We start from the raw sequence: 71,544 nt of genomic DNA, 5'->3' as shown, positions 1-71,544 counted from the left end.
TGTGTATACGTATACACACACACGCACAAAATCTTAAGAGTTGTAACTAAAAATATAGTATCTTAAGATATAATGCTGATAGTGAGTTTATAAAGTATGCTCCTTTGATAAGGGAAAGAAACAATCATGTCCAAAGTCATTCTTTTCATTTGCATTAAAGTAAATCTCCCAAATCCTACTTATATAAAAAGAATTTAGGGAGATGGGGGGAATGTATTAGCCTAATTCATTTCACTATTATTTATACCATTAACAATCAAAGAAAATTTTAAAATGTACCAAAATGCAAAGCCTAATATTCATCAGGTAATAAATAAATGTAAGTCTTTATATAAGGACATAATTACAAAAGAAAAATCCAGAAAGCAATCTAGTGAAAGTGGAGGACAGGGCTGGGAAGGTGGCTCAGTGGTAGAGCTCTTGCCTTGCATGCATGAGGCCGTGGGTTCAATTCCTCAGCACCACAGAAGCAAAAAAGAAAAAAAAACCATTAGTGGTGCTGTGGCTCAAGTGGTAGAGTGCTAGCCTTGAGCTGAAGAGCTAAGGGACAGCGTCCAGGCCCAGAGTTCAGGCCCCACGACCGGACCAAAAAAAAAAAAACAAAACAAAAAAAACAAAGTGGAGGACAACAGTTCCTTAACCAATCAAAATAGTAAACAGCTATCTTTTGGAAGTTTCTGTATTGAAGTTAAATTATATTAATAAAGTCATAAATATGGTTTTATACATTAGTGAGACCATTAATAAACACTGAATAGTAATATAATTTTGGGTTGCAATCTGTGAGGCAAAGACAACTATTCAAAGTAAAACATGCCATAGTCTAATTAACTGGCACTCAAAATCTGTTACTAGTGTGCTATTGCTATTTAGTCTTCTTCCTTACTATAAGGCTTTCTACAATCTCTTAGATCTAGTGAGAACATATTGTCACTGGTACCATATTAATAATTACTTAAGACTACAATATCAATGTAATCTAATGATTCTTTTCTTTGCCAGTTATGGGACTTGAACTCAGCACCTGAGCACTGTCCCGGAGCTTTTGTTCAAGGCTAGACCTCTACCACTTGAGCCACAGCACCACTTCGACTTTTTTTGTGTATTTGGTACTGAGGAATCAAACCCAGGGCTTCACGCATGGTAGGCAAGCACTGCCACTAAGCCACCTTCCCAGCCTCCTAATGTCTGAAAGCTAGGCACCAGTGGCTCACACCTGTAATCCTAGCTACTCAGGAGAGGCAGATATCTCAGGCTCATGGCTCAAAGCCAGCCTACGAAGGAACATCTGTGAGACTCTTATCACTTAAAACTACTCAAACAAGATAGAAGTGGGAAGCTAGGCAGTGGTGGCTTATGCCTGTAGTTCTAGCTACTCAGGAGGCTGAGATCTGAGGATTGCGGTTCAAAGCCAGCCCGGGCAGAAAAAGCCATGAGACTCCTATCTCCAATAAACCATTCAGAAAACTGTGACTCAAGTGCTAAGAACGCTAGCCTTGAGCTGAAGAGCTGAGGGACAGTGCCCAAGCCCAGTTCAAACTCCAGGACCGACAAAAAAAAAAAAAAAAGAGAAGTGGAATTGTGGCTCAAGTGGTAGAGTGCTAGCTTTGAACAGAAAGAAGCTCAAGGACAGACCTAGAGTTCAAGCCCCAGGACCTGCAAAAAAAAAAAAAAACAAACAGCTGTTTGCTGGTTGTTCAAAAACAAAAAACAAAAAAACTGAAATGGTAGAGCGCTGAAGAGCTCAGAGACCGTACCCAAGACAGACTGGATTCAAGCCCCATGACCAACCAAAAAGAAACACAGAAAACTGCAACTTTTTATTCCTACCTACATATCTATCTTTTTCTATAGATATGTATATATATTTAAACAAATGATTACCAAGTATGTCTTTCTAGAATTCAAATCCTTCATTACATCTGACTCGTAATTTTTGTGCCAGTACTGCATTGACTTAAGGCCTTGGTTAACTGGAGCTAAGAGTCTATGGACTTCCCTGCCCTGGCGAGTTTCACACACCAGGATCCTCTGATCTCAACTTCCAGAGTATTTAGTACTGTAAAACCAGGTGGGAGCTACCAATACCTGGTTTCAATTTTTTATTCCCCCCTTTTGGTGTCTGTAAAAGGATGCTTAAACTCAAGACCTGGGCTCTGTTCTAATACTCTACCACTTGAGCCACAGCTCCACTTACAGCTTTTTGGTGATTAATTGGAAATAAGAGTCTCATAGACTTTCCTTCCCCAGTTGTTTTCAAACCATGATCCTTAGATCTCAGCCTCCTATATAGCTAAGATTATAGGTGTGAGCTACTGTATCCAGCTGAATATTAAAGTTTTGACTGAGAAGTCGGGCGCCGGTGGCTCATGCCTATAATCCTAGTCACTCAGGAGGCTGAGATCTGAGAATCATAGTTCAAAGCCAGCCCAGGTAGGAAAGCCTGTGAGATTCTTATCTCCAATAAACCACTAGAAAACTGGAAGTGGCGCTGTGGCTCAAGCGGTAGAGCGCTTGCCTTGAGCTGAAGAGCGCAGGGACAGTACCCAAGCCCAGAGTTCAAGCCCCATAACCAACCAAAAAAAAAAAGTTTATAGACTGCTCAAATGTTATCCAACTAATTAATCACTCTCTACACAGCTATATCCCTTCTGAAATAGGAAGCATTTTGAGGAAAAAGCCAGCCAAGATCCTGAAAGTACCTAAATTCCTGAATGCTCTTTAAAGGCATTTACTCTTTCAAGTAGATTTTTCTGATGCTAACCCTGCATGTTCTATTAAATACACAGACAGACAGACAGATCTCAGTGGATGATTTGGGAAATACAGAATGGCAGTTTACTTTTCTCCTTAGCATTTGCCTTCAAGGGCAATACAGGTTGAGCACCCCAAATCTGAACACTCATATAAGAAGTTTTATTTTAGACTTTGAAGGATTCCAACTCTGGATTATAGATACTCAACCCTAACTCCTATATATAAACCTCAAATCCAAAATGTGAAAATACTTCTAGTCCCACTTTTTTTTTTTTTGGGGGGGGGGGGAGAGTTGGTCATGGGGCCTGAACTCTGGGCTTGGGCACTATCCCTCAGCTCTCTTCAGCTCAAGGCGAGTGCTCTACCACTTGAGCTAGAGTGCCACTTCCGGTTTGCTAGTGGTTTATTGGAGATAAGTCTCATAGACTTTTCTGCCCTGGCTGGCTTTCAACTGTGATTCTCAGATCTCAGCCTTCTGAGTAGCTAGGATTACAGGCGTGAGCCACTAGCACCGGCTCCACATTTGTTTTTATAATGAGGGGGACAGTACTGGGGAGTTTTGTTGTTCTTTTTTGCCAGTCCTGGGGCTTGAAAATCAGGGTCTCCAATCTGTCTAAGCCTCTCCGTGCTCAAGGCTAATGCTCTACCACTCAAGCCACAACACCACTTCCAGTTTTTTGAGGAGTTTATTAGAGATAAGTGTCCATAGACTTTCCTGCCCAGGCTGGCTATGAACCATGATCCTCAGATCTCAGCCTCCTGAGTAGCTAACTACTATTACAGTAGTGAGCCACCAGTGCTCATTCAGAACTGGATTTTAAACTCCAAGTCTATTTTCTTGGCTTATACTTGAGCCACACCTCTAGCTGATATTTTTGCTGGCTACTTCTTTTGTAGACGGAATATGGAGTACTTTTTTTTGTCCATCGTGGGGCTTGAACTCTGGACCTGGGCACTTTCCCTGAGCTCTTCTTCAGCTCAAGGCAAGCACTCTACCACTTGAACCAAGCACCACTTCTGGTTTTCTGGTGGTTTATGGGAGACAAGAGTTTCACAGACTTTCCTAGTCAGGCTAGCTTTGAATTGTGATCCTCAGATCTCAGCCACCTGAGTAGCTAGGCATGTGCCACCGGCGCCCGGCTGGAGTACTTTTCTACCCAAGACAGTCTTGAACCATGATCCTCCGTACCTGGGACTCCTGAATAGCTAGGATGGCATGTAAGTGTCACTGTGTGGCTGGTCCCAAGTGATTTTTGGTGACACTCACTCATACTGCAAATATAATGGCAAGAGAAAAATTCTGATGAAGTCAGTCCAAAGATTTTAAGTGTACTTAGAATTACAAGTTTCTTTGTGGATAGTGGAAATGAAGCCCTATACAAAGGTACGGAAATATTGGGCTAGGAAGGTGGCTCAGTGGTAGAGCGCTTGCCTTGCATGCATGAGGCCCTGGGTTCGATTCCTCAGCACCACATAAGCGGGGGAAAAAAAGGCCGGAAGTGGCACTGTGGCTCAAGTGGTAGAGTGCTAGCCTTGAGCTGAAGAGCTGAGGGACAGTGCCCAGGCCCATTGTTCAGGCCCCACGACCGGACCCCCCCCCCAAAAAAAGTAGGGAAATATCACACCACTCAGCTACATTCTCAACCTTTGTTGCTCAGAATGACCCACAACATAGGTAAAACTAGTTAGGCACAGCAGTTCATGCCTGTAATCCCAACCAATGGGAGATCTCAAAAGGATCTTAGTTTGAGACCAGTCTAGGTAAACCTCTTCCCCCATCTGGAACCAAGTCAGGTGCAGTGGTTCTGGCTACTAGGCTAGATTTTTTTTTTTTTTTTTGGGGGGGGGTCCAGTCATGGGGCCTGAACTCTGAGCCTGGGCGCTGTCCCTCAGCACTTCAGCTCAAGGCTAGCACTCTACCAGTTGAGCCACAGCGCCACTTCTGGCTTTTTTTCTTTTTGCTTATGTGGTGCTGGGGAATTGAACCCAGGGCCTCATGCATGCAAGACAAACGCATTACCACTGAGCCACCTTCCCAGCCCCTAAGGCTACATATTTTAATACAAGGATAGCCACAGGCAAAATATAAGACACTCCAAAAAATAACTCAAGAAAAAAAATATTGAGGGCCTGAACTAAATAATAGATTATACGGCAAGTGTGAATCCTTGAGTCCTTTTAAAAAAATTAAAACAAAAACAAAAGCCAGAAATTAGAATACCTGGGTGTTGATAATGAAAACATAAGCTGGATACTGGTAGCTCATACTTGTAATCCTGCATACTCAGGATAGCTAAGATAAAAGGATTGTGGTTCCTGGCCCCACCAGGGCAGAAAGTCCATGAGAATCTTGTCTCCAATTAACCCTTCCCTTCCCCCAAAAAAGCCCTAAGTGGAGCTGTTGGCTCAAATGGTAGTGTTAACCTTGAAAAAAAGGCTCAGGGACAGTTGCCAGGGCCTGAGTTCAAGCTCCAGGACCAGCACAAAACAACAAAAACTATGGGCACTCCATCAGTTATTTTCATAAGCCTTTTCACACTCCCATAAATTTAAACAAAAATATCATTAAATGAGACTTTCCATGCAAAGATATGTACATAGGGAATTAAGATACACTTCCTTGGCTAAGAGCTGGTGGCACATGCCTTCAATCCCAGCCACTCAACTCAGTTAGCTGAGATCTGAGGATTCATTGCCAGCTAGGTTCCCCAAAAAGCCTAAGTGGAGCAGTGGCTAAAGTGGTATAACATTTGCTTTGAGCATGGCTCTTGGACAGCAGAAAGACCTAGAGTTCAAGGCCCAGGATAGGAACAAAGAGGGAATAAAAAAAGTTTCATGAACTCTTAAGGTATGGGAAGAAAACCTTGGTGAAAGTTTAAATAAAAGAAACTTACCAGTTTTACAGCCTCCTGCGCTGCTTCTTTTGTACAAAATGTGACAAACGCATAACCTCTATTGAGACCAGTGAGTGGGTCCATCATTAGACGAAGATCCCATATAGGTCCAGCTTTTTCAAACAATGGAACAAGCTCATCTTCAAATAGATCTCTTGGAATCTTCCCCACAAATATCTGTGAATTAAACATAAAGTAAAAACCATGGAGATTGTTTAGGACAACAGGTAGCTGGCTTTTACTACAAAAGGTAAAAGGTTTTAGTTTCTTTACCTCAGTGCCAACAGAAGGCTGCTGACCTGAATAAACGGAATCTGGAGGTGGTCCCCCATACTTCCTCTGTCCAGTGGTCACATCAAGTGTGTAGCCTGTTCTTTCCAACAGTGCCTTGAAAAGTCCAAAAATGTCATTAATGTGTTTAAGTTCACTAGACCACACACATATAATTAGCAATTAAAGTCAACCTTGTTCAAATTTTTCTTATTACATTGCAACATTATCCTCCCTACACATTTTTTTTCTGGGATCATAAAATTCCCCTTCTAATGTGTGCTTGTTATATTCTCATTATCAAAATTTTAGGATTCTACACAAATTATAAGTAGCTCATGCTACTGAGGAGGCTGAGATCTGAGGTTCACAGTTCCAAGCCAGCACCAGCAGGAAAGTCCATGACTCTGTACTCCAATTCAAAAAGAGCCCAGAAGTGGAATGATGGCTCTAGTGGTACCTTGAGCACCCAGGACAGCACCCAGGCCCTGAGTTCAAGCTCCAGGACCAACACACAAAAAATTATTGGGCAGGGGCTGGGAAGATGGCTCAGTGGTAGAGTGCTTGCCTTGCATGCCTGAGGCCCTGGGTTCGATTCCTTAGCACCACATAAGCAAAAAGAAAAAAGCCGGAGGTGGCGCTGTGGCTCAAGTGGTAGAGCGCTAGCCTTGAGCTGAAGAGCTGAGGGACAGCGCCCAGGCCCAGAGTTCAGGCCCCATGACCGGACCCAAAAAAAAAAAAAAAAAAAAAAATTATTGGGCAATGAAAATTACTATCAATCCACCAATATCTTTCAATATAATATGTATCTATCTGCTAATAAGCAACTGTAATCTTAGCACTCAGGAGGCTGATGCAGAACTACAGGGCTACCTTTGACTACATAAACAATATCCTGATCTTAAACAACATAGTTAAGATCCTGGTCAAAAAAAAAATCCTAAAGAACCTCCTTTCATTTGGTGTTTCCCAACTAGATTTCTTGCCCAATAAATCTCTAAATCCTACTCATAACATAATGACTTTGTAAGTATTTGGCCAACCTCCAAAGATATACTGCCTAAACCAAATCTACAAACTTGGGAGTTACAGGAAAAGGAATTCCTTATTATCTGGTATTAAAGTACTATGCTTCAGAGGACATCAAGGATTCTTCAGGGAAAAAAAGCCAAAATGACTGAAAACTTTGTGGAATTGCAACAATGTTAATTTCTGCTCCTTATCTCTCTTAAAGTAAATTGCTAAAATTCCCACTTCATTTTAGTCAAAAGTCTAGGAGTTTCACTTATCCTTTGTTATATATAGGTGAAAGTACAAGAACCCATTAAGCAGCAAGGGAAAAAAATGCCCACAATTTTTTTTCTCCATTCACCATCTCACTCAACCAGAAAACAATCATTTCCCCTCTTCTTTCTCACTTTTTTTTTTTTTTTTTGATTGGGTATAGGGCCTGAACTCAGGGCTTGGGCACTGTCCCTAAGCTTTTCTGCTTAAGGCTAATTCTCTATCACTTTGAGCCATAGCTCCACTTCCAGTTTTCTGGTGGCTAGTTGGGAGTCTCATTGACTTTCCTGCCTGGGCTGGCTTTGAACTGTGATCCTCAGATCTCAGCCTTCTGAGTAGCTGATTACACGCATAAGCCACCAGCACCTGACACAAATCCAGTTTTTTAAATAACAAAAGCATCCTACTAATTAATAGTGATTCAGAAATAAAAATGCTACACCAACCTCATGACAAATAACCTGTGATTGCCTCAGTGTCTAAAAATGAAAATGATGTTAATGTCTTCTACATTAAATACAGTATTTCTGGGGTTGGGAATACAGTTCACTGGTACAACCCAAGGAAGTACTCATATACTAGCCCAACATGAACAAGATCCCCAGGTTTGATGCTTAGGCACCACAAAAAGGGATGAGGGGTCATTAATTTATGAAATTATCTTAATTTGTAAGAAAAAAAACCCTTACTTTCTAACCAAAAGGTACACAAAAGGTACACACACATATTCTAAGTAGCTCTTTTTTATATTACACCTAAATGACTACATAATGGTGGGACACTGAATAACAGTAAAACTTGAACCTGATCACTGTCATATACTAAACTATCAAATGTTTATTTTTCCTTTTCTGTCATATGTAATCCTCATGCTATAAGAGATGCTTTTTTTGGGGGGGGGGGAGGGGGAGAGATCCAGTCGTGGGGCCCGAACTCTGGGCCTGGGCATTGGCCCTTAGTTCTTCAGCTCAAGGCCAGTGCTCTACCACTTGAGCCACAGCGCCACTTCTGGCCTTTTTTTCCCTGCTTATGTGGTGCTGAGGAATCGAACCCAGGGCCTCATGCATGCAAGGCAAGCGCTCTACCACTGAGCCACTTTCCCAGCCCTTTGCTTTAATCTTTATAATGACCCAACTAACATCTCTTGCCAATCTACAGACAGAAAAAGCAATTTTCTCTTCAAACATCCTATAAACATCTTGTCTTCTAGGCTTAATTTGTTTCATTAAAGCTAATTCATTTTCCAAAGACAGAACCAAAGTTACACGAATTTTTTCAGAAAAATGTTGACTAACTCTATAGTCTAATAGATGATACTATACTGACACTAAATTCACAGCTAGATCTAAGAAAGGCTCAAAGTCAAGATTCAAGTTAAGAGCTAATTCCACATTCCAATCATCTCCACATTCTAAGGTCCTCTTCCCATATCACCAACACCACATAACCTATACCTTAACCAATTTTCTTAAACTCTCAGCTGAATGACTCTTAATCTTTGAATTAGTGATCATTTAATTTTCCATGTGACATCAAAACCAATCAACACTCCCCGCCAAAAAAACCTTTCACACCTAGCCTATTCCCACACTCACAGTTTAATTTTCTTAAAGAAATGACCTTTATATGCCATAAAATGACAGAAAGCCTTAAAATTCTAAATTTACTGAGGTCTAAGTCTCCTAAGAAAATTATCCAACTACTAAATGTATACTCTCTACCAGCTATTAGGTAAACAGATTTAGTTTGACAGTAACTTAAACTTGTACCCTTTCAAAAAGCATCTAGACATATGATGGATCTGTTTCAGTAAGTAGCTGGGTAACAAGAACAGTGAGTTATTTTGAAAACAAGTTATTTTAAAATGGCAAGATACATTTGAAGAAATAGTAATCATCTTGAAAATATGCACACATCCATGTCACACTCAAAGAATAACTAGAAGACAGTTTCAATGACTTTAAAATTAAAAGTTTACAAAGACATACCTTAATTTTTGCCTCATCTGGTCCTTTACTAGAGTCCGCTACTTTGGTCCCCTGTTTTTCTCTCTGCCTGTAAGTCTTCATGACTCCACATAAAAAGGCACTTTTGTTCTGGAAAAAAAATTCCATTCATAATTAATAATTATGTATGCACCTAACAAAATGTAATGAACATACCAAAACTACTGAATTTTTTTTCTACACTGACATTAAATTTACATTACCTGAACATGAGAGAGATCACTGTCTTTAAACTGTTGAAGAACTGCCAATGCGCCGTCTTCATTGAACTCTTTTAAAGCTTCAATAGCTCTTTCATCTAAATCACTATGTGCAACTAGCCCTGCAGAAGAGAAAAACTTAATTAGTTATCAACTTCTAACACTTTTGGATTTTTATTTTAGAAAAGACCTGTACGGCCCAATACAAACCCAAGTGTGACAATTCTACTCCCTTTATATCTACATAATGAAACATACTCTAGCCATTCTGAACTAAATGAGACCTCTCAACCACACAATTTATTTTACATCCTGTCATTGCAATACACACACACACACACACACACACATACACACAAATCCTAGAGTCAACCAACGAAGTACAAAGCATGACAACTGAACCTCTACTTAATTCCAAGTCCAATAGAATCACCACTCCAAAAAACACAACAGAACAAGTCCACAGTCACCAAGTTATTTAACAAGAATCCTACCACAAAAATACCGAAAAAAAAAAGTCACATGGTCTGCTCACAACATTTAGCAGCTGTTGGTACTATCACATACTTGTTCAGCAGGACAGCCAGCCTTCTTCCCCTAGGGAGGGCCTACCCCTCCCAGCTTCCCTCCCTCTACACAGCATAATCTCCAGTTCAAACCTCAATTAACCAACTATCAGAACAAGGCAAAGCTCCAGTTCCCACACTTATTGGAAACCACAAAAAGTTGCTATTTTAGCTCAAAGCCAGAAATCCAATAGAAAAATTTCATAACGTAATTTTGCAAGTGTTAGTTCTTACCTGCAACGTAAATTTCATCTAGTTTTTCAGCAACTTTCTGTGGTAAACCAGCATCAAGCAATGTCTGAAAATTTTCTGAATGGATAACTGCAGAAGTAGTATCCATGGGCTCTTCAGTACCATTTCCATTAACATGTTCTGTAGCCATGTTTCCAGAGATCTGTTCAAACGCAATAAGCAAAATTAAACTAGGATCTTCAAACAGAATAGAGAACAATATGAGAGCCCCAATCTTGACTTTCTCTACCACTTAACCGCATCAACCAGCGCTGCACCTCCCTTGAAAGAAACCTTACTACTTTAAACTCCACTGTCGTCTGACAAGCCAGATTTGGAGCCTGGGGCACAGAAATACCAATTCACTCTATTCTTCCTGAACACCACCCCTGACTCACCTGCTAACACTCCCTAGGAAAAACCACCTTACAAATGAAGCCCAATCAGCACGGGGGACAAGCCAGCGTGCCACCAACAGCTGTTCCCGAACGGAGAAGGAAGGTTTATGGGGAAGAAAAGCAAAGCTGGGCTCGTTCCTCTCCAAGGTAAATCCTTCAAAAGTGCGCGCTTTTGCCGCCTGCCGCTTATAGATCCGTAACAACAGCCAGCGAAGAACAAAGCGCTCACACAAGCCACCTTCCCACCACCCAATTTCTCCACCCTTCACCCCACACCCCAAAGCCCGCCCTCGGCTCCGCACCCGGAGCGGCAGCCTCACCGCGGCGGCCGCCAGGAGCCCATGAGAAACACGTGCTCTGCGCCTTCAAATGTCCTACAACTTCCTTCCACGGAAACCCACCGAGTCCCGGACCGCGACGGCCGTCACCGGCCCCCGGCATCAAACCCACCGCCGCGCTCCGAGCCCCCCAGAAAGCTGCCAGCCGCGCAACCTCGCCCCTCCACACCGAGACCGAGGCCGCGGCGGCGCCCAGGCTACGGGCTCTCCCCGCCCCTCGGCGCCGCCGTCTCCGCCGCCGTGACACATGGCGCTCTGCCCCGGGCGCTCTGCAAGCGCCCGCGACCCCCGGGGCCCGGCCCGGCCGGCCGGCCTCGACGCGCGCCCCGCGGCGCACACCCTCCACACCCCGCGCCCCCTCAGTGCGGGGAGGACTGCGGCGCGGGGTGGACCCGTCAGCCCGCGCCGCGGCGTGAGGGCGTTCCGCCGACAGCCCGGAGCCCGCGGGACCCTAGCACCGCCCTGGCCCGCCGCGCGGCTCGCGGGACGGCACCGGCGCCTCTCCGCCCACTCCCGCGCCGCGACGGCGGCCACGACAGCACCCACTCTGCCGCCGCCCGCGGTCCGCGCGGGCCACGGGGGCCGCCGAGGCACCTCCTCCCGGAGCGCCGCAGACAAAGCCCCAACAGCGGCGGCACATGGAGAGGGGGAAGTGGCGGCGCGAGCCGCGGCCTACTCCCCGGCAAGCCCCAGCCAACGTGCTCGCTTCCCCCTCTGGAATCCATTTTCCAGAAAAGCCGGTTTCTCCCCGCGGCGCCCTCCCTCCCCCTCCGGCTCACTCCACAATGTCACCGAGCTCCCCTCCCAGACCCAGCTCCCGGCGGTCGTTACCTCCCCGTTGGGCTGCGGCGGAGGAATCCTGTCCGAGGGGATCGGGTTGCGGGAAACGCGTGCTCGCTGCTCCCTGTGTCCGGCGCGAGTGGAGCTGTTGTAAAATGGCGGCCGAAGCTCACGCCGCTGGCAGCAAACCCGATCCAGTTCCACTCGCCTCCGAGCGCGCTCCCGGTGCGCGCGCGCCCCCGCGTGACCCCCCCCTTCCCTCCCCTCCCTCGCGCGTCCGCTTCTCTCACTCACTCAGCCCCTGCCCTCCGCCAGCTCCTCCTTCTCCCCCTACCACCACCGCCAGCCGCCGTCCGCCTTCTCCAGTCGGCCTTTCTTCTTCCCCCGCCCTTCTCCTTTCCCCCACCACTCCCCCTGCCCTCCGCGGCCGCTCAGGCACGAGTGGCCGCCTTTCCCCTCTTCGCTCTCACTCTCGCTCACTCCCACCCTCGCTAGCTCTCTCGACCCGTCCCCCAGTCCCTGCCGAGTCGGCTCCTCTCTTTCTCTCTCCCGCGCTGACGTGACGACGTAGCCTACGCCTTGGGACGCGCGCCCAAGGCTCCGCCCCCAGGCCCCGCCCCCCTCTTCCCGGGAGGGGGCGCGAGACCCCGCCCTTCCGCTCCGGCGGCGGCCGAGGGGCCGCAAGTGAATGAAAGGCCCGCCCCTTCCCCCGACACTCCTCTCCGGCTCCCTGGCTGGTGGGGCGGGCCAGCCTGCTCGGCGTGTCCCACTCGTTCTCCTTTGTCAGGAGACGAGACTTCTCCCCACCCCGCCCCACCCTACCTCTCCTCAGCCCCACACGCATGCCGTCCAGCTCCGAGTTCCGCCCCGCCCCACCCGTCCCGTTCCGTGCGGGACCCCGGGTCCCCAGCGCGGCCCCGGCTTCCCGGAGGGCACCCACCGGTCGGTGCGGGCCGGCGCCGCCCCCGCCGCGCTGTGGCTCCCGGCGGAGTCCACGCCGCTGCCACCCCGCGCTCCCCCAGCTCGGGAAGCTGCGGGCGCACGTGTCCCCCGGGGCGGGGCGAGGCAGACAATGGGGCCGCGGGGGAGGGGAGCTCGCGGAGACCCGCGGAGCCGAGGTCCACCGAGTGGCACAACGTGAGTGCGGGAGTCGCCCGGGGAGCCCCAGGCTCGCCCCGCGGGAGAGTGGGGGCATCCCGGGTCCGGCGCGCCTCGGCCTTCCCGCGAACCGGGAGCGGAGCGGGCGGGAGGGAGGGAGGGAGGGGGGCGGACTCGAGCGAGGAAACCCCCTCTGCGCTGGAAGCGGCGGCCGGGCCGCCCGGTGCAGCCCGGAGCTGCCCGCGCCCGGGGAGGACGGGAAGGCCAGATTTGGAAGCAGATCCGCTGGGTGAAGGGTTGTGCAATATTCCGTTTCTGTCCCTGGCCTTTTAAGCCGTGGAGGGCTCCTCCTGGAATAGTTTGAAGCAACTTAAAGCAGCACAAGGCTGAGCGCTTAGGACAATTGTGAGAAAATGAATGTAAAACACACACACATGGATCTTGGCAACTAAATCTTGTGTGAAGTGACATTCCCTTTGTAACGGTTTACAAGGTACGAGGAAGACAGGACGTGCATACTGATTTTATCCAGTGCAGCTTGTAAGGAAAATAACGACTTGATTGAAATGCTGACTAGTGACCCCAAATTAGCTCTTTGATGTGATAACAGATCTGTGCTTAGAGGAAAAGTTCCTGTCTAACCAACCCAGTCAAGAAGGATCTTGTATCTCCACTTCCCCAATCGCTTACTGTCAAACATACCTCCTATGGTATTTGGCTAGTTCACATTCCAGCGGTCGTGGATGACATAGCAATCAGAGTGCATAATGCAAGATAAACGTAGAGGAATACTGTAGATTAAACAAAGGAAATAGTATCTGAAACATGGAATTTTTAAAATTTAGAACTTCATAAGATGGAGTTTCTTTTAAAGTGCCTACCTAGGCAATGCTGTCTAACTCCCCCCAAAAAATCTATACTTCTGGAAGTGGTACTGTGGCTCAAGCCCTAAAGCACTAGCCTTGAGCTGAAGAGCTGAGGGACAGCGCCCCGGACCAGAGTTCAAGACCCACAACCTACCTAAATAAATAAATAAATAAAACAATAAAAATCTATACTTCTCTGACCAGATTCCTTTCCTACAGTCCCTTAAACTTTGTTGTATGCTTTTTTTTTTTTTTTTTCCAGTCATGGGGCTTGAATTCAGGGTATGGGCACTGTCCTTGTGCTCTATTTTGTTCAAGGCTAGTGCTCTACGACTTGAACTACAGTGCCACTTCTAGCTTTCTAATGGTTAATTGGAGGTAAGAGGTCTCATGGACGTTCCTATCCCAGCTGGTTTCAAACCGTGAGAGAACTATGATCCTCAGATCTCAGTCTCCTGAGTAGCTAGGGTTACAGGTGTGAATCACCACTGCCTGACTGTTGTTGGCTTTTCTGAAGTACTCTAAATTGGCATTTTAAAAAATCCAGGACCTGATCATCTCCTTAATCTTTTCACATTTTTTAACTGTATTGGGGGGGGGGGGGCGTCTTTTCTTTTTTGATACTGGAGATCGAACCCAGGGCTGTGCATTTGTTAGCCTTTAATCTTCCTTGAGAGTGAACATGGGGGTGCAAATCATCCACATGCATCCAGCAGCCCTAGTTGGAAAATGAGTCATTTAGAATACTTCCTTCTCCCCACCATCCTATCTGTTTAAAGTTTTGATAATTGTCTTCCAATCTCTACTTCTTGGTGATAACCATTTAAAGCCACTACACTCAAACAATATCCATTCAAAGCAAGCCCAAATCCCTGTCCTCCCTCTCTTCCTAATCTTTTTCCACTTCTCCTTCCCATCTCTACCCTGCCCTCCCTCCTATTCCCCTTCTTTCACCCATCCCCTCTTCCCCTCCAATTACAAATATGAATAAGAGAGGCTGGGAAGGTGACTCAGTGGTAGAGCGCTTGCCTTACATGCCTGAAGCCCTGGGTTCGATTCCCCAGCACCACATAAGCAATAAGAAAAAAGCTGGAAGTGGCGCTATGACTCAAGTGGTAGAGCACTAGCCTTGAGCTAAAGAGCTGAGGGACAGCGCCCAGGCCCAGAGTTCAAGCCCCACAACCGGACCCAAAAAAAACAAACAACAACAACAAAAAATACAAATAAGATTGTAGTTACAAATAAGATTCTGTGGAGCTCCTGGAGAAGGGCTAGAAGGGCTGAAGATTATAAATGGTGGTGTTATAATCTTCAACATCAAAAAACTAAAATGGAAGGGATGGTGGGAGAACGGCAAAGGAGGGGGTAAGACACGAAATGTATTCATTACCTTATTCAAGTAACCCTTCTGTACAGCATCTTCACAATAAACTAAAAATAGCCAAACAATAGTGCTCACACCTGTAATCCTAGCTACTCAGGAGGCTGAGATCTGAGGACCAAGGTTCAAAGCCAGCCTGGGCAGGAAAATCCATGAGACTCTTATCTCCAATTAACCATCAGAAAACTGGAAGTGGCACTATGGCTCAAGTGGTAGAATGCTCTCTTTGAGCTGAAGAGCTTGGAGACAGGGCCAAGGCCTAGAGTTCAAGACCCACAACTGACCAAAAAATAAAAAGGCAAAAAAACCTTCACAGCTTCACATTCGTATACCTACAATAAAAGTGCTACCTGACTCACTAGCTTTATTTTAGTCATTTTTTTTTTTCCACAGCTTTGGCTAGCCTTCCTCAGTTCTGGAATTTTTTGAGGTTTGTTCACAGTGAGGAGCTGCGTACAAAGGGAAGTGGCTGAGTAAAAAAACAATCACCTACTCTTTTTTTTTTTTTTTTGGTCGGTTGTGGGGCTTGAACTCTGGGCTTTGGCCCTATCCCTCAGCTCTTCAGCTCAAGGCTAGCACTCTACCACTTGAGCTACAGTGCCACTTCCGGTTTTCTAGTGGTTTATTGGAGATAGAGTCTCACGGACTTTCCTGCCTGGTCTGGCTTTGAACCGTGATCCTCAGATCTCAGCCTTTTGAGTAGCTAGGATTACAGGCGTAAGCCACTGGCGCCAGGCTTTCACCTACTCTTAATTTAACATTTTTTTTGTTCCTGAGGTGGGCCTCTATTTGCCCAAGCTGGAATTGAACTCCTTTTAAGCTCAAGCTATCCCATGTAACTGAGTCTACAGATATGTGTCATCATGAGCAGTCACTTTGATGCCTTTGTAAATGATTTTCAAAACTGCTTGTTCTAGGCTAGACCACAGAAACTAATTTACATGGGTTTCTCACCCATGTAAGTTAAAAAAAAAATTAGCCTGCTGCTAGTGGCTCACACCTGTAATCCTAGCTGCTCAGCAGGCTGAGATCTGAGGATCACAGTTCAAAAGTCCCAGTGTAAGCAGGAAAATCTGTGAGACTTTTACTTCCAATTAACCATAGAAAACAGGAAGGGAAGTAGCGCTGTGGCTCAAGTGGTAGAATGCTGGCCTTGAGTTGAGGAGCTCAGGGACAGTGCCCAGGCCCAGAATTCAGGCCCTACAACCAATAAAAAAATAAAAATAAAATAAATTTTTTTGACATGGAAATTTTTTGGGGGGGTGGGGGAGGTCCAGTCGTGGGGCCTGAACTCTGGGCCTGGGCACTGTCCCTCAGCTCTTCAGCTCAAGGCTAGCACTCTACCACTTAAGTCATAGCGCCACTTCCGGCTTTTTTCTTTTTGCTTATGTGGTGCTGAGGAATCAAACCCAGGGCCTCAGGCATGCAAGGCAAGCACTCTACCACTGAGCCAACTTCCCAGCCCCTAAAATAAATTTTTTTAAAAAGGTGGATTAACTTGGTGTGAGACATACACTGAGTTAAATGGAAATACGTGTGCAGAAAAAAGAAATGGATATGAAATCTCTGGTACAGGAAAGCATTTGTTGCCAGGCGCCAGTGGTTCACACCAGTAATCCTAGCTACTCAGGAGGCTGAGATCCAGCCAAGACAGGAAAGTCCATAAGAATCTAATGTCCAATGAACCACCAGAAAACCGGAAGTGGCACTGTGGCTCAAGTGGTAGAGTGCTTGCCTTGAGTTGAAAAGCTCAGGGACAGCACCCAGGCCCAGAGTTCAAGCCCTGTGACTGACCAAAAAAAAATTGTTAAATTTATTTCTCAATTTTCCATTTAGTTTCTATCACATCCTCAATATAATGCTTATTAGGTAGTTGCTGAAGTAAACCAAAGGATAATATGCTGAGTCCAGACAATGTTGCAATATCATATCTGTTATTAAAGATATTGTGGCCTTGGACAAATAATTTCATATCCCAGCATTTCTATTTCAATACAAAACGTTAACATGATTTTTAATGTCTTCTGGCTCAAACATTTGTGATTTTTTTTTTTTTTTTTTTGTGGGGAGGGATGCCAGTCCTGGGGCTTGAACTCAGTTCCCTGAGTTCTTGTGCTCACTCTACCACTTGAGCCATAGCTTTACTTGTGGCTTTTGGTAGCTAATTGGAGATAAGACTCTTATACTTTCCTGCCTGCACTAGCTTCAAACTGCAATCCTCAAATCTCAGCTTCCTGATTAGCTAAAATTACAGGCATGCCCTTCCTTGTGATGTATTTTTAAATTTTGAAACTGCCCTTTGTATCATTTAAGATCTTCTCTCCTTTAAGTACTGTGGTTTGAACTCAGGGCCATCCATTTGCTAACCTGGTTAGGGACAGCTGAACAGTAGGATTTTCACTGGTTAATTTTAGGAAGGTTCTTATTCTTGAGTGTTCATTTCCCTTACAGGAAAATATTTTCTTTATATGGATCCTTGCTCCCAATGAAAGTAACAGTAATAGCAACAACATTGATAACATCTGATTTGGGATATTCCCAGTGAGCATGTGGAGAAGTGGACATATAAACTGTTTTGAAGACGCTAAGTTAATACAAACTTAGTTTAGAAGACAATTTGGTTTTAATGCATTATTTCTGGATATATATTTGAAATACAAAAGTATTTGTAAAGTACCATGTAAAAAAAGAGTTGGGCTGGGAAGGTGGCTCAGTGGTAGAGTTCTTGCCTTGCATGCATGAGGCCCTGGGTTCAATTCCTCAGCACCACATAAGCAGAAGAAGAAGTTGGAAGTGGCACTCTGGCATAAGTGGTAGAGCACTCATCTTGAGCTGAAGAGCTCAGGGACAGCTCCCAGGCCTAGAGTTCAAGCCCCAAGACTGACAAAAAAAAAAAGTGAATTATTGGCTGAGCATGGTGATATAAGCTAACAATCTCAAAACTTGGGAGGCTCAGGAAGGTGGATAGAGAGTTTGAGGTCAACCTGAACTATATAGTTCAAGACCCGCTTGTGTTTCGTAGCAAGACCTGATCTCAAAAAAAAAAAAAAAAGTTACTCATTTGTTTCATTACTCTCACCATTCGATAATTTTTGAAATAGTAAAACTATGGAAACCTGTTGAGTTGACTCTTTATGGAGGACTGGATTTTCTTTTTTTCTTTCTTTCTTTTTTTTTTTTTTTTTTGTTGTTGTTGTTGTTGCCAGTCATGGGGCTTGAACTCTCCGGCCTGGGCACTGTCACTGAGCTCTTCAGTTCAAGACTAGCACTCTACCACTTGAACCACAGTGCAACTTCCGGTTTTCTGGTGGTTAATCAGAGATAGGAGTCTCACTGGACTTTCCTGCCTAGGCTGGCTTTGAATCGTGATCCTCAGATCTCAGCCTTCTGAGAAGCTAAGATTACAGGTGTGAGACCCCAGCGTCGGCTGACTGTTTGGATTTTTTAATTGTCTAAAATTCTTCCATCTGCCAAGTGCAAATTATAAAAAACATTTCCTTTTCTGAATTTTCCAAAACATTAGACAGTTACCATATTTTATTACTGGGGAGGGAATTCCACAATTCATATGGGGAAAATCCACAGAATCATAAAAACCTAAAGGTAAAAGAGACTTGGCAATGCTGGGTGCCGGTGACTCATGCCTAGCTACTCAGGAGGCTGAGATCTGAGGATCACAGGTTCAAAGCCAGCCCAGGCAGGAAAGTCCGTGAGACTCTTATCTCCAATAAACCATTCAGAAAACTGCCAATGGTGCTGTGGCTGAAGTGGTAGAGTGCTAGCCTTGAGCTGAAGAGCTGAAGGGACAGCGCCCAGGCCAAGAGTTCAAGCCCCATGACCAACAAAAGAGAGAGGGAGAGAGAGACAGAGAGAGAGAGAGAGAACAAATAATACATTCCAATCTTTAGTAATCAAGTCTCACATCTTATTTTTATGGTAACAAAACAATAGGTTAAAATTTTTAATTATATTTTGAGAAAGACACTATCCAGAGAATGACAAACCAATATATAGACAGGGCAAAAAAATCTTTGCAAAAAACCAATATGATAAAACATTGCTGTCCAAGATACACAAGGAATTCTTAAAACTTGACTATAGGAAGTTAGGTACTGGTAGCTCACATCTATAATCCTAGCTACTCAGAAGGCTGAGATCTGAGGATCACCGTTCAAAGCTAACCCAGAGAGGGAAGTCTGTGAGACAATTATTTCCAAATGAAGAAAATAAATAACCTAATTTAGAAATAGGTATAAAATCTGAACAGATCCAGAGAAAAAATATAAATTGCACAAAGGCATATGAAATGATGTTCAGTATCTTGCATCGTGAGATACTATTATACATCTATTAAGAAAGACTAATATCCAAAATAGACAATGTTAAATGTTAATGAGAATGTAAAGTCAAAGAAGTTCCCATTGTTTGGTGAGAAAGGAGTGTCAAAAACGGTTTATCCCCATATAAAATAATATTGATCAAAATGAAAAAGAATAATATATCCCTTTATAAGATGGTTTGGCAGTGTCCTACAAATTATACTCTTACTCTGCAATTCACCAATTACATTCTTTGGTATATGCCTAAATGAATTGAAGACTTGCACATAGATGTTTATAACTGTTCTATTTATAACTGCCCCAAGTCAAAAGCAACTTACATGACCTAATATTGTAAATGAATAAATTGTGATACATATGAAATAGAATATTTGGTGCTATAAAGAAATTAGCTCTGGCCGGGCTTCGGTGGCTCACGCCTGCAATCCTAGCTACTCAGGAGACTGAGATCTGAGGATCACGGTTCAAAGCCAGCCTGGGCAGCGGGCAGAAAAGTAGTGAGACTCTAATCTCCAATAAACCACTGGAAAACCGGAAGTGGCGCTGTGGCTCAAGTGGTAGAGCGCTTGCCTTGAGCTGAAGAGCTGAGGGACAGGGCCCAAGCCCAGAGTTCAAGCCCCATGACCAACAAAAAAAAAAGAGAAGAAAAAAAAACAAATTAGCTTTGTAGCAACAAAAGGACATAAGACATATTGTTAATGAAAAAAACCAGTTTGAAAAAGTAAGATAATGTGTGACATTCTGGAAAATACAAATGTATGATAACAATAACACAACTGGTACTTGTCCAAGGCCCAAGGGAAGCAAGAGAGAAATAGAAGATACACGGGTTTTTATAGTAGTCACATAATGTTATACTGTATTACATTACAGCATAATTATAGATACCTGTCTTCTTTACATTATTTGTCAAAAATCCATGTGGTATAAATTTCCAAGGATTAACTCTAATGTAAGCTAAAGACTTTAGTTAGAGTGGTTTATCAGTATTGGCTTGCCAATGTAACAAATATGAAAACAGTACATTATGTTAATAGGGAAAGGGGGTTCATAAGGTGGTATGTAAAAGCTCCATTTTCTGCTCTTTTTTTTTTTTTTTTTTTCTGGTGCTGGTCCTGAGGCCTGACCTGAGGACCTGACTACTGTCCCAAAACTTTTTGCTCAAGGCTAAGCACTCTGTACTTGAGCCACTGCTCCACTTTTTGGCTTTTTTGGTAGTTTCTTGGAGAAAAGAGTCTTATGGACTTCCCTGCTTAGGCTAGCTTCAAACCAAGATGCTCAGATCTCAGCCTCTTGAGTACCTAGGATTACAGGCATAAGTCATCAACACCCTGCCTCTGCTTATTTTTCTATAAGGCAAAAGGTGCTCTAAAATCTAACTTTTTTTTTTATCTTTAGGGCTTAAATTTTAAGTTGTAAAGATAATGTTAGACATTTTCTCTACTAGATTTTTTTTTTTTTTTGGTTTGTTGTGAGGCTTGAACTCTGGGCTTGGGCATTGTCCCTCAGCTCTTCAGCTAAAGGCCACTTGAGCCACAGTGCCACTTTTGATCTTTTCTATTTATGTGGTACTGAGGAATCGAACCCAGGGCCTCATGCATGCAAGGCAAGCACTCTACTACTAAGCCACCTTCCCAGCCCCTAGTTTTAGATTTTTATTCCCCATAAGAGTAGAAGCTCGGGCTGGGAAGGTAGCTCAGTGGTAGAGTGCTTGTCTTGCATGCCTGAGTCCCTGGGTTCGATTCCTCAGCACCACATAAGCAAAAAGAAAAAAGTCAGAAGTGGCACTGTGGTTCAAGTGGTAGAGCGCCAACCTTGAGCTGAAGAGCTCAGGGACAGCGCCCAGGCCCAGAGTTCAGGCCCCATGACCAGACCCAAAAAAAAAAAAAAAAAGTAGAAGCTCGTGGGGCGAGGGGGAATAGTTGGAGAAAAACGAAGAAGAGGATAACAATGTTTGACAAGAAATGTACTCATTATCTTACTTATTCAACTGTAACCTCTCTGTATAGCACCCTGACAACAAAATAATAATTTAAAAAAAGAGTAGATGCTCAGTCTTAGTTTAGCTTTTTGGTTCTAATTTTGACAATGGAAGTTGATATATTAAATTATGAGGTGCAATAGAATTTGGGGGCGGAGGGTTCGGTCATGGGGCCTGAACTCTGGGCCTGGGCACTGTCCCTCAGCTCTTCAGCTCAAGGCTAGCACTCTACCACTTGAGCCACAGCACCACTTCAGCTTTTTTCTTTTTGCTTATGTGGTGCTGAGGAATCAAACCCAGGGCCTCAGGCATACAAGACAGGTGCTCTACTACTTGTGCCACCTTCCCAGCCCCTGCAATAGAATTTATACAGGGATTGTATAAATAAATAGAACAGTGTTTCTCTTTATTCATTCATTCATTTATTTATTGTGTCAGTCCTGCCTGGGTCTTGAACTCAGGGCCAGGGCACTGTCCCGGAGCTTTTTTGCTCAAGGCTAGAGCTCTACCACTTATGCCACAGCTCCACTTCCCAGCTGTTTAGTAGTTAATTGGAGATAAGAGTCTCATGGACTTTCTCACCCAAACTGGCTTCAAACAGTCTCCTGAATAGCTAGGATTTTAGGTATGAGCCACTGGTACCCAGCAAAAAATCGTTAAGCATTCCTGACTAAAATCTGAATGGAGTCCCAAATACTAGTAATTTTCGGTTGTTCAGATTTTTAAAAGATGATTCATTGTATAACAAAGGAAAATAAGAGCTGGGGGCCAGTGGCTCATACCTGTAATCCTAGCTACTCAGGAGGCTGAGATCTGAGGATCGTGGTTCAAAGCCAGCCTGGGTAGAAAAGTCCCCATGAGACTTATCTCCAATTAACCACTCAAAAACAAAACAGAAGTGGAACTGTAGCTCAAAGTGGTAGAATGCTAGCCTTGAGCAAAAGAGCTCAGGAACAGAACCCAGGTCCTGAGTTCAAGCCACACAACCAACAAAAAAGAAAAGGAAAAGAAATGTATTCATTTCCTGATTTATATGACTGCATCCCCTCTATATATTTCCATTATAATAAAATTAAAAAATAAGAATTAGAAAAAATAGAATAAAATTAGAACTCAGTTGTGAGCTGGGCACCAGTGGCTCATGCCTGTAATCTTAGCATCTCAGGAAGCTGAGATAGGGGGATCAGGGTTCAAAGCCACCCTGGACAGGAAAGTATGTGAGACTTTTATATCCAATAAACTACTCAGGAAAAGCTAAAAGTAGTGCTGTTGCTCAAGTGGTAAAACGCTAGACTTCAGCAAAAACTCAGGAGTAACATCCAACCCCAAGTTTAAGCCCCAGGACCAGCACACACACATTAAAAAAAAAAATCAGTTTTTCATTTGCACTGGTCTCGTATCAAGTGCTCAGTATTTCATGTGAGTAGTGATTATGGTACTCAACATCAAGATAGAACATTTCCAGTCTTTGCAAAAAGTTCTATTGAATATGGTAGTTCTCCCATCCCCATTTTTGGGAATAGATTGAGGTCTTTGATCTAGCATAAAAGGGCCATGTTAGAACATACTCATTTTACATGTAACCCTATACATCACACTGTTTACCCTATTAATCACATTGTTCTATGAATATATTAACATCATAGTTAATATACTGTGTCATTTATTAGATTTCCTCTTTGTATTTGCTGAGTGGTCAGTAGACAGATGAAAGATGAACAAGAGAATTATAAAGAAATAAAAATCCCATGGGGCTGGGAAGGTGGCTCAGTGGTAGAGCGCTTGCCTTGCATGCCTGAGGCCCTGGGTTCGATTCCTCAGCACCACATAAGCAGAAAAAGCCAGAAGTGGCGCTGTGGCTCAAGTGGTAGAGCGCTTGCCTTGAGCTAAAGAGCTGAGGGACAGTGCCCAGGCCCAGAGTTCAGGCCCCATGACTGGACCCCCAAAAAAAATTAAAAGAAAAAAAAAAGAAATAAAAATCCCAGATAACTGGATCCCAGAATTAATTAATTAATTAGTTTATTTATTTATTTATTTGCTGGTCTTAGGGCTTGAACTCAAGGCCCAATCACTGTACCCAAGCCTCTTAGTGCTCAAGGCTAGTGCTCTTATCAATTAAGCCACAGTGCCACTTCTGGCTTTTTCTGAATAGTTTATTGGAGGTAAGAGTCTCATGGACTTTTCTACCTGGTATGGTCTGGTTTCCAACTGCAATTCTCAGAGCTCAGCCTCCTGAGTAACTGGGATTACAGACCTGAACCACTGACACCCAGCCTCCAGAATTCTGTTATTGTTTTTTTTTTGGGGGGGGGGTCCAGTTGTGGGGCCTGAACTCTGGGCCTGGGTGCTGTCCCTTCAGCTCAAGGCTAGCACTCTACCACTTGAGCCACAGCGCCACTTCTGGCTTTTTTCTTTTTGCTTATGTGGTGCTGAGGAATCGAACCCAGGGCCTCAGGCATGTAAGGCAAGCGCTCTACCACTGAGCCACCTTCCCAGCCCCCTCCAGAATTCTTTAAGAAGAGAAAGATAACCAAAAGTGACTAGAATACACACATATCTGTAGCCTTGTTTGTCTTTTAAATGTGTTTTATTGTTTTTACTATAAAAGGCAGTAATGTTTCTAAGATTTACCAATCATATAAATATTGTATTACCCCATTGACACAGAAGATGACTATATAAAAGTTCAGAGGAGAGCTGGGCACTGGTAACTCCTGCCTGTTATCCTAGCTACACAGGAGGCTGAGATCTGAGGATCACGGTTAGAAACCAGCCCTAGCAGGAAAGTTTATGAGCCAGAAGTGGAGCCTGTGGCTCAAGTGGTAGAGCACTAGCTTTGAACAAAAAAGGCTCATATACAGGGCCTCGGCCTCATTCAAGACCCAGAAGCAGCACCAAAAAAAATAAATAATTAAAAAGTTTTAAGCCGGGCACCAGTGGCTCACGCCTGTAATCCTAGCTATTCAGGAGGCTGAGATCTGAGGATCATGGTTCAAAGCCAACCAGGGCAGGAAAGTCTGTGAGACTTATCTCCAATAAACCACCAGAAAATCAGAAGTAGTGCTGTGGCTCAAGCAGTAGAGCCCTTGCTTTGAGCTGAAGAGCTGTGGGACAGTGTCCAGGCCCAGAGTGCAAGCCCTACAACTGACAAAAAAAAAAGAAAGAAAGTTTTAAAAATCCAAAGATTAAAACAAAGGAGGAGGAAACAATGCTTGATAAGAAATGTACTCATTACCTTGCTCATATAATTGTAACCCTTCTATATGGTATTTTCACAATAAAAAAACTTATTAAAAAAATCCAAAGACTATGCATCTCTTGAAATTTTCATTCTTTCCAGATTCTAATACTATAGTCATATATTTAATGATAATGGTTTTACATCATATATATCATATTAATTTTTTTCATTTAATGTGAGTGTTATGAATTTTCTTATTTTTGTGGTTTTGTTTTTGAGACAGAGTCTCACTGTGTAGCCCAGGCTGGCCTTGAACTTGTAATCCTCCAAGCCTCATCCTCCCAAATACTAATAGTAAATGTATGTACCACCATACTTGGACACATTTTCATGTAAATATATTTCATTCACTTAAAAAATTGCATAGAATCTTGCTGTATAAATCTTTCATAATTTATATAAACAATTTCTTGCTGGTGAAACTTTGAATTGCTTTTATTTTTTTGATGTATGTGCTAGTACTGAGGCTTGAACTCATACTTAGACATTGTCCCTTACCTTTTTTCATTCACAGCTGATGCTTGAGCAACATCTCCACTTATAGCTTTTTTTGTGTGTGTACTGGTTCTGGGGTTTGAATTTAGGCTCTAACCACAGTCCATGAGCTTTTTGCTCAAGGCTAGCACTCTACCACTTGAGCCAGGGTTCCACTTACAGCTTTTGAGGTACTTTATTGGAGATAAGAGTCTCATGGGCTAGCTTCCAATCGTGATCCTCAGATCTCAGTCTTCTGAGTAGCTAGGATTACTGGCATGAGCCACCAATGTCCAGTCACTTTTAGCTTTTTGGTGGTTAATTTGAGATAAAAGTCTCATGGACTTTCCTGCCTGGGCTGGCTTTGACTAGCAGATCTCAGCCTTCTGAGTAGCTAGCATTATAGGCATGAGCCATTGCTGCTAGTTTGTTTTTCAGTATTTTTACCACTGTAATGGAAAGAGAAAAAGGAGAAATTAATTATTTTTTTAAAAAATAAGCACATTTTGTATGTGTGTGTATGTGTATGTGCCAGTCCTTTGACTTAAAATCAGGGCCTGAGTGCTGCCCCTGAGCTTTTTTGCTCAAGCTAGCACTCTACTACTTGAGCCACAGTTCTACTACAGCATTTTTGGCGATTAGTTGAGAAAAGTCTGGTAAGCAGGGCTTCAGATCTCAGCTTCCTGAATAGCTAGAATTACATATGTGAGCCAAAGGCACCTGGCTTTAAAACACATTTTAATTGGCCAGTTTTTCATGATTTGGACAGTTACCTAATTTGTAGTTAAATTAACAGTTTAACATAAGGCAGTTTACATGTGATTAAATGGAAAATAAACCTTTTACAAAATAGATTCAATTGTGTATAAATTTATATTACATAAATGTTGATTATAGAAAACAGGACATACAGGAGTCCTTTACAATTGATCCGCTTTTGGGAAGACAGTTAACTCATTATGTGGAAGAGGTAAAAGGTAAAAGGGGGTAGATAAAGCCCAATGTCTATAGCTTTCACCTGTAATCCTATCTACTCAGGAGGCTATCTTAGGATCATGGTTCAAATCCAGCCCAGGCAGAAAAGTCTATAAGACTTTTAATCTTCAATTAACCAGCTGAAAATGGCACTAAGCTCCAGCCTTGAGTGAAAAACCTAAGGGAGCCAGGCACTGGTGGCTCATGCCTATAATCCTAGCTAGAAAGCTGAGATCTGGGATCATTGTTCAAAGCCAGCCAGGGCAGGAAAGTCTGTGAGACCCATCCTCCAATTAACCACCAGAAAACTGGAAGTGGCACTGGCTCAAAGTGGTAGAGTGCTAGCCTTGAGCATAAGAGCTCAAAAACAGTGGCCAGGCCCCAAGTTCAAGCCCCATGACTGATAAAAAAAAGAAAGAAAAAAAAAAAAAAAGCTAAGGACAGCACTCAGGCCCTGAATGCAAACCCCAATACCAACACACACACACACACACACACACACACACACACACACACAAAGCAAAACTGACCACACACACACACACACATACACACACACACACACACACACACACACACACACACACACACACACACACACACACACACACACACACACACACACACACACACACACACACACACACAGCAAAACTGACCTAACAAGATTTACAATTTAGTTTATTCTTGTCATAGGACTAATTGGTGAAGAGCAACCATAGCTGGCCCCATAATTTGCAGAGTATATAGGGCTTCTTATTCAAAAGGCAGGAAAAAAATGGTGTCAGTGTTACTGAAGTATGGTTTTTCCTGTTCTTCTGTAGTCTTTCCCTTGACTTGACATGGTATTTTTTTTTATTATTTAACATCTATTATTTAATATCACTCAGTAGTAGTTTTAATTATTAGTATGAAGTTTACCACTCATCTTTTTTTTTTTTTCTGTCAGTCATGGGGTTTGAACTCTGGGCCTGGGCACTGTCCCTGAGCTCTTCAGCTCAAGGCGAATATTGTACCATTTGACCCACAGCGCCACTTCTGGTTTTCTGGCGGTTAATAATGGTCTCCCGGACTTTCAAACCTTGGCTGGCTTTGAACGATAATCCTCAGATCTCAGCCTCCTGAGTAGCCAGGATTACAGGCCTGAGCCACTGGCTCATTCTTTACATCTACAATGGTAGCTTTCAAAACAAAATAACATTTAATTCACACAAAGAATCACTGTTATGATACAACATTTATCCTGTACCTGCTACATAGGGATGTATTTTGTCCTCTTGCAGCTGTTTTCCTTTCCTTCTTTCTTTCTTTCTTTCTTTCTTTCTTTCTTTCTTTCTTTCTTTCTTTCTTTCTTTCTCTCTCTCTTTCTTTCTCTCTCTCCCTTCCTTTTCTTTCTTCCTTTTCCTCCTTCCTTCCTTTCTTTCTTTCCTTTTTTTTTTTTTGTTGGTCGTGGGGCTTGATCTCTGGGCTTGGGCACTGTCCCTGTGCTCTTCAGCTCAAGGCAAGCACTCTACTGCTTGAGCCACAGTGCCACTTCTGGTTTTCTAGTGGTTTATTGGAGATAAGAGTCACAGACTTTCCTGCCCTGGCTGGCTTTGAACTGTGATCCTCAGATCTCAGCCTCCTGAGTAATTATAATTAGAGGCATGAGCCACTAGCACCTTTTCTTTCACTTTTTGATAGGTGTACATTCTGTCAGCATTCTCTATCTTTCTATCTTTGGTTCTAGTATGAACAAGGAAAAATTAAGTGGAAATTGTGGGTTGCCATGAGAGTTAGTATGAAGGCTCTGGCTGGGGAGAACATATACCCTTGACTGAGGAATAGTCTTTCTCTACTGGGGAAGGCCATCCTCTTTGAACAGGAGGCTTTGGGAGAGATGACCTGGAGCTATGAGGGAGGAAGGGGACATTGTGAGTCTATTGGGATTCTGTGCTTGTGGGGAAACATGACTGCTTTATAGAAATAGAGCAGCAAGAAACGACAAGACACACACATTGTATACACCTCTTCTGCTCACACATATATTCTAAAGGCAAAATTATGCCAAGCATAGAAGCTTGTAATCCCAGTGCTTTGGAGGCTGAAGCAAGAGGAATGAGAGTCCGAAGCTTCCCTGGGCTAGATAGTGAGCCCAGGCCAACCTGGGGTAAAGACTGATACCCTGAGTCAAAACAAAGCTGGGTGCTGGTGGCTACACCTGTAATCCCAGCTAAGGAGGATGAATTCTGAGAATCATGATTCAAAGCTAGTCCAGGCAGGAAAGTCCATGAGACTCTTATCTCCAAGTAAACACCAGAAAACTGTGGCACAGGGGCTGGGAAGGTGGCTCAGTGGTAGAGCACTTGCCTTGCATGCTTGAGGCCCTGGGTTCGATTCCTCAGCACCACATAAGAAAAAAGACGGAAGTGGCGCTGTGGCTCAAGTGGTAGAGCGCTAGCCTTGAGCTGAAGAGCTGAAGGACAGCTCCCAGGCCCAGAGTTCAGGCCCCACAACCGGACCAAAAAAAAAAAAAAAAAACCAGAAAACTGTGGCACTGTGCCTCAGAGTGGTAGAGTGCTAGCTTTGAGCAAAAGAGTTCAGGGAGGGATAGAGCAAAGGCCCAGAGATCAAGCTCCATGACCAACAAAAAGAAAACAGGAAGCAAAATACAAAACAAAACAAAAGGGCTGGGATGTAGCTCAGTGGCAAAGCGCTTGCCTAGCAAGTGCAACATCCTGGGTTCGATCCCCAGTACCAAAAAAGAAAAGACAAAAAAAAAAAATTACAGTTAAAAAACAAAACAAAAAAAGCCAAAATGGTTTGGAAAGAACAGATAAAGTAAGTATACAAAAGAACACAATGCAGAACCTTAAGTAACACTAACATTTATATGGAAGATATGTCTTCAAAAGATCTTAGCCAGGTGCCAGTGGCTCACCCTCTAATGCTAGCTACTTAGTAGTCTGAGATATGAGGATCTTGGTTTGAAGCCAGCCTAGGCAGCAAGGTCTGTGAGATGCTTATCTCCAAACCTGGTGATCAAGGGGTGACAGATTTTGTAGCCAGATAGCCTTCATATCCACTATATCTAATTAACCACCAAAAACCTGGAAGTGAAGTTGTAGTTCAAGTGTTAGAGCTCCAGCGTGAGCACAAAAGCTCAGGGACAGGGCCCAGGCCCCAAGTTCAAGCCCCAGGACTGGCAAAGAAGAAAGAAAGGAAGAAGAAAGAGGGAGGGAGGGAAGGAAAAAGAAAAAAAGATTGAAAGGAAGAAAGAGAAAGAGACTCTAAGAATTAGCAGTCTTGAAATATTAGAGAAAATATAGTAGAGGCTGGTGTTACACATACGTAATTTAAATCAACATTTTTTTTCCAGTCCTGGGCCCTGAACTCAGGGCCTGGACATTGTCCATAGCTTCTTTTGCACAAGGCTAGCACTCTACCACTTGAGACACAGTGCCACTTCCGGCTTTTTCTGTTTATGTGGTAGTGAGGAATCAAACCCAGGGCTTCATGCATGCTAGGCAAGCACTCTTACCACTAAGCCACATTCCCTGCCCAGACATTTTTTTTAAAATCTCATCATTAGATTAATAGGTTGGTAGAGCCAATCTCCCTCTAAAACATTCCTTGTCTATTTCTAACTGGTAGCATTTGAACATCTTTGGTATTCCTAAGCTTACAGCTGCACTACTCCAGTCTTCACCTTCAGTGATGTTTGTGTGGTATTCTTTCTGTGCCTCTGATTTCCATGCCCCACCCCCCTGCTTGAATCACAGCAGTCATATTGGATTGGAGACTCAGACTACTCCAGTGTGACTTCATTTTAACTAATTTCACTTGGAACAATCCTATTTTTAAGTGAGGACATATCCTGTAATACTAGTCAAGAGTTCAATGTATCTTTTTTTTGGGAGGAGGATATAATTCATTTTGTAAGAAACCTAAAAACCCTGATTAATATTTATTGGTTGCATAGATGGATGCACTACAGAGCAGGAGCAATATGCTCTAAGCTAGAGGTGAGACACATGCCATTTGTGATGCTGTGGGTCATGTGTTGAAGGCATGGTTCCTACATGATGGTTCTAATTGGAGATGGTGGAAAATTTAGAAGATAAACTTGGTTGAAAGAGATAGGTGAGTAAGAGTATGCTCTTAGCTGGGTACTGGCAGCTCAATCCTGTAATCCTAGCTAATCAGGAGGCTGAGATCTGAGCAGGTCAAAGCCAGCCCAGGCAGGAAAGTCCATGAGACTTTTATCTCCAATTAACCAACCACCAGAAAACCAGAAGTGACACTGTGGCTCAAGTGGTAAAGCTCACCTTGAGCTGAAGAACTGAGGGACAGTGCCCAGGCCCAGAGTTCAAGCCCCACGACCGACCAAAAAAAAAAAAAAAAAAAAAAAGTATGTCCTTGGAGAGTATATTGGAACTCTGGCTGCTCCCTCTTCCTCTTTGCTTCCTGGCCCCCATGAGGTAAATACTGTTGTCCACCATCTGCTTTCCTCCATGATGTACTGCTGTACCACAAGTCCATAAACTGAAGCCTCTAAAGCCATGAACCAAAACAAATTTTCTTCCAATTTTTTTCCCCATGCATTTTGTCTGACTAACATATATCACTCTAGTGGGGGAGGGGTGAGAAAAAGTAGGTAGCTGTAAAGACAAATTATCACATCTGGAGACTTCAAATTCTTTTTTTTTTTTTTGAGTCGGGTGGTGGGGCCTGAACTCTGGGCCTGGGCGCTGTCCCTCAGCTCTTCAGCTCAAGACTAGCGCTCTACCACTTGAGCCACAGCGCCACTTCCGGCTTTTTTCTTTTTGTTTATGTGGTGCTGAGGAATTGAACCCAGGGCCTCATGCATGCAAGGCAAGCGCTGTACCGCTGAGCCACCTTCTCAGCCCCGAGACTTCAAATTCTATATGAAGCTGGAAGTGAAATCCTTCCTTAAGGTGAGGGGGAAGCTGCGACAGGGAAGGTGAAGTTAAGGCATATAGAGAAAGGAAGGCTGAGATGGGAAGGACACTGATGACTGCCTTGTAGCACTAAGGGTCTCTTTGAGGTTGGAGATGATGAATTTATGATGGCACAACTTAGCAAGGCTCAAAATAATACTCACCCTATTATTGCAAAAGTATATGATAAGATTAACCCATAGTTGGAATTTTGCTAAGAGATAACAGGGTAGGAGGTTGTAGGAGAAGGCCACTGCTAAGCTTTGGAACTAATTTGCATAGAAAGGAATTTAAAGACAAATGGGATTTGGTGTGAAATTCAGGGAGATTATCAGCTTTTTGTACCATAAACCTCCTTGGTATTCTAGTGAAGTCGATTGAACCCTCCTCAAAAAGTACTGTTTTTTTCTGCCACTTCTAGGGCTTGAACTTGAGCTAGGATGCTATCCCTGAGCTTTTTTGCTCAAGGCTAGCTCTCTACCACTTGAGCAGCAGATCCACTTCTGGCTTCATCTTCAGACAGCAACTTCATCCTAAATTCTTCAAAATGTGTAAGAAGCAATAATCTAGAAAATGGTAGCTTTGCCGGGCACTGGTGGCTCTCCCTGTAATCCTAGCTACTGAGGAGGCTGAGTTCTGAGGATCACAGTTCAAAGCCAACTCTGGCAGAAAAGACCGTGAGACTCTTATCTCCAATAAACTACTCGAAAACCGGAAGCGGTGCTGTGGCTTAGGTGGTAGAGCGCTAGCCTTGAGCTGAAGAGCTGAGGGACAGCACCCAGGCCCAGAGTTCAAGCCCCACGACCAACCAAAAACAAAAAGAAAGGAAGGAAGGAAGAAAGAAAGAAAGAAAATGATAGCTTTCAAGTAGAACAAAAGATGGCAAGCTAGGTAGTATGATCATGAAAAGATTAGAGGGTTTTGCACCAACATGAGAAGTAGAGACAGAATTGTCAGTAGATACAAGGAAAACACTGAACTCTGTATCAGAGGTATGTACAAAAAAAAAGTCTATAAGAGAAAGTAGTGTCTTCCTGAGCAAATCAGATTTTAAATTAGAACAAGGACGTGGGCACAAATCATGGGAGAATTTCTTTCTTTCTTTTTTTTTTTTGTAGGTCATGGGGTTTGAACTCGGCCTGGACGCTGTCCCTCAGCTCTTCAGCTCAAGGCTAGCACTCTACCACTTGAGCCACAGCACCACTTCCGGTTTTCTGTGGTTTTATTGGAGATAAAGAGTCTCTCAGTCTTTCCTGCCCAGGCTGGCTTTGAACTGCAATCCTCAGATCTCAGCCTCCTGAGTAGCTAGGATTACAGGCATGAGCCACCGACACCCGGTGGGAGAGTTTCTTATTTCAGTAGACTGAGTAGTAAAAACACATAGAGAAAGAACAATTGTTGAGTATAGCATAGACTAGAATGACTATAAATTGATGTGAAAAGGTAGATTGCTAGAGAAGTTAATATTTGGAAAGGTAGCTTTTTTTTTTCGGGTCCGGTCATGGGGCTTGAACTCTGGGCCTGGGCGCTGTCCCTCAGCTCTTCAGCTCAAGGCTAGCACTCTACCACTTGAGCCACAGCGCTGCTTCCGGCTTTTATCTTTTTGCGGTGCTGAGGAATCGAACCCAGGGCTTCAGGCATGCAAGGCAAGCACTCTACCACTGAGCCATCTTCCCAGCCCCTGGAAAGGTAGCTTTTGTCTCCAGTTCCTTTGTTCTTTTTCACTGCCCCTTGCCTATCACTAAGTGAACAAGCTATTTCAACTCTTTTGTCATGATGCTCAGCATCACCTCAGCCCTAAAACTTCTTGAAACTTCTGAACTTACAGGACAAAATAAATGTTTTCTTTTTTTTTTATTTTATTTTTTTTTTGGGTCCAGTCGTGGGGCCTGAACTCTGGGCCTGGGCGCTGTCCCTGAGCTCTTCAGCTCAAGGCTAGTGCTCTACCACTTGAGCCACAGCGCCACTTCTGGCTTTTTTCTTTTTGCTTATGTAATGCTGAGGAATTGAACCCAGGGCCTCAGGCATGCAAGGCAAGCGCTCTACCACTGAGCCACATTCCCAGCCCCAAAATAAATGTTTTCTTATTTATTTATTTACTATTATTAATTTGGTATTGGATCTGGGGCTTGAACTCCGGGCCTAAGTGTTGACTTTTAGTTATTTTTGCTCAAGGTTGGCACTGTACTTTTTTTTTTTTTTTAATTTTTGTCTGCCGTGGGGCTTGAACTCTGGGCCTGGGCGCTGTCCCTCATCTCTTCAACTCAACGCTAGCACTCTGCCACATAAGCCACAGTGCCACTTCTGGTTTTCTGGTGGTTAATTGGTGATCAGTGTCTCACAGACTTTCCTGCCCTGGACTGGCTTCCAACAATGTTATCCTCAGATCGCAGCCTCCAGAGTAGCTAGGATTACAGGTGGGAGCCACCAGCACCCAGCAGTACTGTACCTCTTGAACCACAGCTTAACTTCCATTTTTTTGTTTACTTGGAGATAAGAGTCTTACAGACTTTTCTTCCCTGTTTAGCTTTGAATCACAATCCTCAGATCTCAATCTCCTGAGTAGCTAGGATTACAGGACACTGGTGCCAGGCTCCTCCTTTAGTTTTTTTTTTCTTCTGAGGTATTTTATCATAGTAATAAAGGAACAAAGAAAGTAATGCAGTAACAACGAAAACCCCACGACCAACAAAAAAAAAAAATTTAGATTTGAATTCTTTTAAGCTGCCACGAAAGTGTATTATGTCATCTTTCTTTTATTTTTTACAAAATACAAAATGATGGGAATCTTCAGCTAATATTTATTTTGTGGATGTCACCATTTAATTTTGTAAATTATGAAATGTGACTCAAGTGGCCTACCAAATACAAGACTCTGAATTCAAACCTCAATACTAATAAAAACAATTATGTAGCTTAAAACACTGGATTAAAAAAATCAGCATGAGATCATGGGTAAGCTCAAGTAGTAGGGCCTAGGATGTATTGAATTCCCATTCACACACACACACAATCAGTAGTATACTTTGAGAAAGGATAAGAAAAATGTATCACTCAGGCATTCAATTTTCAGGTACGTTTGAAATTTTATCAACAAGGAGATGGGCAGATATATAGTTTATTGAGAAATATGAGTAGTGTAAAACAGAACTGGTTACAGAAAGGATATCAGAATCTTGACTGTATGCTATAATATTCTAGTGGCCCACACGTTTCACATTTCCATCTGACCCAAGCGTAGTGACATATCTTGATGCAATTTTCAGTGAGATATAGTTTTCCTTCCTTTCCTAGCATACTTTTTATAAATTATAATTTTATTAAGGTGTTGTACAGAGGAGCTTACCATTTGATAAGTCAGGCAATGAGCACATTTCTTTTTTCAGACTACATAGTGTTCTGACAATTTAAATATTTTTTCTGGATAATGGTGGTGCATGCTTGTAATCCTATCTATTCATAGGACAAATACATATTCAGTTTTTCTTTTTAAAAAATTTCAGGTCAGAGTACCTCATAGTCAGTGGTAAGTTCTTCCATGAAGAGTACAGATGGTGCAGTTGCTTCTCTCTCTTGGATGCTAAAGCATCACTGCTTACATTAATTCTGTATAAGCAGCAATGTGGTAATATTCTGATTATCTCTTTTTTAACTAGATTAAATCAATAAATAAAACTTTTTTCTCTTCTTCCACTTCAATACCATCCTTTATTTTTTTTGGTTGGTCTTGAACTCTGGGCCTGGGCACTGTCCCTGAGCTCTTCAGTTCAAGGCGAGTGCTCTGTCACTTGAGCCACCCACAGCGCCACTTCCAGTTTTCTGGTGGTTAATTGGAGATAAGAGTCTCATGGACTTTCCTGTCCGGGCTGGCTTTGAACCATGATCCTCAGATCTCAGCCTCCTGAATAGCTAGGATTACAGTCCTGAGCCACTGGTGCCTGCCTCATTCGCACAATTATTTTTGGAAAGTTTCCTTTATTTGGAATTTTGAAACTGATGTGTTGCTTTACTCTGATGTGTTGTATCCTCTACAATCAAATTTGGTCATCAGGCTTGACCTTAGGGATGGGTACTGAGCTGTTCAGCTCAGGCCCAGTTCTCTACCACTTGAGCCACAGCTCCATTTCCAGTTTTCTGGTGGTTAATTGGAGATAAGAATCTCATGGACTTCCCTGCCCTAGCTGGCTTCGAACTAAGGTTCTCAGATCTCAGCCTCCTGCGTAACTTACAATAGTAAGTCACTGAAGCTGGCTTCAATTTTTTTTTTTTTTTTTTTTTGGTCAGTCATGGGACTTCAGCTCTGGGCCTGGGCACTGTCCCTCAGCTCTTCAGCTCAAGGTGAGTGCTCTACCACTTGTGCTACAGTGCCACTTCCGGCTTTTTCCCCTTATATAGTGCTCAAGAATTGAACCCAGGGCTTCACGCATGCAAGGCAAGCACTCTACCACTGAGCCACCTTCCCAGCCCCCAAATTCATTTTTTTTAAAAGAACATCATGAATTCACAGATTAGATTAGCATTGTATTAGCCGGATTTTTTCTTGTGTGTGTGTTTTGTGTTTATGTGCAGGGGCTTTCCTTGTGTTCAAGGCTAGTGCTCTATCACTTGTGCCTCAGCCCCACTTCCAGCTTTTTTGAGTGGTTAATTGGGGATAAAAAAATCTCATGGTCTTTCCTGCTCCAGTGGGCTTTTAAACACAATCCTTAGATCTCAGCTTCCTGAGTAGCTGGGTTACAAGTCTGAGCCACTGGCTCTTTTTTTAAGATCATGAGTTGAATTTTTTTTGGACAGTTGTGGGGCCTGAACTCTGGGCCTGGGCCCTGTCCCTCAGCTCTTCAGCTCAAGGCTAGCCCTCTACCACTTGAGTCACAGTGCCCACTTATGGCTTTTTTTTTCTGCTTATGTGGTGCTAGGAATCGAACCCAGGGCCTCATGCATGCAAGGCAAGCACTAAGCCACCTTCCCAGTCCCTGAAATTTCTTTTATAATGAACTATGTAAATGATCCCTGAAAGTAGTTTTAATATTATTCTAAGTAAAAATTTTATATGTACTCTGAAATGCCTTTTCCATTATTCACTGGTCTTTTAGAGAGCTGGAATCATAAGATAAAGATTGTACTGTGCTTGATTTTATTCAGTTTTCTGTCATTGACAAAATACCTGAGAGATAGATGAATTCAAAGAAGGAAAAAAGTCTTTTTTGGTGAAAGTGAAGTTTGAAATCAGGGCTTAATTGCTAGGCTGGTGCTCTATCATTTGAACTACACTTCCAGCTCTATTTCTGGCTGGTTATTTTGGAAATGGAGTATAGTAAGTTTTCTGCAGATTGGCCTCAAACTGTCCTCTGGTTTTAGCTTCCTGAATAGCTAGGACTTCAGGCATGAGCCACAAGCACCTTGCTAGGAAAGGTTTATTTTAGCTATGGATTCAGAGATTTTAATTCATGCTCATTTAACCTACTGCTGTGGTCCTGTAGCAAGTGAGATCATGATGGGAAACATGGATGGTGCAGTGTGCTACTCACCTCACAGCAGCTAAAAAAATTCCAACCATAACAGGATTCTAAGATTAAGTAATTTCCCAGACCCAATTATGTGGCACTCTAGCACCTCAGCAGTGGACTACTACCAAGAAGAGTAAAGTCAGAACTCAGAGACAAAGGACTCTGGCCCTTATATTAAAAAGGTACCCTCTTCCCCAACCCTAATGTGGTCACTGAAACTTCTAAGTCTTCACAAACTTGGACTGTTCTCTGTACATTGTCAAATATAAGTATAGGAACTTGAACTTTCTATTCAGTGATGACCCTATACCACTTAAGCTACTGCAGACTTTTGCTGACTAATTGGAACTTTCATGGAAGCCAGGCACTAGTAACACACATGGTAATCCTTGCTACTCAGGAGGCTAAAATCGGAGAACTGTGCTTCAAAGGCAGCTGAAAAGTCCCCATGAAACTATCTCCATTCCCCACTCAAAAACTGGAAGTGGCACTGTGATTCAAGTGGTAGAGCAATAGCCTTGAGCACAAACAGGCTCAGGGATAGTGTGCGAGCCCAACTGACCAAAAAAAAAGTCTCATGGATTTATCTTCCCAGGTTGGTTTTGACTCCCAATCCTCACATCTCAGCCTACTGAGTAGTTAAGATTATGGGCATGAGCCAACAGTGATCTATTTAAGAATCTTTTATGCTAGTCCTGGGGCTTGAAGTCAGGGCCTGGGCGCTGTCCCTGAACTTTTGGGCTCAAGGCTAGCTCTGCATCACTTGAGCCACAGCTCCAACTGACTTAATGAAGACAAGTTACAGACCTGTGGCAGGCTTCAAACTGAGATCCTCAGATGTCAGCCTTCCAAATAACTAGGATTAATAGTGTGTGCCATTGATGCCAAGCTTTAAGTACTTATCTTTGGGAGGAAAGATGAAAAGGATGTTGAGTGCCAGGGAAAAGGGGACTGGCAAAAGAGAAGGCTTAGATTCAAATGAAGTCTCACAAATCTTAACTGGAAAATGGTGAAAAAAGCCATGGAATGAGCCAAAACCTTTTTCACACACACTGGCCAAGTAGCTGGATTTATTAAGCATATTAATCAGTTCAGAGGACTAGTCTGAAGTCAACTGTGGTTCATGTTTAATTCCTAGCAATAGGACTAATTTTATTTTTTTTGTATTCAGGTAAGGGATAGGTTTATTCAGTAAATAGGACTAATTTTAGAAATGGTAGATTTGAGTCTATAATATTTTTATATTACCTGGGAGTATTACAAGGCAAGAGGAAAATAATTCCTATTGGCTAATATTACTAAACCCAGATGTGCACATTTTGCCTTTAGCTTCTAAAAATCAATGTCTTTAAGGCCTAGGAGTCTGAGTTCTCTTCTAAACTGTTAAGTTCTGAGGAGTAAATTCTTTGTTTTTTGTGAAGATACTGGGGCTAGAATTCAGACATCAGCTGTCTGAGGTTTGGCTCAAAGCTAACATGTCCTTTCTACCCACTTGAACTCTACTTCCAGCTTTTTGTCGTTGTGCATTTTAACTCAGGGCCTGGGTGCTGTTCCTGAGCTCTTCAGCTCAAAGAGAGCACTCTACCACTTGAGCCAGTGCCACTTCTGGTTTTCTGGTGGTTAGGTAAGTCTCAGCCTCTTGAGTAGCTAGGATTATAGGTGTGAGCCACCAATGCTCAGCCCACTTCCAGCTTTTTGATAGCCACTAAGAAAACAGGAAGTGGCACAGTGGTTCAAGTGGTAGAGCATCAGCCTAGAATACAAAAAGCTGTTTAGAGCCTGACAGGTATATATACACATTATTTACCGCACACTAAACATTGGTAAACTAGAAAGTGTCTAGCCTACTATCAATGAATGGTGATTTAGTAGTCTTTTGCAAAATTTCAAACTTCCTTGCTTATAAACTTATTGTTCCATATCTGTCCTTGTTGGCACCCAAATATATCACACAGGTTCAAGATAATACTAAGCATATTCAAAATGTTTCTTTTCTCTACCTGAGTTGGTCTTGACTCAAAGTAACTTGTCCAACTCTGGGCAGAAAATATTTTAGTTTAATGTATTTAGCCTTTGATTTTTCTTGGCAATTTATACCACTGTCTACAAGTATTTTTCCACCTCTATCCTCCTTAACAGAGATTAGTACTGCAGAAGTCCTCAAAATGCACAGTACTAATTTGGTTCATATCAAGGGGAACATGACATTTCATGCCTGAAACACCTCAGCATTCACATAGGAAGCGGAGGCTGGTTGGCCTAGAGACTCAAACAAGACAAACAAAAACTGAGAGGGAAATAAAAACAGAAGCAACTGGTGAAGAGGTCAGAGTTTCAAGTGTTTCACCATGCTAAGTCTTTACCAGCTTTGAGAGAAGGGTAGGTAATAGCATTTTCCTCCAAAGTCGTATGCGTGATATAAGCATTTAGATGTTATACCTGTCTGGCCCGATTCTAGCTTAGTCCTCACTTCCTAAGTGAAGTTACTAATTATTGTAGATGCCCTTGAACTGTTATTCCCAGCCTCAAAATTTCTATTTGTAGGGTCAAGATACTGCATCTGCATAGACTTGGGAAGCCATTCACCTATATGCCTAGCTCCCTCAAACCCATTTTTGGCTTAGGTAACTGGTTTATCAATTATCTACAATGAATCATCATCCCATAAATGTCATTATAATACATGCTGAGTCACTTTCCTTAATTTCCCTTAAAGATGTTATTATGAAATCCCAAGAATTTGATTCTCTAATAAGGTCCCTAAAACAGCTACTATGTGGTGGCACTAAGAATTTAGCATGTCGGGGCTATACAGGTGGCTCAGTGGTAGAGCGCTTGCCTTGCATGCATGAGGCCCTGGGTTGGATTCCTCAGCACTAAATATGCCAAAAGAAAAAAGCTGTAAGTGGCGCTGTGGCTCAAGTGGCAGTGCTAGCCTTGAGCTGAGGGATAGTGCCCAGGCCCAGAGTTCAGGCCCCACGACCGGACTCCCCCCAAAAAATAATTTAGCATGTCATTGGAACACAAATATGGACATGAGACAAATTCAAACTCCACAAGATGGAGCAAAAGCAGTAATGCGCCAAGTGTATAATAAAAGAACGTTGTAAGGTACTAGTAAGGACTGAAGCCCTTCGATCAATCTTTGCAGGAAGGTGGCTCAGTGGTAGAGTACTTGCCTTGCACTCATGAAGCCCTGGGTTTGATTCCTCAGCACCACATAAGCAGAAAAAAGCTGAATTCGGGGCTCAAGTGGTACAGCGCTAGACTTGAGCTGAAGAGCTGAGAGACATTGCCCAGGCCAAGTTCAGGCCCACAACTGACCAAAAAAAAAAAAACCAACCCAATGAACGTATTTCTCAAGTAGGGAAAAACCAAATTCAAAATGGACAGTGCCAGGTCCCACAACCAATAAAAAAAAAATTAACTTGAACAAGTAGAAATAAAGCTGAAGAAATAATTGTACAGAAGCTTGAACAGTTAGCACAATACAAACCCACCCAAGTCTTAGAACTGTACAAACATAAAAATCAGCATTGCCACTGGTGTTACACACTTTCAATTAGCAAGATATCAATTAATCCCTATGTAGATCTGATCAAAAGGTACCAGGGTTACTGCTGTGTTATGGCTAAGACAGCATAATGAACCTTGCTGATTTCTAGTTATGTCAAATGGAATAATGCTCAACCATAGACACCTTTCTCCTATCTCCCTGTTTAACAGGTGATGTAGCTTCATTTCAGTGCCCTTCTTAACTGAGTATTGCATGGAATCTACGAAATTACTAGATTCTTCCAAGTTGGCACAAAATTAAGTTTAATCATAATTATGTATTACAAACGCAGAGACTTAATACTTGTATTTTTCAAAATTTTAAATTTTCTTCCCACATTTGTCTTGTCTGGATATCTTTACCAACTTTTCTTTCTAGAATCCTGCTATTGCCCCTAGAAAATAAAGAGAAAAGAATTACAAAATTATCAGTAGTAAAAACATCTCATTTAAAAATAAATTCACAATGGTCTATCTCAGAAGCCAGATCCGTAGTTTTTTTTTTCAACAGGAATTCAGGTTCGGGATAGCATCATCATTATAGACCAAAGACACAGTATCTGGTAATTGTTAAGTAGTTTCCACTTACAGGTGTTTTTGTATCTCAGGAACTCAGGAGCAATTGAGCAACTGCCTCAGTGTATGGGCACCCTCACTGTAGAAAGAAAAACAAATGAACAAAGATTTCCTCATGTATATATAGATTACTTCATTTCAAACACTAGGATTTCAACAGCTCTTACCTTGAATTTCCTTTCGTAACGGATGCGATAAATCACTGAAACACAGCGCCATTGTTCCTGCACGGAGGGAAATGAACAATTGGGATCAGTCACAATGTCACGTGGCTTTTCAGCACCAGGCCCCTCCCATTCTCAAAACCAAAAGTTTTCGGAGGAACAAAGCAGCCCCTTAATGTCGGCTGCCTCATTCTGAAATAAGATAGGAAAACGACGCTTGCCACGTCGGCCTGTCTTGCTCATAAACTGACCTTCCAACCCAATCTCTAGTTGAAGCGTGGGGGGGCAGCCGACGGCCACAATCCATCATGGCGCCCGAGGCCTACCTCCTTGTGCGTGAGCTCCAGGCCGGTCGCCACTTTCGACTCCAGCTCTATGTGAAAGGCTGTCCATCTTCGGTCCCCACACACAAGGTTCTCACAGTTATTACTCTGGGCTGACCTCTCCAAGGTCGCTCCCAAGGGTGGAAGGCCTCAACTACGTCGCGTACCCGCATCTTGCGCTTGAATCCCGGCTTCACCAGTAGCAAAAACCGAAGCGCCGCAGCTCGAAGTCCGAAGTAAAAGGAGGAGGGACGCCCCCTGCAGCTCCCTTTATAGCCTCTTCCGAATCAGACCGAGGCCGCCCCACCCCCTCTCTTCCTATTGGACGCGTGAAGAAGAGAGGGAGGAGCTATCTCATGGGACGTTCCAACGGGAGCGCGCGCGGTGGGTCTTTTCTTTGCGGACGTTCCGGGGCGTGGCGCGCGCGCGCCGCTGGCCCGCCCCTCCATTCTCAGGCACGCGCTCGCCGGCCCTCCGTGGCTTCCGAGTCTGGCGGGCTTCTGGGCCCTACGTGGCGCGGGAGTGGCGCCAGAATTCAAACCAACAGTCGCCTTCGGAGGCGAGGCCGTACTGCTGCTGTCCTGTGAGCCAAGTCCTCTAGGGCGCCGGGAGTAGACTTGAGTATCCAGCGCTGGGCGGCCTTCGTGTCGGGCCGGTGGAGAGAGAAGGTGCGCCGGCTAGGTGGCGCCCTGCGGGGCTTGGCACGCCGGCGGCCGCTGGATCAGCCGGCTGGCGCTGGCCGCCACCAGCTCGAAAAGGGAGGCCGGCGAGCCGAACGGCCGGGCTGAGAAAGCTGCGGACGGCGCGCTTGTGGTCCCGAGGGCCGCCCTGCGGCGCAGCCCGCGACCCCGGCGCCGGAGCGGGCGCCCTCCGCGGAGACCGCGAGCCGGACGCCCACCCTTCCCTCCCCGTTCACCGAGGCCGTTCCGGACCTGGCCCGGGGTCGCTCGGCTGACAGCTCTGACGGTTTTCAGTTTCCCCGTACTGAGTTGGATAAAGGGGTCATTTGAGACGTAGCCCCGAACACGTCCCTCCAGAGGACAGACTGAACAATTCAGAAGCAGTAATGCTTTCAGGTGTTAGCACGTGTGAGGGAATCGGTGTGTTGCACACTTACTCATTGGAATTGTTTTACGCGTGCGCTTATGTTCTGTTTCCTCCGTGAAGTGTGTGTAAAAAACACATCTGGGCTTGTGCACTGCTGTTTATGTCTCTGGCTTAGCACCGTGGGGGTAGTTTGTCAGTAATCACTGGTTCAGTAATAGTCTCAAATGGCTTTGGAATCAGAATGAAGATCAAATTCCAGATAGCGAGGTTATGATGAAAAACGAAATTTTCCCCACCAAAAACCGAAGTGCTGTTTAATTGGTTAGCGTTTTATCGCTTTTTCCTATTGTTAGCAAGGTACACTACTTAATTTGCCTATTGCTCATAATGTTAAAAAAAATAAGTAAAACAGTCCGAAAATATAAAAAAGCAAAATAAGGAAGATTTTTCTGCATCCCCGTGAATTTTCTCTCCAGTTCTATTATCAGTCAGTAACCACTATCAAAAGTTATTAACAATTATAGGATATTTGTTAATATCTTTTCATATAAAAATATATCTGCTGTACCTATTTTACATATTGGTGGAATGTGTGTATATTCTGGCTTATTTTCCCCTCTGGCAAATATAGCCATCTTATCAGTACATAGATGACCTTGTTCTTTTTATAGCCTACATAGTATTCAATTATTAATTCCACTACTACATATCAAACTGTACCGTGAAATATATGTGTATCAATTAACTCTCCCCGTTTCCCCCCCTCCACCCCCAGTCCTGGGGCTTGAACTCAGGGCCTGGGCATTGACTCTGAGCTTCTTTTGCTCAAGGCTAGCACACTACCAGGAGCCACAGTGCCAGTTCTGGCTTTTTGTTTGTTAGTTAGTTTGTTTTTTTTTATTTTTTTATTTTTTTTGGGTCCGGTCGTGGGGCCTGAACTCTGGGCCTTGGGTGCTGTCCCTCAGCTCTTCAGCTCAAGGCTAGCACTCTACCACTTGAGCCACAGCACCACTTCCGGCTTTTTTCTTTTTGCTTATGTGGTGCTGAGGAATCGAACCCAGGGCCTCATGCGTGCAAGGCAAGCGCTCTACCACTGAGCCACCTTCCCAGCCCTTTTTGTTTGTTTTTGTTTGGTCATTGGGGCTTGAACTCTGGTCCCGGGCGCTGTCCCTCAGCTTTCAGCTGAAGGCTAGCGCTCTGCCACAGCTTGAACCACAGCACTGCTTCCGGTTTTCTGGTGGTTAATTGGAGATAAGAGTCTCAGTGACTTCCCTACCTGGGTTGGCTTTGAACCTCGATCCTCAGATCTCAGCCTCCTGAGTAGCTAAGATTACAGGTATGAGCCACCAGTGCCTGGCTGTCTATGTGGTATATGTGGCTGTATATGTGGTACTGAGGAATTGAACCCAGGGCTTGATGCATGTTAGGCAAGCACTCTACCACTAAGCCACATTCCCAGCCATCGGTGATCTTTTGATCTGTAAAATCAGTTTGTAGAAGCAAGTCAAAAGTTAAGTTTACCAATGCTGGTGGCTCACACCTGTAATCCTAGTTACTCAGGAGGCTGAGATCTGAGGATCATGGTTCAAAGCCAGCCCGTGCAGCAAAAGTCCATGAGACTCTTATCTCCAATAAACGCTCAGAAAACCGGAAGTGGTGATGTGGCTCAAGTGAAAGAGCACTAGCCTTGAGCTGAAGAGTTGAGTGATATCGCCCAGGCCTAGCGATCAAGCCCCATAACTGACCAGAAAAACAAAAAGTGTAAGCTGGGCGCCGGTGCCTCACACCTGTAATCTTAGCTACACAGGAGGCTGAGATCTGAGGATTGTGCTTCACAGCCAACTGGGACAGGGAAGTCCACCACACTCATCTCCAATTAGCCACCAGAAAATGGAAAGTGGTGCTGTGGCTCGAGTGGTAGAACACTCACCTTGAGCTGAAGAGCTGAGGGACAGCGCCCAGGCCCAGCGTTTCAAGCACCACAACTGACCAAAAAAAAAAAAGTTTATTTAAGTTTATGAAAGATTTTGTTAGTTGTTCTCACTTTCACTTGCACTAAAGGTTACGTTTTGTGACTTTTATTTTTTTTCTTTCTTTTTTTTTTTTTTTTAAATCTTTTAAGTACTTATACAAAGAAGTTCCCATTCTACAAAACAGTATGTGAATGCAAGGTGTATGACAACATTGTCACCCATCGCTCCTAACTCGTCCCTTCTTTTGTGACTATCTTTTATTTTTTTTAATTTTTTTTAAAATTTTTTTTTAAATTTTTTTTTTTTTTTGGTCCGGTCGTGGGGCCTGAACTCTGGGCCTGGGCGCTGTCCCTCAGCTCTTCAGCTCAAGGCTAGCGCTCTACCACTTGAGCCACAGCGCCACTTCCGGCTTTTTGCTTATGTGGTGCTGAGGAATCGAACCCAGGGCCTCATGCATGCAAGGCAAGCACTCTACAACTGGGCCACCTTCCCAGCCCCAGCTTGTCTTTTCTTTATCCTCCTTCCCCTTTTCTTTTTTGAGATAAGCTCTTTGTATAGTCTGGGCTGCCCTCAAATTCACTGATAGCCCAGTAGGCCTTAAAATGGCAATCCTTGTGCTTCAAGTTTGCAAATGCTAGGATTATAGCATATGATACCATGTCTAGTTTGGACACATTTTGATGTCAACGTTTTAATATCTAAATATGGCAATAGTTGAATTAAATTAGTCAGACACTAGTGACTAATGCCTGTAATCCCAAACTACTCAGAAGACTGAGATTGAGGATAGTGGTTTGAGACCAGCACAGGCAGAAAACTTTGCTAGACTACATCTTTAACCAAAAACTTGGAAAAAATTATATTAAGTGAAGTAAGCCAGGCCCAAAAAAACATAGGTCCCATGGTTTCCCTTATTTGCAATATCTAGTATATGTATGAGTCAAGCGGAAAAGGTCAGATAAAGTCATGTTAGGAAAATGAACCCTTATTTTAATGTATTTTAATGTTTTTTTCTTTCATGCATGTGTTTCTAACACATTCTTTGTTGCTTTGTATGTCCCTCCCCCACAGTATAACCCCTGCTTTCACTATATTTGATGTCAGTATAACTTGTGGAGGAGATGGGGAAAAACAAGTCGTTTAAGGATACAGGTGGACCTGTTGCAACAATGAGAAGTACAAGTTGTCATGTCCAAAACGAGCTTTACAACGTCAGTGGAGGGGGGGAAGGGGGGGGGAAGGAGAAGGATTGGGATTGGGGGGGAGGGGGGAGGCTGGGAAGGGATGTGAAGGGTAAACAAAGGAGGAGGTTGCAATGCTTGGTAAGAAATGTACGCATTATCCTGCCCATGTAATTGTAACCCCTCTGTACAGTATGTTCACAAATAAAATAAAATTAAATTAAAAAAAAAAATGTAGGGCCGGAGGCCCAATTGAAATGGTAAAGTGTCAGACTTAAAAGCTCAACCCCTGAGTTTAAAGCCCAGAACTGCCAAACATAAAACAACAAAACAAATTCCAGAAGCAACAAAATCTTATTCCTCTCATGGCCAAGAAGTGAAAAAGAAAATTAGGAAGTGAACAGGATTCTATAATCCCCTTCAAGGGCATACCTCCCAAACCAAAGACTATTAGACCCCTTCACTTGAAATTTCCACCATCTTTCATTATTAGCAAGCTGAGAGCCAAGCCTTTAATACATGGTCATTGGTGAGACATTTAAAATCTAAACATATTAGAAATGAGAGATTTGGGTACTGGTGGCTCATGTCTGTAATTCCAGTTACTCAGGAGGCTCAGACTTGGAGGATGATTATAGTTATAGTCCAGCCATAGGTAGAAAATTCTCTCCAGTTAGCAGTTAAACTTGATCAAGTGAACTCTAGCCATGAATAAGAAAGCCAAACTAGCCGGGCGCTGGTGGCTCACGCCTGTAATCCTAGCTACTCAGGAGGCTGAGATCTGAGGATCGCGATTCAAAGCCAGCCCGGGCAGGAGAGACCATGAGACTCCTATCTCCAATAAACCACCAGAAAACCGGAAGTGGCGCTGTAGCTCAAGTGGTAGAGCGCTCGCCTTGAGCTGAAGAGCTGAGGGACAGCGCCCAGGCCCAGAGTTCAAGCCCCTGGACTGGCACATGTGTACGTGAGAGAGCATGCAAGCCCGGGGGTGCACACACACAAAGACATCATGAAAAAAAGAAAAGAGACATTTTCATTAACTAAGGTTTTCAAGTCTGTCTGATCACCAAACCACAATAATGTCACCAGGACATGATATTTTTGTATTGAAGGAAGAAACTGTGGAGGAAGAGAGGAAGTAGAACAGAGCCTGGGAAGCTAAGGGAACAAAAACTGGACAGAAAGAGAGCAATTAGGAGATACCTGCTTGGGAACAAGAAAGTTGATTTTGGTTATACTAAATTTTGGATTGAACATTTGGTTACATTTGTCCATCTGATGTGCGCCATCAGAAATGTGGAACTGAAGCCCAAGAGAAAAGTCAGTTACATAATGACTTATTTAAATGCTAATTTAGGGAAGATGACTGAACTTTCCCTCAATTATCCCGTGGAGATAAAAGAAAAAAGTGCCAATAGCAGAGGCTTAGAGTTAGTGCCATAGTGTGTGCAGACACCTTACAGGTAGACAACCTTGGAAAACATAGTACCCATAATATAAGGAACTGTATAAGACAAAAATGCATTTATTACAGCTTTTAAGTCATGGTAGAAGTATGTGTGCCAAGTTAAATATTAGATTAGAAGCATAATTAATTTATTCAAAAATACAAACATAGCCAAAATTTAAAAGAATCTTGTAGTTCATGATCTTTTCCCCCCAGTGTCTGACCTGTTCAATAAGCACTAGATTTAATGTCAAAGCAGACAACTGAAAACTATAAATATTCCAAAAAATAGTAAAGAGATTTAGGGAAAATGTCTTACATATGTGGAAACTCTACAGAGACAGTCTGAAGTGAGAGAAGAGGTCAGTATTATTGGCATAGTTAGGAATTTAGAGCATGACATGAGCGAGATCAGTAGGGAAAGAATATAAGTAGAGAAAGAAGAGAAAGCCAAGGGTACAGGCCTGGAATACTCCAAACTTGAGAGCTCAGTGGAGGTAGAAAAGCCCATGAAAGAGACCACATTAAGGAAAATATTATGAAATGTGATTTCTTACATTTCAGCAGAAATAGGTCAATTTGATGGAATGTTCTGAAATGTTAGGTAAGTAACAGGAATATCTTGGTATTGGTGGCTCATGTGTGTAATCCAAGCTACTCAGAAGCTGAGATCTGAGAATCAGTTTGAATCTTGAACTTGAGATCTCAGCTTCCCAAGTAGCTAGGATTATATGTATGATCCACAGGCACCTGGTTCTTCTTCATTTCTTTATGGATAAAAATAGGACAGATTGTGTTTACGTGGGATGACCAGCACTCTACTTACCACTCTACCATGGGAACATACCAATTGCTGTGCAAAGTGATTCTAGTTAAGTAGGTTAGATCTGTAACAAGCCTAGTCACTCCAGGCATATTTCATTCACTGTATTGATGATAGCTGTTAGAGTTTGGAACTGAAATGTTCCCAAAATGCCATGTGCTCAAAGCTTGGTCTCCAAATGATGGGACTATTGGAAGTTGGTGGATTTTTTTAAAAAAATGAAGTCTAGTAGAAGGAAGTTAGTTCACTGGCGATAGGTTCTTAATGCTCTACCACTTGAGCTACAGCGCCACTTCCGGTTTTCTGGTGATTTATTGGAGATAGGAGTCTCATGGTCTCTCCTGCCTGGGATGGCTTTGAACCGCGATCCTCAGATCTCAGCTTCCTGAGTAGCTAGGATTACAGGCGTGAGCCACCAGCGCCCAGCGATAGGTTCTTAAAGGGATATTGAAACTCCAGGCCATCCTCTGTTTTTGCTTCCCACCTGCCATGAGGTAGCCCCTTGTCCATGCCCTCTCTGCCATGATATTTTGCCTCACATAGACTCCCAAAATAATATTACCAAGTTCCTGTGAGGCTGTAAACCAAAATAAACCTTGTCTCCTAGAAGCTGATAGATTTCTAAGGTATCTTTTCCCAATAGAAAGCTGACTAATACAATATTCTCCATGTTAGCCTAAGAAGAAATTTGACAAAGTCCTATATAAGGTTGTAGACACTATGATGAAGATAGCCTGGCCCCTCTATCAATCCTGATAAGAGCTAAGGACTCACTCAACACGTCGTACAGTTCTTTGGCGCAATCTTGGCCCATAATCAAAGGAATTGCCTCAATAAAGTCAATCAAAAATTGTAATTCTTGCTGGGTGCTGGTGCCTATAATCCTAGCTACTCAGGAGATTGGACCTGAGCAGATCATGGTTCAAAGCTAGCCTGGGCAGACTCTTATTTCCAATTAATTACCAAAAAGCCAGAGGTGGAGCTGTGGCTCAAGTGTTAGAGTGTGTAAAAGCTCAGGTCCTGAGTTCAAACCCCAGAACTGGCACACACAAAAAAAACTGCTGTTTTTGAAAGTACCACCAGAGCCGGGTGCCACTGGCTCACGCCTGAAATCCTAGCTACTCAGGAGGCTGAGGTTCAAAGCTGAGGTTCAAAGCCAGCCTGGCAGGAAAGTCTATGAGACTTTTATCTCCAGTAAACCACTCAGAAAACTGGAAGTGGAGCTGTGGCTCAGTTGATAGAGCACTTTCCTTGAGCTGAAGAGCTGAGGGATAGCACCCGGGCCCAGAGTTCAAGCCCCACAACCAACAACAACAAAAAAAGTAGCACCAGACAAGAAGATCAATTGTTGGTGGACTTCTTTTGATATGGAAGACAGTATGTATCACACCTGGCTATTCTTTTGTTTCCTTTAATCAAGATTACCCCCAAAGGGTTCACTTTAGGAACCTTCAATAATGGGCTTCAAACTTCATAGAACATGTGATGATACAGGCTCTTCAACTGGGATTGGTGAAGGCTGTCAGAACTACAGGTGTGGGCCAGCCGTGGTGTCACTTGCCTATAATCTGAGCATTCTAGAAAGATGAGGTAGAAGGATCATTGTTATGAGTTCACTATGAAATCACCCCAAGGTTTATGTGTTGAAGGCTTGGTTTTCAGCTGATGGCCCTATTAAGGGGTGATTACATTATGAGGTTGCTGACCTCATCAATTATGATTCCATAGCTGAAGGAGCTACAGGAGGTGGGATCTTGTTTTCTTTTTTTATCTTTTTAATATATTCTTTTCTATAACGTCACTCTAGAAAGTCATGAAATAAAATAATTTTGTTTCTATAACTGTAGTTTTTTTTATCTATACTTATTTATACTAAGATTTCTAATCATTTTCTTTAATGATAAATCCTGTGTCCTATTACTTTTTTTGTTGTTTTTGGTCAGTTATGGGTCTTGAACTCAGGGCCTAGGTGCTGTCTTTGAGCTTTTTTGTACAAGGATAGCTATCACTTTAGGCCACAGTCTCACAGGGCTTTTTCTGTCCTGACTGGCATCTAAATGTGATCCTCAGATCTTAGTCTCCTGATAACTAAGCTTACAAGTGTGAGCCACCTGCCTCCGGCAGTCCTATTACTTTAAGTGTGAGAATACCATTAAGGTTAGCTTTAGGGGGAACCAGCTACTAGATGGTTTGATTAATCTTTCACCCCTATCCCTTTATCCATTTTTCTGTTCCTGTAACTGTTTAACTCTTTATCCTGTAACTCATTATCTCTTACTAGATTTCCTCCTTATAATACATTTACACATCTCCAAATTAGAAAGCTCTAGTAAGGTGTTGTGGGGTTTTTTTTTGTTTTTGTTTAAATTTTTTTTATTACCCTTAGATGAGAACCGAAAGGCATAACTCCTCTAGGCATTCAAGCTACTATTTAGGGGCTGAGAATGTGGTTTAGTGGTAGAGTGTTTGCCTAGCCTGCATAAAACCCTGGGTTTGGTTCCTCAGGACTACATAAACAGAAAAAGCCAAAGTAATAGATAAAATACTATTTATTGAAATGAATTCTAGTAAATGGAGACATGGTTATTTTTGTTGTGGTTGGTAGTGGTGGTAGTGTTGGTTAAGAATAAAAGTTTAGTTTGACCAATAAATAAGAGTTATTTATCCCACTGTGGGTCTGATTAAATACTGCAGAGGATAAAATCTGCAATGACAAAACTCAACAGTAGACATGATGATAGTTTTGAAACAGCAACAGAATAACTGAATATTGTACTTTAGGATACTATATAAGATTGAAACCATTGTCAGCTCTACATTGAAGGCATCCTACACACTTGAGAAACAGACATTAGACAAATTTGTATGAACCCAAATCTGATAAGCTTCTTTGTGTGTGTGTGTGTGTGTGTGTGTGTGCGTGCGCGCACGCGCACGCGTGTGCATGTGTGTGTGATTTTTTTTTCTTTTGTCAGTCATGGGGCTTGAATTCTGGGCCTTCACACTGTCCCTCAGCTCTTCAGCTCAAAGTTAGCACAATACCACTTGAGCCACAGTGTCACTTCTGGTTTTCTGGTGAAACCACCAAAAATTGGAGATAAAGAGTCTCACAGACTTTACTGCCTGGGCTGGCTTTGAACCAAGATCCTCAGATCTCAGCCTCCTGAGTAGCTAGGATTACAGGCATGAGCCATCAGCTCCCAGCCTGCTTCTTTGTGCTTTGAGTTTAAAACTGCCCATTTTTTTCATTTGACCTGTGGAGCCTGTTAAGTCTTGGTTACCAGAAAACCTTTAAAACTGTTTTGGTAAAGAGACATATTAGCATACAAATTGACCTTTGAACACTTGCTAGAATTGGTGGGGGCTCACATGAAAACCTACCACATGACCAAGATGGCGAATTTCTGTACAAGTCATGATGATAAGAAAACTTGGCAGAGCTTTATTAAGTAAGCAACCAGACAATCAGACAAACAGACAAACAATGAATATATTGGGAATTACAAAGATAGTAGAAACAGCAATATTTGGTCAGAAATTCTTGTGACTAAGAGAATTTTTTTTTAAAAGCCTTAGAATCTGAACTTGAGTAACAAGGGTGAGGGTGGTAGTAGTTACTAAATCAGAGAAGAATGGGAAAGAAACAGATTTGAAGGGGGAACTCAAAGGTTCTCTTTTTAACATACCATATTTTAGAAGCCTATTAAATATCATAAACAAGTGTCTTGATTACAAAGAGAGAGGGAGGGCAAGCTATATATATATATATATATATATATATATATATATATATATATATATAATTATTTTTTTTTTTTGCAGGTCATGGGGCCTGAACTCTGGGCCTGGGCACTGTCCCTCAGCTCTTTAGCTCAAGGCTAGTGCTCTACCACTTGAGACACAGTGCCACTAGTGGCTTTTTCTGCTTATGTGGTGCTGAGGAATCAAACCTGGGCCTCATGCATTTAAGGCAAACACTCAACCACTAAGCCACCTTCCCAGCACCTATATATATATATATATTTTTTTTTTTAGGGAATTTTTAAAATTATTTTTTTGCCAGTCCTGGGGCTTGAACTCAGGGCCTGGGCACTGTCCCTTTTGTTCAAGGCTACTGCTTTACCACTTGAGCCACATTCCCAGCCCAATATACTTTTTATTTTTAAAAGATATTTGTTTATCTCTTTCAACAAAATCAGATATCGTAAAGTGCAAGGTCTTTCTTCCATGCTGTTCCCCATCTATCTAGTTCCTGCCTTACTTCCCTCTAAGTTTCTTATGCATCTTCAAAAGTTTCTTTATGTTATCAAAGCATATTGGCAGGTACATTTCTATTCATGAAGAAACTAATATTCATATATGTTATGGAGTAAATGTTTGTGTTCTCCAAAATTCATATGTTGAAATGCTAATCTGTTATGTGATGATATTAGGAGGTAGGTAATTAAAAGATACCTTAGTCAGTTTGGGCATTATTATGCATTTATTTCTACAAGGCCTCTAGGTGACTCAGCTAGGACTTGGGCTTTCATCTCTGTCTCTGCTCTATCCAGTTTGAGCAAAATCCTGTTAAGTTAGTTTCCAGATAATCTACCGCCCTTGGTATATAGCTGTCTTCTTACGACCTCACATTATGATGAAGAGATATTGCTTAAATATCTCTTTAATTTCATTGATAATTCTTGTAATTTTTTTGGAAATTGTTTCAAATTTTATTGATTATTTTATCTCTTTACTATCACTTAACTCCTTTATTGTAGAGTTGCCAACATTTGAAGGAAACATATTGCCTTGTTTATTCATGAATTTTTAAATTTTTCACTGGGATTTACATATCTGGGGACTTGTTTTTAGGTGAAGGTTTTAACCTCATGTCCTTTTAGCTGGTGATTTCTCTTTTAATTTTTTTATTGTTATTACAAAGGTTATGTATAGAGAGGGGTTACAGTTACATAAGTCAGGAAAAAAGCACATTTCTTTTTGGACAATGTCACCTCTTCCCTTGTCCTCTCTCAGAGATTTCTTAAGACTGGGTAGTGAGTTATTCTGTATTTTCTTATTAGACTGAGTATGTGTGGCATACTACTAAAACATTCAATTCAATGTTCAAAGCACTGTATTCAGACCTTTTTCTCCTCAAGGTGAGGAAGCTCAGCTGCAGAAACGATTGCACTTGATAAATCACAACCTTGTGTTTGCAGCAATTGCTAATGAAGACCAGTCACCATTAATACTTAAGTATCTAGATGATTATAGAAGTATGCATGCGTCATCATGATCTAGAAACACCTTAGCCAGGGTGGTAATTGGAAGGAGACGGGGATAACTATGAATAATATAAGGTCTGAGGTCATATAGGAAAGGTAGGAGTGGTAGCTAAACAATAGAAAGGTTAATAGGAAATTAGAGTGAGATAAGTAGAAATATTTAGTTACCTTTGTGTTGAGGGAAGGAGAGAGAAAGAGAAATGAAGAAATTTGAACAGATAAAGCTGGGGGCCGGTGGCTCACGCCTGTAATCCTAGCTACTCAGGAGGCTGAGATCTGAGGATGGTGGTTCAAAGCCAGCCCGGGCAGGAAAGTCCGTGAGACTCTTTTTTTTTTTTTTTTTTTTTTGTCGGCCGTGGGGCTTGAACTCTGGGCCTGGGCGCTGTCCCTCAGCTCTTCAGCTCAAGGCGAGCACTCTACCACTTGAGCTACAGCACCACTTCCGGTTTTCTGGTGGTTTATTGGAGATAGGAGTCTCATGGTCTCTCCTGCCCGGGCTGGCTTTGAACCGCGATCCTCAGATCTCAGCCTCCTGAGTAGCTAGGATTACAGGCGTGAGCCACCAGCGCCTGGCTTCCGTGAGACTCTTATCTCCAATAAAAACCACTAGAAAACTAGAAGTGGCACTGTGGCTCAAGTGGTAGGGTACTTTCCTTGAGCTGAAGAGCACAGGGACAGTGCCCACGCCTAGAGTTCAAGCCCCACGACTGACCAAAAAAATAAAAAGAAAAGAAATTTGAACAGATAAACACACAACAAACAAAAGAACAAGCAATAAAATAAAACAGCACTGAGTTAATATCTGAGGATCACAGTTCAAAATCACTTGGGGCAAGAAAATCCATGAGAAAACTTACAACAGAGGGGCCCACCAGCTGCCTGGACAGAGATGAAAATGAACTAAGCAACCCAAAGACAGCGATGGGAAGGGAGAATTGAGAGGGAAAGAGGGAACAGCCTACACTAAGCAAAAGGAAAGAAATGTAAACATCACCTGATGTGAAAGAAATAATTGTATTGTCAAAGCTCATAGAATTCACAAACTATAGACCATGATAATGATAATTTGCCTTGTGTTAAAATGTGTTTGTGACTTTAAGTATCACTATTCCACAATACTGTGAACTATGTGAAATTTATGTATTCACATAATCTCAATTAAAAAAAACGGGTGGGTTAGGAGTGATGGGTGACAATGTTGTCAGACACTTTGTATTCATAAACTGTTTTGCAGAATGGGAACTTCTTTGTACAACTACTTAAAGATAATAAAAATTTTAAAAATAAAAAAAGAAGTCCATGAGACTTTTATATCGGATTAAGCACCAAAAATGCTGAAAGTGGACCTCTGGATAACTGTGCTAGCTTTGTGCAAAACAGTTCAGGGACAGTACCCAGGTACACACACACGTACATACACATACACACAAATCAAATGATGTTTGTAAAATCTAGTTATCAGTTAAGTGTGGGTAACAAGGAAAGAATAGAGATAGCAGAAAATATAAGTGAGAGAATAGTTTTAATTATAGGTAGAAGAAAGGCTGGGTAGTGGCTAGGTACTTGTGTATTTTCCTGTTAGACTGAGTATGAGTGCATTACTACTAAAATATTCCATTTCAATGCTCAATAGGGAAGGTAATAGGAAAGGGAAGAAAATATGATTTATGATTAAATATTGATCAAGTGGTAGAGTGCTAGCCTTGAGCTGAAGAGCTGAGGGACAGCGCTCAGGCCCAGAGTTCAGGCCTCATGACTGATTAAAAAAAAAATTGAAAGGCAAGTGTTGTGGTTCAATATGATGAATGCAGAGAAAAGGAATACAGGAAAAACTAGAACTGTAAAGTAAATGAAGCAGGGCATCAGTGGCTCACATCTGTAATCCTAGCTACTTATGAGGTTGAGATCTGAAGGTTGTAGTTCAGTACCAGCCCAGAAAGAGAAGTTTATGAGACTCTTATCTCCAATTAACTACAAAAAGTTCGAAGTGAAATATGTCTCAAGTGGTAGAAAGCTAGCTTTGGCTAAACAAGCTCCCAGGCCCTGAGTTCAAGCCCCAAGACCAGCACACACATACACACGAAAAAAAGTAAATGAGAGGAAGAATACAAAGTTACCTGTATCAAATCAAAACAGCAACAAAGACAAACATATAAAACAAAATATGAGCTTTCAGGTGTGTGTGTGTGTGTGCACGTGCACACTTGTGCACGTGCCTCTCTGTGGGGTATAAGAGGCTGTAGGTATCACATGATTCAGAGGGCGTCAGCAGGTGGGTTCTCCTATGGAGCCTGAGTACTTGGAAAGTCTCAGACTAAAACTTCATTGCTGTCATCCTGGCCTTAGATGATGGAGCCACTTCTAACTAGGAAGAGTGGGGCCTCTTAAAATTCCAGTGACCTAGATTTTAGCATCCCAACTGGCTCCAATGGTGTCTCTGCTGGGCATTTTGAGCCACAGCTGCTTTTCTCTGTAGATGGCTAGCTAGAGTGTCTGTCATGCCCACTGCTCTGCTGAGTGCCTCTACTTCTGTCAGGCATAGTTCTCTGTAGCTTAAACTTCTCTATGGAGCCTGACGACTTCCCTCTCCTCAATAGCATCTTGTCTCTGATTTGCCCCCAAATTCTGTGGCAAGGTGTGCCAAGACTCCTTGAGCCATTATTGTTCCTTTTTTTTCAGGCCTCAGAGAAACACAATCTTCACCAGACACTCTCCTAAGATAGAGTTTTACCTTCCAAGGTAAGGGGAGTGGTAGAACAGCTTTCTTTATCAAGGCAAATCCCTGTGCTGCTGGGATTAAGGGGACTGTAGACTTTTCCTGTAGCCAGAATCAGCAATCTGACATTAAGACTTTCTATTTTATATATTAAGTGAAGTAAGCCAAGCCCAAAGAAACATAGGTCCCATGGTTTCCCTTATTTGCAATATCTAGTATATGTATGAGTCAAGCAGAAAAGGTCAGATAATGTGATGTTAGGAAAATGAACCCCAAGATATGTATTTAAATGTTTTTCTTCTTTCATGCATGTGTTTCTAATGCATTTATAAGATTATTTCCTTGTTGCTTTGTATGTCCCTCCCCCACAGTATAACCCCTGCTTTCACTGTATTTGATGTTGGTATAATTTGTGGAGGGGAAGGGGAAAAACAAGTCATTTAAATAAGGATACAGGTGGAACCGTTGCAGCAATGAGAAGTAAAAGTTGTCATGTGGAAAACAAACTTTACAACTTTGGTGGGGGGGGGGGAAGGATTGGGGGGGGCGGGGGGGAGGCTGGGAAGGGATGTGAAGGGTAAACAAAGGAGGAGGCTACAATGCTTGATAGGAAAGGTACTCATTACCTTGCCCATGTAATTGTAACCCCTCTGTACAGTATGTTCACAATAAAAAGATATGCTAAATAGAAAAAAAAAGACTTTCTATTTTACTTTGTAGAATATAGGTCAGTGAATGGAGAATTTTTTCAGAGGAAACATGGAGGATCAATGGTCTCTAGCTAACTTGACCTGATAATTGCTGAGTCAGGCCAAAGTTAGAAGATAAAATCAGATAGCAAGTGTTATAGGTTTTCCATAAACTCAATAGAATTATTCTACTAACTGGATTCAGGAAAGGTAGAACAGAATCAAGGTTAGGCCTGCTCAAGCAGCCAAATTAGAGGAACTTGACTCAAGTTTTGTCAAAGAAGAGTCTTAGTGAGGGCTGGACACTGGTGGCTTACACCTGTAATCCTAGCTACTCAGGAGGCTGAGATCTGAGGATCTCGGTTCAAAGCCAGCCCAGGAAGGAAAGTCCATGACTCTTATCTCCAATAAACCACCAGAAAACCAGAAATGGCAGTGTGGCTCAAGCAGTAGAGTACTTGCCTTGAGCTGAAGAGCTGAGGGACAGCGCCCAAGGCCAGAGTCCCATGACCAACAAAAAAAAGGGGGGTGTTCTGGTTTAAATATTGTTATTGTTGTTATTATAATTTTGTGCTTTAACACAGGTCCTTCCACTACCACTCAGGTTTTTTTGATCAGGACCAACACTCTAGAACTTGAGCCACGCTTCTGGTCCAGCTTTTTTGTCAGTTGGAGACAGAGTCTTGTATACTATTAAATACTGCCTGGGTTTTAAACTGTCATTATCACATCTTGGCTTCTTGAGTCATTTGAATTATAGGTGTAAGACACCAGCACCTGGCTCTAATACTAATACTAATAGTGATTATTATTAATAGTAACATTAATTATTATTATTATTATTAATCTTTTGTCCTAGTCCTAGGGCTTGAACTCAGGGCCTGGGTTCTGTCCCTGAGTTTTTTGCTCAAGTCTAGTGATCTACTACTTGAGCCTTGTGGCCTTTCCTGCCCAGTCTGGCTTGGAACCTCACTCCTCATGTCTCAGCATCTCAGCTAGGATTATGGGGTGAGCCACCATTGCCTGGCAGGGGGACTAATGGGAGGCAGAGAGGGGCTGGTGGGTCAAGTCTCCCTTCCTCCCTCATGTTCCTGGTCTGATCTCAGTGAATGTGGAGCCATCTCCATCATTTTCCTCTCTTCTTACCACTTTCATTGGGCATATAAGCCTTTACAATCCTCTTCCTCATCCACTTCCTCTTCTTCTTCTTCCTCCTCCTCCTTCTCTTCTTCCTCCACCTCCTCCTCCTGCTCTCTCTTTTCTGGAAGTACTAGGATTTGAACTCAGGACTTTCCACTAGACAGGTACTCTTCTGCTTGAGCCTAGCCCCCAGGTTTCTAAGTATTTTTAATAAGCTATTTCTACTATTGGCTTATAAGCATTTTAACATTAACAAATATGTGTGGACCACCAAATAATAACAGTGCCTTACACTGTTCTAGGTGTTGGGGATACATCAGTGATGAAATAGACAAAAATCCTAATCAAGGAATTTACATTTACAGCTTAGTAAGACTAAACACAATACACAAAATAAATGGTATGTTAGATTCTGATGACAGTGAAGGAAAAAATGAAGAAAGTTGAGACAGATGATAGGAAATAAGGGATATATGTATATGTATGTTTTGTTTTTCTTTTTTGTCAGTCATGGGGCTTGAACTCTGGGCTTGGGCGCTGTCCCTGAGCTCTTTAGCTCAAGGCTAGTGTTCTACCACTTGAGCCACAGCACCACTTACTGTTTTCTGGTGGTTAATTGGAGATAAGAGTTTCACGGACTTTCCTTCCTGGGCTGGCTTGGAACTGCAATCCTCAGATCTCAGTCTTCTGAGTAGCTAGGATTACAGGTATGAGCCACCAGTGCCTGGCCTGGGATAGATGTGTATGTAATGTGTGCAAACGTGTATAGATGCTGACATTTTCAGGGGGATGGCCAGAGAATTCTTGACTGTGAATATTACATTAATCAAGATCCAAAGTCAGTAAGAGAGTAAGTCCTATTGGTATGGAGGGGAAAACCTATTCTAAGTGGTTATTTTTTTTTATTGTAAAGATATTATACAGAGGGTTACAGTTACATGAATAAGGTAATGAGTACACTTCCTATTGAGCATTGTTACCCCCTCTATTGTTTTCCCCCTACCATCCCTTCCCTCCCTACCTTCCCCAAGGTTCTTTTTTTTTTTTTGATTGTGATTAAGTGATTACATAATTTCCCGAATTTCACAGTATAGTGGAATAATGATGCTCATTTAAAGTCACAAGTTCATTCTAACTTTCCTGGAGCAAATTGTCTATCACAGTGTATAACATATAACGGTGTACACATATACACCATACATGTGATCAGCAGCATGGGGATATTTAGTAGTGGTTCCACCAGATGAGTGGGAGTTCTTTGTTTCTTAAGTCCCGTTAGTTTTGTCATATCACCTAACATTTTGGATTTAGCATCCACTTATCAGGGAGACCATGTACCGTTTGTCTCTTGCTCTTGGCTTAACTCGCTCAACATGATTCCTTCTAGCTCCATCCATTTCCCTGCAAATGCCATTATTTTGTCATTTCTAATGGCTGCATAATATTCCATTGTGTATAGATACCACAATTTTTGGATCCATTCATCTGTGGTGGGGCATCTGGGTTGTTTCCATATCCTAGCTATTGTGAACAGTGCTGCAATAAACATGGAGGTGCACGTGTCCTTGTATATTGGTTCCTGTTGTTCAGGGTAGATGCCTAGAAGTGGTATGACTGGGTCATAAGGGAGATCAATCTTTAGCTTTCTAAGGACCCTCCAGACTGCTTTCCAAAGTGGTTGTATAATGTACATTCCCACCAGCAGTGTAATAGGGTTCCTCTTTCTCCACATCCCCTCCAGCCTTTGTCGTTGGCTGATTTGTGGATGTGGGACATTCTGACTGGGGTAAGGTGGTATCCCAGGGTTGTCTATATTTGCATTTCCTTCACCACCAGGGATGATGAACATTTCCTCATGTGTTTCTTTGCCATTTTTATTTCTTCATTTGACAAGTCCCTCTTTAGTTCCCTTGCCCATTTAGTAATTGGTTTGTTAGGTTTGGGAGGGATTAGTTTTTTGAGTTCCCTGTATATACAGGATGTTAACCCCATGTCTGATATATTGCTGGTAAATATTTTTTCCCAGTTAGTTGGTTGTCTTTCTAGCTTGGTTGCGATAGATTTAGCTGTGCAGAAGCTTTTTATTTTAAGGTGGTCCCATTTGTTGAGTCTCTCTCCAATTTGTTGTGACCCTGGGACTCTGTTCAGGAAGTTTCTTCCTGTGCCTATTAGTTCAAGTGTCTCTCCTACTCTGTCCTGCAGTAGTTTCAGAGATTCAGGTTTAATCCATTTTGAGTTGATGTTGGTGCATGGTGATAGGCTGGGGTCCACTTTTAGTTTTCTGCATGTGGCCGCCCAGTTTTCCCAGCACCCGTGGTTGAAGAGGCTGTGTTTCTTCCATTGTATGTCTTTGGCTCCTTTGTCGAATATCAGCTGGCTGTAGGCCTGTGGATTTATTTCTGGATCTTCTATTCTGTTCCATTGGTCTTCGGGTCTGTTTTTATGCCAGTACCATGATATCTTTGTTATTATAGCTCTGTAGTAGAGTTTGAAGTTCAGCATGGATAGCCCTCCCATATTGTCTTTATCCCCTAGAATTGTTTTGGCTATTCTAGGTCTTTTGTTGTTCCATATGATTTTTTGTACTGTTTTCTGTATTTCAGAGATTTACGTCATTGGAATTTTAATAGGAATTGCATTGAATTTGTATATTAGTTTTGGAAGTATTACCATCTTTACTATATTAAGTCGGCCTATCCAAGAGCATGGGAGGTCTTTCCATTTCCTAGTGTCTTCTGCAATTTCTTTCTTTAACTTTTTATAGTTTTCATTAAATAGTTCTTTTACATCTTTGGTTAGGTTAATTCCTAAATATTTTATTTTTTGGGAGGTTATTGTGAATGGGGTTGCTCCCTTTATTTCCCTCTCTTCTTGTACATTGTAAGTGTACAGGAAGGCAACTGATTTTTGATTGTTTATTTTGTATCCTGCTACTTTGCCAAAGTGATTTATGATTTCTAAGAGTTTGGGGATGGAGTTTGTGGGATCGTGAAGGTATAGTATCATGTCGTCTGCAAAAAGGGATAGTTTAACTTCTTCTTTCCCTATGAGGATCCCTTTAATGTCTTTTTCTTGCATTATTGCCCTGGCTAAGGGTTCCAGGACTGTATTGAAGAGGAGTGGAGACAGTGGGCATCCTTGCCTTGTTCCTGATTTTAGGAGAATTGGTTGTAGCTTTTCCCCATTAAGTATAATATTGGCTATTGGTCTGTCATAAATGGCTTTTATTGTTTTTAGAAATGTTCCTTCTATTCCTATTTTCTCCAGAGCTTTTAGCATGAATGAATGTTGAATTTGATCAAAGGCCTTTTCTGTGTCTGTGGCGATAATCATGTGATTCTTGACCTTGGCTCTGTTGATGTGTTGTATTACATTTATTGACTTATGTATGTTAAACCATCCCTGCATCTCTGGGATGAAGCCTACCTGGTCATAGTGTATGATTTTTTTATGTGTTTCTGGATTCTGTGTTCATCAAGTAAATTGGCCTGTAATTCTCCTTTCGTAGAATGAATTTGGGATAGCTAACTCCTTCTCTGTTTGTCTGAAGATCTTGAGGAGTATGGGTATTAGTTCTTCTTTAAAGGTCTTATAGAATTTTGCTGTGAATCCATCTGGTCCTGGGCTTTTTTTTGTTGGAAGACTTTTGATAGCTTCCTGTATCTCGTTGTAGGATATTAGCTTATTTAATTGGTTTACTTCTTCTTTGCTCAGTTTGGGCCACTTGTATTTCTCTAAAAATGCATCCATTTCTGCCAGATTTTCTTCCTTTAGAGAGTATAACTTTTGAAAGTAGTCCGTTAGAATTGTTTGGATATCTTGGGTAGGTGTTGTGATTTTTCCCGTGGCATCCCTAATCCTGTTAATATGGGTTTCCTCTCTTCTTTTTTAATTAATCTTGCCAACGCGCCATCAATTTTGTTTATTTTTTCAAAGAACCAGCTTTTTGTTTGGTTAATTTTGGCTATAATTTTCTGATTTTCTAATTGGTAAATCTCTGATCTTAATTTGGTTATCTGGCTTCGTCTAGTAACTATAGGTTCCATTTTTTCTTGTTTTTCTAGCTGTTTTAATTGCAACATGAGATTATTTACTTGGTCTGTCTCCATTCTCTTGATGTGGGCACTGAGGGCAATAAATTTGCTCCTCAGGAGTGCTTATGCTGTGTCCCACAAGTTTCTTTGTGAGATGTTTTCATTTTCATTGAGTTGTAGGATATGTTTTATTTCTTCTCCGATCTCTTCTGTTACCCAGGCATTGCTAAGGAGTGTGCTGTTCAATTTCCACGTATTAGAGAAATTTCTGCAGTATGCTTTGTTATTGAGAACTAGCTTGATTCCACTGTGGTTAGATAGGATACAGGGGATTATGTCGATCCCTTTGTATTTGCTTAAGTCCCTTGCATGAACTATGATATTGTCTATTTTGGAGAAAGTTCCATGAGCTGCTGAGAAGAATGTGTACTGTGTTGTTTTAGGGTGAAATACTTGGTAGATGTCAGTTAATTCTGCTTGAAGTATGGCCTCACTTAATTCGGTAGCTTCTTTGCCAATCCTCTGGTTGGTATACCTGTCCTTTGGTGAGACTGGTGTGTTAAAGTCTCCTAGTATTATCGTATTGGGATCTATTTTATTCTGTAAGTTTGAGAGTGTTTGTTTAACATATCTGGGTGCACCAATATTTGGGGCATATAAGTTGATGATGGTAATATCCTCCTCTTGGATTGTTCCCTGTATTAATATGTAGTGTCCATCCTTGTCTTTTTGTACTGATTTTAATGTAAAGTTTATTTTGTCAGATATCAGGATAGCTACACCTGCCTTCTTACTGGGGGCATTTGATTGGTAGATCCTTTTCCAACCCTTCACTCTGAGTTTGTTTGTATGTTTGGCTGAGAGGTGGGTCTCCTGAAGGCAACAGATGGATGGGTCTTGTTTTCTGATCCAGTCTGCAGTTCGTTTTCTTTTAATTGGCAAATTAAGCCCATTAATATTAAGAGAAAGTATAGAGAGATGCATTGTTGTCCCTGTCATTCTGTTTTCCTAAGTTTTTCTTCTTTCCTTTCCTCCTGTGCTTGCTCAGTTAGAGTTTGATTAATGCCTGTCTGGTTGGAGGTCGCAGTTCCTGGTTGCTTTCTTCAGGTTGTGTCCCCCACTCTTAGATTTCTTTGTAATGCTGGCTTAATGTTTATGTATTCATTTAGTTTTTCTTTGCTATTAAAAATTTTCAGTTCTCCATCGAATATGAATGCTAGCTTTGCCAGGTATATCAGTCTGGGTTGGCAGTTATTGGCTCTCAGGGCTCGTATGGTGCTTTCCCAGGCCTTTCTTGCATTCATTGTTTGTGTGGAGAGATCTGCAATGATTCTAATTTTTTTCCCATTGTAGTATAGCTCCTTCTTCATTTTTGCTGCATGCAAGATTGTTTCCTTATTATTCAGATCTATCATTTTTACTATAATGTGTCTAGAAGTGTTTCTCCTGGGATCTTGCTTGTTGGGTGTTCTATATGCTTCTGTTATGTAGGTAAGATGTTCTTTTTTGAGGTGGGGAAAATTTTCACCGATTATCTTGTTGATTAGGTGTTGCATTCCCTTGCTCTGAAATTCCTCACCTTCGTCCACTCCAATTATACAAAGGTTAAATTTCTTGGTATTATCTGCTTGCTCTTGAATTTGCCTTTGGTTTAATTTGAGTGATTTTTCCATATCTGTCACTTTTTGGTCCAGTTGGTGTATTCTGTCTTCTGTATCTGACACTCTACCTTCCATTTCATTCACTCTGTTGACCGTGGCTTCTATTGTGGTTTGCATGGAGGAAATGGATTCCTTTATGGATTCGATGTTGGTTCTCAAAGTACTGATCTCACCTCACTAAGAGGTGAGATCAGTATACATTACCTCTAATTTGGCATTTATCTAACTTCTTACTGAGGTTTGTGCAGCTTCTATTTTTGCATGCATCTCTTGTTTGATACCCTGTATCTCTTTGGATAGTTCATCCTTGTGCTCTTTTGATTTCTGATCTATTTCTCACTTTATTTCTTGAGTCATTGCCTCCAGCAACCCTTGGATATAGCTTTTGTCTTCCATTCCTGCTTTGCTCCCACTGGGGCTCTCCCTTGCGTGGCTGCTGGTTTTTTTTTTTTTAATATTATTTTATTTTATTTGAGAACATACTGTACAGAGGGGCTACAATTACATGGGCAGGATAATGCATACATTTCTTACCAAGCATTTGGCTGCTGGCTTTTGAGGTGAGCTTGCTGTCCTGGGTGGTGGTAAACCTTGTAATTTTTCTCTGTGATTTTCGCATGGGGGTTCAGGAGACTAATCTGCAATTTTGTTTTGGTGTGTCTGTCTTTGCTTGGTTGCTGATTCTAGAGATTGTAGAGAGAGTCTCTGCCTGATCTGGGTTCTGTTGGGAGCCTACTTCCACCTGCTGGTCTGACCTACTTAGGATTCTTGGCTCTCTGGTGTAGATTGTTGGCAATTCCCGCCTTTGGAAGGGTTGAGCAGCCTAGACTGCTCGTGTTTGCTCCTACTGGTGCTCTTGGCAAGATCAGATGCTCTGGATGCACTCTCCCAGATGCTGGAGTCTGCTATGGACTCCTGATGTGTTTTTGTTTGTTTGTTTTGGGCTGGTTGTGGGCTTGAACTCTAGGATTAGGTGCTGTCCCTCAGCTCTTCAGCTCAAGGCTGGCACCCTACCATTTGAGACACAGCACCACTTCCGACCCTTTTTGCTTTTGTGATGCTGAGGAATCAGATCCAGGGCCTCATGCATCCAAGACTATCACGCTACTGCTGAGCTGCCTTATCAGCCTGAGCTCCTGCTTACTATCAGGTGCTGGTGGCCTGTGTTGCCCAATTCCCAGCCTAGAGTGTATGGGTGGGGTTTTGGTTGGGTTTGGGCTTCTCTTGTCCTGAGCCTCCAAGTCTTTTGTTGTCACAGATGTGCTTCCCAGGGGGTGCAGTTCCCTGTTTTTCTCCCCTCTGCTGGGGCGTATGCTCAGCTTTTGACTTCAGTTGGGAGGAGTTGGTTGTGTTGTTCAGGCGCCGATTCCCTGGGCCTGGTTCCGGCCCCGGCCTGGAGCACGCTCCTTGGGCCTGTGCTGCTGTATATACCACCTAGGTTATGCAGTCTGGGGTACACAGTTCAAATTTCTTCTATTGTTGGTTGTCTTGACCCAGGGGCGCTGTTCCTGGCTTGGGCATTTAAGCTCCCTGCCAGGGGCGCTCTTGCTCTAGCCTGGCCAGCGGTGTGTGCTCCACAGACTGGTGGAGCTCTCGAACATTTCCCAGTTTTAGTGGGTCCTGTGGTCCGGGTGTTGGGTTTGGGAGTCTGGGTCAGGGTCTGGGGATTCCCTCCAGCTCTGGTCTCCCTTGAGGGATACACTGTCCCCTGTGAGGTACTCACCCTGTAGCTAGTTGTTTCTGTCTGGTGTAGGTCGTCAGTTGCTGTTGCAAACCAAGTTCAGTTGGGGTGGTTGCGGGCTGGGCTGGGCGGTGGTGGCTCTGTGTGATTCTTTTCTGTCTCTGCCTCTGTCAAAGCTGTCGGGTCCACAGTGTCCACGCTCAGGCGGCTTCTGTGCGGGTGATCTGCAGGCAACCCCATGTGCCTCTGGGACCCCGGCAGCCCCTGCTGGGTCGTCGAGATCGGCGGGTCTGACACCGGTGCCTCAGGTGGCTTCTGCGCAGGTGATCTGCAGACAGCCAGCCCCTTGTGCCTCTGGGACCCCGGCGCACCCGCCGGGTCTTCGCGATCAGTGGGTCTGACACGGGTACCTCAGGTGGCTTCTGTGCGGGTGATCTGCAGGCGGCCCCCTGTGTCTCTGGGGCTCCGGCAGTCCCTGCCGGGCCGGCTGGCCGCGGCCTGGTGCGCTGCGGTGCGCGGCCCATGAATGTTGGGGAAGGGGGTCTTTGCTCTTCTCTGTTCTGAAATTCTTCTTTTCCTCTCTCTCTTTTTTTTTTGTTATTTTCTACCTCCTGTTTTTCTCTGAGTGTTCGTCTTTTTGTTGTTGTTGGTCTCTTGGGCAGATTAAGTGTTGGAACTTGAACTCTCTTTTTGGTTGGGGAGAGCTGTGGCGTTTCCCTACTGCCCCGTCGCCATCTTTGGACTGTCTAAGTGGTTATTTTTTTTTATGATTTCAGTGTTTGGGTTAATGGAGAGTTGACTATCTCCTAGTTTGCATCTATTTTTTCTACATCAATCCCATTGGCCTACATTTTTCCTAAGTAGTCTTTAGCCTCTTATCTCTGAATTCTAGAATGTCTATAAGGCAACAACCTGAATGCTTTCTTAGGCTTTTAGGTCACCTTCTTTTTCTACTACCTTTTTTTTTTCTAGTTCCAGGGTTTGAACTCAGAGCCACCCAGTCATGCTTGGATTTCTCGCTCATGTCTAGTACTCTACCACTTGACCTATGACTCCAGTCTATTATATTGTTAACTCACTGAAGATGGAATCTCACAGACTTTTCTGCCTCGACTGGCTTCAAACCTAGGTCCTAGGGGCTGGAAAGGTATCTCAGTGGTAGAATTTTTGCCTTACATGCATGAGGCCCTGGGTTCGATTCCTCAGCACTACATAAGCAGAAAAAGCCGGAAGTGGCACTGTGGCTCAAGTGGCAGAGCGCTAGCCTTGAGCTGAAGAGCTGAAGGACAGCACCCAGGCCCAGAGTTCAGGCCCACAACTGACAAAAAACAAAAAAATGAAAAAAAAAAAAAAAAACCCAAGACCCTCCACCAAAACAACAAACAAACATAGGCTCTACAGGTTTTGGCCTCTTGAGCACCAAGGATTACATGTGTGAGCCACTAGCACCAGGCCTTGTCTACTATCCTTTAGTGGTTTTTTTTTTTTTTTGGGTCCGGTAGTGGGTCCTGAACTCTGGGCCTGGGCGATGTCCCTCAGCTCTTAAGCTCAAGGATAGCGCTCTACCACTTGAGCCACAGCATCACTTCTGGCTTTTTTCTTTTTGCTTATGTGGAGCTCAGGAATCGAACCCAGGGCCTCATGCATGCAAGGCAAGTACTCTACCACTGAGCCACCTTCCCAGCCCCTACTATCCTTTTTTTTTTACCTGACTATATTTCTCTGCCATATCTCATCTTTGCAACTTAAGTCTGAGTCTAAATGAATCTGAGCCAGGCAAAATGACCAAGCTAATCCTTCTTTGCTGAGTAAAAATGAAGACATGCAAATATTTCAACTACACAAGTAGACAAAAAGAGAAACAGGAAAACCAAAGCCAAAATTCATGTCAATGACTGGCATTGAAAAACATCCTCATGCAGGAGATGAACAAGACATGAGACCCAAGTCCTACCAGCAGGACCTATAATATAAAAATAAAATAAAATAAAATAAAATACAATAGAAGATAGGACAAGAGAAAATCACATGAGAAAGAAGTGGTAGATGAAGAAGAAACCAGGGGCAACAAATGAACCACAAACAAGTTAGCCATTCACCATCCACTTCCTGAATGGAATTATTTGCTGAAAGCTTAATTTGTGTGGAAGAAATATTTACGCCTCATTAGTTAGTTCAAATATGTTCTAATATCACTGGCAAAATTATTTCTCCAACTTAAAACAAAAAACACCCTCATGCATTATTACATTGGTTTGTTAGTGTCTCCAGAGGAGGCATCTCTCAGTTCAACAGCCTAGCCTCAGGCCAAAGATAGCTAATTGATTCAATTAACTCTGTTTGCTCAACCCTGATCTTTTTTTTTTTTTTTTTTTTTTTTTTGTCAGTGGTAGGGTTTAAACTCTGGGCCTGGGGGCTGTCCCTGAGCTCTTCAGCTCAAGGCTAGTGCTCTACCACTTGAGCCACAGTGTCACTTCCAGTTTTCTGGTGGCTAATTGGAGATAAGGGTCTCACAAACTTTCCTGCCTGGGCTGGCTTTGAACTGCGGGATCCTCAGATCTCAGCCTCTTGAGTAGCTAGGATTACAGGCGTGAGCCACCGGCACCCAGCTTCACCTCTGATCTTTTGTTCTCACTTTTATACACACCACTTGGTTCTATATTTAGGCTCTGCTCATTTCCCTGATGTTTGATATGATATTCTAGCCCCTTTTTAGAAGAACCTACCTACATGCCTCCTACATGTGTCTGGATTCCTGGGATTTCTCTTTTCTTTAATGACCCTATCAATCATAATCTCTGGTCTTTAATTGCCACTCCTGAGAGGACAATGAAGTCTCCCTCAATTTCACTGCTCTCATCAAATAACTGCCTGAGCAGTTTGGTCTTTCCAACTGGGTTAGCTGCTGGGAGACCACTTTATGACAAAACTAGACTGTATGGAATAGTGCTTCATTGAAAACATTAGTGCTAGGAAGTGAACAAAGCTTCAGGGGGGTTGAAAAAAAAAGTCAGCAGGGTTATTTGTCTGAAAACTCAAAAGGTTATGATAAATCTTATAAAATTTGTTAGAAGCAAGTTTACAGTTTTATATCAATCTTGCTACAAGGGCAAAAGGCACATTCAAAGATTCATTCCCATCAGGAACATTTGACAGAAAAAGAGATTGATTATGTCATTCTGAAATAAGCTATATAAAAAATGTGATTTGAGCCAGGCACTGGTGGCTCACGCCTGTAATCCTAGCTACTCTGGAGGCTGAGACCTGAGGATTATGGTTCAAAAGCAGCCCGGGAACGACTGTCCACAAGACTCTTATCTCCAATAAGCCATCAGAAAACCAGAAGTGGTGCTGTAAATAAATAAACTAAATAAATACAAATTTAAAAATATGTATTTGATATATATATACATATGTATATATTTAAATATATATAGATTTGAGCCCCGTGCCGCTGGCTCATACTAAACATAAAACTATGGGGTGGGAAGGTGGCTCAAGTGGTAGAGTGCTGCCTTGAGTTGAAGAGCTGAGGGACGGTGCCCAGGCCCAGAGTTCAGGCCCCATGACTGGACTCCCCCCCCCCAAAAAAAAAAGCTGGGCACTGGTGGCTCATACCTGTAACCCTAGCTATTCAGGAGGCTGAGATCTGCGGGTCATGGTTCCAAGCCAGCCCAGGCAGGAAAGTCTGTGAGACTCTTATTTCCAATAAACTATGGCACTGAGGCTCATAAAGAGCAATAGTCTTGGGCTGGGAAGGTGGCTCAGTGGTAGAGCACTTGCCTTGCATGCCTGAGGCCCTGGGATCGATTCCTCAGCACCACATAAGCAAAAAGAAAAAAGCCGGAAGTGGCGCTGTGGCTCAAGTGGTAGAATGCTAGCCTTGAGTTGAAGAGCTGAGGGACAGCACCCAGGCCCAGAGTTTAGGCCCCACGACCGGACCCCCAAAAAACAAAAAAACCCCATAAAACTACCCTATGACCCAGCAATTCTACATCTGGACAGTTATCGAGTAAAACACAAACAAGGATACACTAAAGTCACAACCACAATCATGTTAATTACAGCATTGTTTACCATAGTCAAGAGCCTAGATACCCCTCAATGGATGAGTGGATCAAGAAATTAACCACCAAAAAGCTGGAAGTGAGGAAGTTCCTCAAGTGTTAGTGTGTTAGCCTTGAGCAAAAAGTTCAGAGACAGTGCCCAGGCCCTGAGTTCAAGCCGCAGGACCAGCACAAAAAGAAAGAAAAAAGATTAAAGTTTAAAAAGTGAAGAGATAGAAGAAGAATCAATTAGCCACAAACTAACACAAGGCAGTTAAAATCTAAATAATCATTAATACAATGATTAAATTTGGTCTATATATCCAGGACAAATTTCAATGGTAGAGTGTTTGCCTGAGGGCCTGGGTTCAATTCCTCAGCAACACATAAACAGAAAAATCTGGAAGTGTCACTGTGGCTCAAGTGGTAGAGCAGTAGCCTTGAGCTGAAGAACTGAAGGAAAGTGCCCAGGCCCAGAGTTCAAACCCCACAATCAACAACAACAACAACAAATAAATTGCAATAACAATTTTAAAAACTGTATGATAAAAAACTAAGAAATAGAGGGCTGGGAAGGCGGCTCAGTGGTAGAGCGCTTGCCTTGCATGCCTGAGGCCCTGGGTTCGATTCCTCAGTACCACATAAGCAAAAAGAAAAAAGCCGGAAGTAGCGCTGTGGCCCAAGTGGTACAGTGCTAGCCTTGAGCTGAAGAGCTGAGGGACAGCACCCAGGCCTAGAGTTCAGGCCCCATGACTGGACCCCCCCCCCCAAAAAAAAAACCTAAGAAATAGAAAGGGAGAAATGGAGGGGCTAGGAAGGTGGCTCAGTGGTAGAGCGCTTGCCTCCCATTCATGAGGCCCTGAGTTAGATTCCTCAGCACCACATAAGCAGAAAAAAAGCCAGAAGTGGCACTGGGGCTCAAGTGGTAGGGTGCTAGCCTTGAGCTGAAGAGCCTAGGGTCAGTGCCCAGATCTAGAGTTCAGGCCCCACAACTGACAAAAAAAAAAAAAAAAAAAAAAGAAGAAGAAGAAGAAGAAGAAAAAGAAAGAAAGGGGGAAATGGAGAAAGTACAAATGCTAATTTTTATGGGATTTGGTTTTTCCTTTAGCTTTGCTAGAAAAATGAAGTAAATAAGTACTTTCAGATGAATAATTTTCTAGTCAATAGAAAATAAAGAAAATCAAAGAGAGGAATAAAGAACCTCTGGAAATCCTGTTATTTGATGGCATTGTTAACATCCAATAGTTACAAATGTAAGTGTAACAAATTCAAACATTTACACTAGCTTTTAAAGAAATCCAAATGTATGTTCTTCATTAGAATTTGTCTAAAACAAAATTATCCAGAAAGTTAAAACAAATCGAAGAATGGATAAAAAAATATAAGAAATGGAAAACAAAAGTGGAAAGTTGATATCAAATCAAACTATAGGCCAGAGCCCAATTTGATTTAAAATTTTTAGTTCAAAGGGGAGATTTTTATGTTGCTAAAAGCTATACAATAGTGACAAAGGGGAGAGGTGCCCACATCTGCACCTTTCATAAGTATTGAGGCCGAACGTTCAGAAGGGCCTCCTCTGAGCTCCCATCTATCTGTTCCTTCCACAGGGATAACTTGTTGAACCAGGAAAATCAGGAGAACCATTGTGTTTTCTCAGCAGGGTGATGGTGGCTTATGCAAGGATGTTGAAATCTGAGAACCATGGTTCAAAAACCAGCCTGGACAGAAAAGTCTTTGAGCCTCTTATCTCCAATGAACTATCAAAAGTCAAGACGTGGGGCTGGGAAGGTGGCTCAGTGGTAGAGCGCTTGCCTTGCATGCCTGAGGCCCTGGGTTCAATTCCTCAGCACCACATAAGCAAAAAGAAAAAAGCTGGAAGTGGCGCTGTGGCTCAAGTGGTAGAGCGCTAGCCTTGAGCTGAAGAGCTGAGGGACAGTGCCCAGGCCCAGAGTTCAGGCCCCACAACCGGACCCCCCCCCCAAAAAAAACAAAAAAGTCAAGATGTGGAGGTACAGCTAAAGCAATAGCATGCCAGCCTTGAGCAAATAAGCCAAATGAGGGCATTAGGCCCTGAGTTCAAGTCCTACTCTTGTAACAAACACACGAAAAAGCAGTATTTATTTTGTCTTTGTGGGCTTCTCTTTGGCACTCTTAGAACTGCCTACTTTAATATGAGTTTTTCTGTAGAAACCCTCATATGGGTAACAGAATGGTAGACCTTGGAAAAAGTCAATCCCGTCTGCTCTGCTCCTTGAATAAGCAATGATATAGTCCACTTGCTGTGCAGACTCCACTGCAAGGCATGTTCCTTGACATGTCCTCCTGGCCACATTGTGCCCTTTACTTTCTCTTTGAAAAATCTCATTCCTATGTAGAGTATATTTAAACATGATACTGAGTTTATAACCTTTTTGTAAATCTAAACTGCAATGGAACAAGCTATGTGTAACTAACACTCTCTGGACCTCCAAAATAGGGACCATCAACCTTAATGAAAACAGGCTAAGTGGGCTGGGAAGGTGGCTCAGTGGTAGAGCACTTGCCTTGCACACATGAGGCACTGGGTTCGATTCATCAGCACCATATAAGCAGAAATAGCCAGAAGTGGCACTGTGGCTCAAGTGGTAGAGCACTAACCTTGAGCTGAATACCTGAGGGACAGCACCCAGGCCCAAAGTTCAGGCCCCACAACCAACA

The 71,544-nt window shown here is 42.8% G+C and overlaps 1 protein-coding gene, 1 long non-coding RNA gene and 1 other non-coding gene across 9 annotated transcripts in view; all 3 read right to left on the bottom strand.

Moving 5' to 3' along the window:
- Syncrip (synaptotagmin binding cytoplasmic RNA interacting protein) overlaps window positions 1-12,108 on the bottom strand; it is a 38,523-nt gene extending 26,415 nt beyond the window's left edge. For 4 of the 6 annotated variants that reach the window (XR_011369343.1, XM_070010499.1, XM_070010500.1 and 1 more), the window contains exons 1-6: window positions 11,776-12,108; window positions 10,212-10,371; window positions 9,415-9,533; window positions 9,194-9,301; window positions 5,925-6,038; window positions 5,652-5,828 (exon numbers count right to left, since the gene is read on the bottom strand). Coding sequence is in view for 4 of the 6 variants with exons in the window: in XM_070010499.1 (XP_069866600.1) it covers window positions 5,652-5,828; window positions 5,925-6,038; window positions 9,194-9,301; window positions 9,415-9,533; window positions 10,212-10,359 (666 nt within the window). In the remaining 2 variants the exon portion in view is untranslated. The remainder of the gene's footprint in view (window positions 1-5,651; window positions 5,829-5,924; window positions 6,039-9,193; window positions 9,302-9,414; window positions 9,534-10,211; window positions 10,372-11,775) is intronic. The other 2 variants (XR_011369345.1, XM_070010501.1) reach the window with 1 other exon arrangement.
- A 28,218-nt stretch (window positions 12,109-40,326) lies between these two features.
- On the bottom strand, window positions 40,327-41,410 carry LOC138819428 (uncharacterized). Of its 2 annotated transcripts, none has more exons than XR_011369433.1 (4): window positions 41,310-41,410; window positions 40,823-40,879; window positions 40,669-40,734; window positions 40,327-40,474 (listed from the first exon to the last, which is right to left on the bottom strand). It is a non-coding gene; the product is annotated as an uncharacterized lncRNA (long non-coding RNA). The 2 variants fall into 2 exon arrangements; XR_011369432.1 differs by having other exon boundaries at window positions 41,146-41,386.
- LOC138819592 (small nucleolar RNA SNORD50) lies at window positions 40,553-40,626 on the bottom strand. Its single transcript, XR_011369510.1, has one exon. It is a non-coding gene; the product is annotated as a small nucleolar RNA SNORD50 (small nucleolar RNA).
- Window positions 41,411-71,544: the final 30,134 nt, after the last annotated feature.

The sequence above is a fragment of the Dipodomys merriami genome, unplaced genomic scaffold (assembly GCF_024711535.1).
Source record: "Dipodomys merriami isolate MVZ:Mamm:240054 unplaced genomic scaffold, mDipMer1.0.p SCAF_8, whole genome shotgun sequence".
Lineage (NCBI taxonomy): Eukaryota > Metazoa > Chordata > Mammalia > Rodentia > Heteromyidae > Dipodomys > Dipodomys merriami.
Note: the sequence above shows the minus strand (reverse complement) of the source record. Positions and strands in the feature narration are given on the sequence as shown.